The sequence below is a fragment of the Somniosus microcephalus genome, chromosome 33, assembly GCF_052327205.1.
Source record: "Somniosus microcephalus isolate GS21.2 chromosome 33, FLI_Smic_1.0, whole genome shotgun sequence".
In the NCBI taxonomy this organism is placed as follows: domain Eukaryota; kingdom Metazoa; phylum Chordata; class Chondrichthyes; order Squaliformes; family Somniosidae; genus Somniosus; species Somniosus microcephalus.
Window position 1 is genome coordinate 31255917 of NC_141019.1, and position 61979 is coordinate 31317895.

Sequence of the window (61979 nt, forward strand, 5' to 3'; positions counted from 1 at the left end):
TGAATAGCAGTCACTTGGATGAAGTACTGAAGGGTGATGGTACCAGAGAACCCAGCCCTAGCAAGGAGCAAATGCTTTAGGGGGGGGGGGGGGGGGGTGGGTGGGGGAGAAAGTTGGCGAAGTTTAAAAAAAAGGCAGTTCCATATTTAAAAAGGCAAACATTTAAAAGGGCACCACACCTCAGGAAGGATATACTGGCCATGGAGAGGGTGCAGCGCAGATTCACCAGAATTATACTGGGGCTTAAAGGGTTAAATTAAAGAGGGCGGGTTGCATAAACTAGACTTGCATTCCGAGTCTAGAAGAGTAAAAGGCGATCCAATTGAGGTGTTTATGATGATTAGAGGATTTAATAGGTTAGAGAGAGGAGAGTCCAGAACAAGGGGGCGTAACCTTAAAATTAGGCTGTTCAGGGGTGACATCAGGAAGCACTTCTTCACACAAAGGGCAGTGGAAATCTGGAACTCTTCCCACCCTGAAAAAGCTGTTGAGGCTGGGGGTCAATTGAACATTTCAAAATTGAGATCAATAGGTTTTTGAGGGGCAAGGGTTTTAAGGGCTACAGAACCAAGTAGGTAAATGGAGTTAAAATACCGATCAACTATGATCTAATTAAATGGCAGAAGAGACTCGAGGGGCTGAATGGCCTCCTCCCATTTGTTCCTACTTCCGGAGGCACGCCCGTGATCATTGCTGGCCTGTGCATCAGTTTGGTTGGATCCAGAATGAAACTGAAGTGACATCAGATCGCAGCAGCAGTGTGCATTTTAGACAGCAAACTCAAGACTAGAGTAATTAGATAAACATACCTCTTCTTCTTCGCTCTCTTCCTGTACAGTTGGAGTCTGTGTGTTTTCTTGGATATTAGCAACAGATTCTCCCTGTACCTTGAATTTCTCTGCAGCAGCCAGTTGAGCTTGCTGAGATAGATCTTCAATCTAGGCAGATAAGCATAAACATCAAGTTACTTCCACTGTGCAAGAAGTCACTTTCTAGCCAGTGCAAGAAAACTCTCGACAGGATAAGCAGAAAGGAAATCGAATCTCAACTTGAAAGACACCAGGTTTGTGTTAAAACTGTTCCATCAATTGCAAAGATTTAGTCAATTCTCACTCCCCACCACCCAATTTGTAGCTGCTAAAAGGTGCAGCTACATGGATCCTGAAATTGGGACTGACATTTGCTACAAATCACTTCTTAAACAGCAAGCTCTGAACCAGCATTGGTATAAATAAAGCAGACCATAGGATTCATAGCCACACTGAATTAGAGGCAAAGAAATACAAGCCACATTGAGCCTTTCCTTCTCCCTTGGTCATTGGCCATCTTTCTCCCCTCTCCAAACATCACACAGCTGACTCAGGTCACAGCATGGGGACACAAGGAGCTTGCTGCCGAGAAAAACCGATACACCGACGTGTATCGGGAAAAAACACTAAAGGGCTTTTGTAGGGTGGTCCATCAGTGCAAACAGGGTAGCTTCACGGATTATTTCCGATTAGCTCACTGGATGTCAGCATGAGGAAGGGAGACATAATCTGCCATGTCTGCAAGAAGCTTCAGCAAGGTCACAGCTTCACAAAAGGACCTTCATTACCACACATTTTTGCTGGTAAGAGACTTAAAGTTAGATAAAAGCCCCAACATTACAGACAGATTCACGTTGGTTTACCTTAGCTTCACCAAAAACAATATAGGTATCTGATGCAGGGCTCTTGTAGACATCTGGTTTTGTGATGACGAACAGGATGTTTTTTGATTTTCTTATCGTGACTCTGGTTACCCCAGTAACCTGGCGAAGCCCTAGCTTTGACATTGCCTGCAAGGAAAACAAGGACTTTCAGGAAAGTTAGAAACAAAGAAGATAGGAGCAGGAGTAGGCCATGCGGCCCTTCGAGCCTGCTCCGCCATTCAATGAGATCATGGCTGATCATCCAAATTCAGTACCCTGTCCCTGCCTTCTCCCCATATCCCTTGATCCCTTTAGCCTTAATATATCCAACTCCTTCTAGTTGTAGCTACATCGGAATTTAACAAAAAACTTTTCCCAGGGAGGTTATTGTTCAGTTTTAAAAATCTAGCATGTCTCGCTAAGACAATAGTTGCAAAGAGAGATTTAGGTTAGTTGGTGGGGCTTCTTTGGAGAACACTTTTTCTTTACCCGCCACTCCACCAGAAAGTGAACATCGACGCCTTGGTATCTACCTACATTGCTCTAACCAGCTGCTGAGAAAGACAGATGATGCCTTCTGGCTCTTTCCTCATGGGGAACCTCTTAGCCTCTTCCTCCTCCCTCCCCCCAAAGATCGTATTGGGAAATTATAATAGAAAATCCATGCTCTAGCTAACCATCCTATTATAGACCTACAATAATCCAGACTTTTAAACATGGGGGTTAATAAATGCTCCAAACATTAACCAAAAAAGTGAATTGCAGAACAATTGTTCACGCAATCAACCCATTATTTCTTGTACAAAATGTAGTAGAGGCATGTGTGTCAACTTTCCAGTAAACAGAGAACATGACCAGCTTTACTTACACAAATTATACACTGCAAGCAAGAAATATTTACTCACTTTTCGTGCCTTCTTTTCACTTCTGCTCTGTTTTGCTTTGCTGACTGGTTCTTCATCTATTTCAGCTGCTGCTGCAAGCTTTGAAAGCAAGAAAAAAAGTAATTAAATCATTACCACATACAGTAAACAAGTGGCCACAAAACAAGAGACAAACTCCACTAAGCATACCAGTTCCTTTCTATTAACCACATACCACAAGGACACCTCTATGGTTATGGTTAAGTGCCCACGCACTAGTACGGAGCCATACAAACCAGGAGGATCCCAGGTTTGACTTGGTCTGTGGAGATAGCCCTCATTTAAAAGCCTCAGTAAAAATGAAGCAGCAGAATTCCTATCCCTGGATGTTAGCGAGTGCTAAAAGGGAGCACTGTCGACCGAATGGGACTTTGCTGTCCACGTCCGCAGACAAATAGCCTATCAGCACCATCAAAGCGCACGAAGACTGGAGTTCCCTCAATGGGCACAAGCTGGAACTTATCCAATTTGCTGCTGTAAAATTATGCCCAAGTATCTCCCCCCCAGTCTCATTAGACTACAACTGAACTTAAAATGGGCATAAATCAGCAGAAATTAGTGCAAATAATTGGGGCCCAAGGAAATGCAAAATCCACACCAGTATATTTATTCCTTGGGTTTTAAAATTCAAGTTTCAACTCATTTAACCATCACTCATGCACATCATGTTTAAGAACCTGCAATTGGGGAAGCTTTCAACTTTTAATGGGACTGGTATATAATGTGACTTCTACTTTTGCCATAAAAATGCATCAAAACAGAAGATACAGAGCCGGCCTCAGCGATAATGGATTCTCCGCCCCCCCCCTCCCCCGCACCAAACATTAATAGAGCAGAAAAAGGACATCCTTGCTGCACCTGAAAATCTGGTCACAAGTCGAGGCCCCCCACCCCCAAACAGACACAATTGGATGGTACTCATTTGAGAGTTGGGGGTGTGGACAGTTTTGTGGGCAGAGATTCGGATGGCGGGTTTGAGGGGCATATGTGAAAGAGCTTGGAAGACTTCAGCGTATTGTAGTAACGTGCATAACTTGCGCTCAAAATGCCTCGATTTTCTCAGCCATGTAATTTGTTGCTGCCCAGATCACGGGTGCGTCTGGGCACAAATGCAGAGGGAACTCCAGGCCATGAAGAAATGCCAGCTGGGCACAGCCAGCACCCATGGAATCACCCCCCTCAGCACATCGTGCCATTTTCAAGAGTGGAGGTAAAATCATTTCCATTTTTATTCCACTCACAAAAGGAAACTTGGACAATTGGCTCACAACTACCAACCTTTATTCAGCAATATACACGAGATACTTTTTACACAGTAAACATTAGTGTAAAGGTGCAGTATTTAACTTCAGCCCCTCCCCACCAAAAGTGATTCAACATTCAAATTCCACTATGTAGCATTTTTTGCTCACAATACACACGCAGATCCCCTTTCAGTTATGGAAGCCAAGTGGACGAGTGGCACATGAAAGGCCATGTGGAGTAAGTGAATTGGATACACTTGCCATAATTGTATTTAATTCACATCCCCCCGTATTTAGTCCAGCATTATGAAATCCTTATATTCAGGCCCTCAGCCTGTCTTGGCACTCATGAAAAATGGCCATTTGGGTGGCAACCCAACCATATTTCAATGAGCCAAAATCTTCAGGAGAGAAAAAAAAACTGCAATTTTTGTGTGACACCAAAATAATTTTTGAAGAACACTAGATTATTGGATCAGGTTCTGAAGTATTTAAATACTACATAGCAAAGAGTGTGATAAACAGTACAGGTTGCTGAGGGGCATGTTTGTGGAAATGTGCCTACACAAATGTGTTGAAACTGGAGGAAGCGAGAACAGTAGACAGGACTGTACACAGTAAAGACTTTTTGTTTTTTGAAACCGGGTTATATAGCGTCTATATTCACAAATTTGCGGACACACCTGAGCTTGCTGTGTCGCTGACTGCGCTGTATCCTGTTCCTCCAGTTCTGGTACCGACTCATCGCTGTCCGATTCTGTCCCAGACCCTACAAAATGTCACATATTTAATACAGCACTCGGAACATTTTCTCGGCTCGTGGGATTTTAGTGAGTTTCAAAGAAAATGTGATACTCGTCTGGAGAAAGTGTGAGGAACACCACTTTATGGTAGTTACCAGAACCATGTTTAACAGGCAGCCATGCTAAGGTGGAGAAAAAAAAGTGTAAACTTGTACAGGGTTAAAGCTTTAGTGCACAAGTTTTATTTTAAAAAAAAGGTGCAACATTGACATTTTGATCTATTTCTACAAAGCCATAAGCAACAAACCTCAAAACCCAATGATGTGTGGTAAAAAGCACCTTTGTGACATTACAGAAACATTTTACCTTCAATCTTTTGTAGACAAGGAGGAAAAAAAAATCTGGATATCACAATGCTGTCTACTGGTTAAGCTTTCACACCATGCAATAAAAGCTTTCAAGGTTAGCGTGAACGCTCTTGGTACCAGACAACACGCCAACTTATACCAGTGGTTTCAAAGCTCCGTAGTCGTGCCTGCAATGCTCATCCTGTGTGCAGAAAATAGGCAAACGCAAAATTGCACGACAATCTGGGTTTTTAAATATAAGCAAACTCTGAAGGACAGCTCAGAAGTTTGCCACGGTTCAGGCATGAAGTGCACACAACAGTCCTCGTTAGAATTTTTTTTTTTATAGAATAAAGAACCAGAGTACTGCAAATAGTCACAGGCTGAGGTACGCAGGCCAGTTTTAGCACGTGAGGCAAGATGTTAATACAGATTAGTGTACTACTAACCTATTCAAAACCAGTTCACTCGAGTGTTAAGTCCCCACTACATGTGAAAAAGTGAAGAAACAAAAGTGGACTCCACACTGCCATTAGTACACAAGCTCTAAACACCTCGTGAACACAGTTGAAATTTGTACATTATGTCTATTGACCTGTTCCAAAAGAGACAGCAATTCCTCAATGAAGGTAGACTACCAAACACAACTGATGCATTTGATAAATTCGAAGAGGACGTGCAATATTTGGTAATTACACCTCATCTTTCTTCCTTCCCCCATATTACAAATTAAATGATTAATGCTCAGTAGCTTTTTCAAGAAATTATTCTGGGCTATATACTTTACATAAAGTACAGATTTCAAACCACACAACTTTCCTTTGCTGAAGGACAGGCTAACTTTAAGCTGCCCTATTCATTCTGGAGGGCATGACAAGTGTATTCCAATAGAACACACTCCGCCACAGAGTCCGAGTGCTTCACTTAAAAGTTAGCCTTTCCTAAATGTGAACTTTAATAGGACAGGCCTTTACTTCCCAAGTTTAACAGGTGCACAGTTCAACTAGGCAGGACACGACTACATGCACACCTCAACCAAGCTAAATACCCGCATCATTCTGCTTCACCACAGGCTCCTTTCCAGTTGGAGCAGTCTTGGGAATGGCCTTCTCAATAACAGGTGGGGCAGGAGCTTCGCAGAGGGGCGTCTCGTCGACAGCAGAGATCAAAGGCGGCATCTCATCATCGTCATCTATGTGGGCAGCTGAAGATGATTCGGGGGATGGGGCAGTGAGTTGAACAGAGGCAGGTGGAAGAGTGAGAGATGATGGAAACTCAGTGACAGGTGCTCTAGATTCTGAAGATAAAGAAAGTTTGGTGGATGAAGGCGGTTCACGCGGTGAATGGTCAGCAACAGGCAGAGAGGGAGGCAGCTTGGTAGCAGCATGCAGGGGAGGCTGAAGCTGGGCATTAACAGTAGGGTCAAGAGACAGAAGCAAGTCAGTACACGGAGCAACTTGGTCAGATGAAGCTAGCTGAATGACCAGGGGGAGTAGCTTTGAAGCAGGCAGGTCATAAGATGGAAGCAGTTGAACAGGTGGGGCTACAGTCAGTGTCTGCTCAATAGCAGACATGGGTGGCTCATCAGCACAGAGTGCCTCAGGATGCACAGAAAAGTCAGCACCAACTACAGGGCGAGTGGACAAATGCGGCTCATCTGCTGCAGCGATGGCTGAATTCGGATCAGTAGCACACATAGGGACAGCAACCGGCAGCTCAGTTGCCAGAGACATAACTAGAGGGTCAGCCAACAAGTCATACACTGCAATGACCAGATTAGCTGACAATGGCAGGTCAGTGGTATCAATGGGGGCAATTGGAAGGCACTCTGCTGAAAGCAGCCCATCAGTGGCGCTGGCAGCAACGGGATCGGTGGAGACGGGTACAGCAGCTGGGACATCAACCACAGTTTGAGCTAAAGACAGCCTGGAGGGAGCAACTGTGTCAGTAGGCAAGGACAGGATGGCAGGTACGGGGAGACCATCAACACATGATGGCTGCTTGTCCAGGGTGAATGGAAATAAAGGGTCAGCAGACAAAGTCAACTGATCAACTACAGCAGCAGCCGTAACAAATGAATGTACATCAGTAGTGTCCGTAATAGAGTCAAATGAAGATAGTCCGTCAGATGCAGCTTCTGCGGCATCAGCGGGCAAAGGCAGCTGCTCTGCGGCATCAGCGGGCAAAGGCAGCTGCTCTGCGGCATCAGCGGGCAAAGGCAGCTGCTCTGCGGCATCAGCGGGCAAAGGCAGCTGCTCTGCGGCATCAGCGGGCAAAGGCAGCTGCTCTGCGGCATCAGCGGGCAAAGGCAGCTGCTCTGCGGCATCAGCGGGCAAAGGCAGCTGCGCTGCGGCATCAGCGGGCAAAGGCAGCTGCGCTGCGGCATCAGCGGGCAAAGGCAGCTGCGCTGCGGCATCAGCGGGCAAAGGCAGCTGCGCTGCGGCATCAGCGGGCAAAGGCAGCTGCGCTGCGGCATCAGCGGGCAAAGGCAGCTGCGCTGCGGCATCAGCGGGCAAAGGCAGCTGCGCTGCGGCATCAGCGGGCAAAGGCAGCTGCGCTGCGGCATCAGCGGGCAAAGGCAGCTGCGCTGCGGCATCAGCGGGCAAAGGCAGCTGCGCTGCGGCATCAGCGGGCAAAGGCAGCTGAGCTGCGGCATCAGCGGGCAAAGGCAGCTGAGCTGCGGCATCAGCGGGCAAAGGCAGCTGAGCTGCGGCATCAGCGGGCAAAGGCAGCTGAGCTGCGGCATCAGCGGGCAAAGGCAGCTGAGCTGCGGCATCAGCGGGCAAAGGCAGCTGAGCTGCGGCATCAGCGGGCAAAGGCAGCTGAGCTGCGGCATCAGCGGGCAAAGGCAGCTGAGCTGCGGCATCAGCGGGCAAAGGCAGCTGAGCTGCGGCATCAGCGGGCAAAGGCAGCTGAGCTGCGGCATCAGCGGGCAAAGGCAGCTGAGCTGCGGCATCAGCGGGCAAAGGCAGCTGAGCTGCGGCATCAGCGGGCAAAGGCAGCTGAGCTGCGGCATCAGCGGGCAAAGGCAGCTGAGCTGCGGCATCAGCGGGCAAAGGCAGCTGAGCTGCGGCATCAGCGGGCAAAGGCAGCTGAGCTGCGGCATCAGCGGGCAAAGGCAGCTGAGCTGCGGCATCAGCGGGCAAAGGCAGCTGAGCTGCGGCATCAGCGGGCAAAGGCAGCTGAGCTGCGGCATCAGCGGGCAAAGGCAGCTGAGCTGCGGCATCAGCGGGCAAAGGCAGCTGAGCTGCGGCATCAGCGGGCAAAGGCAGCTGAGCTGCGGCATCAGCGGGCAAAGGCAGCTGAGCTGCGGCATCAGCGGGCAAAGGCAGCTGAGCTGCGGCATCAGCGGGCAAAGGCAGCTGAGCTGCGGCATCAGCGGGCAAAGGCAGCTGAGCTGCGGCATCAGCGGGCAAAGGCAGCTGAGCTGCGGCATCAGCGGGCAAAGGCAGCTGAGCTGCGGCATCAGCGGGCAAAGGCAGCTGTGCTGCGGCATCAGCGGGCAAAGGCAGCTGAGCTGCGGCATCAGCGGGCAAAGGCAGCTGAGCTGCGGCATCAGCGGGCAAAGGCAGCTGAGCTGCGGCATCAGCGGGCAAAGGCAGCTGAGCTGCGGCATCAGCGGGCAAAGGCAGCTGAGCTGCGGCATCAGCGGGCAAAGGCAGCTGAGCTGCGGCATCAGCGGGCAAAGGCAGCTGAGCTGCGGCATCAGCGGGCAAAGGCAGCTGAGCTGCGGCATCAGCGGGCAAAGGCAGCTGAGCTGCGGCATCAGCGGGCAAAGGCAGCTGAGCTGCGGCATCAGCGGGCAAAGGCAGCTGAGCTGCGGCATCAGCGGGCAAAGGCAGCTGAGCTGCGGCATCAGCGGGCAAAGGCAGCTGAGCTGCGGCATCAGCGGGCAAAGGCAGCTGAGCTGCGGCATCAGCGGGCAAAGGCAGCTGATCTGCGGCATCAGCGGGCAAAGGCAGCTGAGCTGCGGCATCAGCGGGCAAAGGCAGCTGAGCTGCGGCATCAGCGGGCAAAGGCAGCTGAGCTGCGGCATCAGCGGGCAAAGGCAGCTGAGCTGCGGCATCAGCGGGCAAAGGCAGCTGAGCTGCGGCATCAGCGGGCAAAGGCAGCTGAGCTGCGGCATCAGCGGGCAAAGGCAGCTGAGCTGCGGCATCAGCGGGCAAAGGCAGCTGAGCTGCGGCATCAGCGGGCAAAGGCAGCTGAGCTGCGGCATCAGCGGGCAAAGGCAGCTGAGCTGCGGCATCAGCGGGCAAAGGCAGCTGAGCTGCGGCATCAGCGGGCAAAGGCAGCTGATCTGCGGCATCACCATCAACGGGCAAAGGAGGCTGATCAGTGGCATCAGCGGGCAAAGGCAGCTGATCTGTAGCATCAGCACCATCAGCGGGCAAAGGCAGCTGATCAGTGGTATCAGCGCCATCAGCGAGCAAAGGCAGCTGACCTGTGGCATCAGCGAGCAAAGGAGGCCGATCAGTGGTGTCAGCGGGCAAAGGTGGCCGATCAGTGGCGTCAGCGGGCAAAGGCAGCTGATCTGTAGCATCAGCACCATCAGCGGGCAAAGGCAGCTGATCAGTGGTATCAGCGCCATCAGCGAGCAAAGGCAGCTGACCTGTGGCATCAGCGAGCAAAGGAGGCCGATCAGTGGTGTCAGCGGGCAAAGGTGGCCGATCAGTGGCGTCAGCGGGCAAAGGTGGCCGATCAGTGGCATCAGCGGGCAAAGGCGGCTGATCAGTGGTATCAGCACCATCAGCGGGCAAAGGCAGCTGATCTGCGGCATCACCATCAACGGGCAAAGGAGGCTGATCAGTGGCATCAGCGGGCAAAGGCAGCTGATCTGCGGCATCAGCGGGCAAAGGCAGCTGATCTGCGGCATCAGCGGGCAAAGGCAGCTGAGCTGCGGCATCAGCGGGCAAAGGCAGCTGAGCTGCGGCATCAGCGGGCAAAGGCAGCTGAGCTGCGGCATCAGCGGGCAAAGGCAGCTGAGCTGCGGCATCAGCGGGCAAAGGCAGCTGAGCTGCGGCATCAGCGGGCAAAGGCAGCTGAGCTGCGGCATCAGCGGGCAAAGGCAGCTGAGCTGCGGCATCAGCGGGCAAAGGCAGCTGAGCTGCGGCATCAGCGGGCAAAGGCAGCTGAGCTGCGGCATCAGCGGGCAAAGGCAGCTGAGCTGCGGCATCAGCGGGCAAAGGCAGCTGAGCTGCGGCATCAGCGGGCAAAGGCAGCTGAGCTGCGGCATCAGCGGGCAAAGGCAGCTGAGCTGCGGCATCAGCGGGCAAAGGCAGCTGAGCTGCGGCATCAGCGGGCAAAGGCAGCTGAGCTGCGGCATCAGCGGGCAAAGGCAGCTGAGCTGCGGCATCAGCGGGCAAAGGCAGCTGAGCTGCGGCATCAGCGGGCAAAGGCAGCTGAGCTGCGGCATCAGCGGGCAAAGGCAGCTGAGCTGCGGCATCACCATCAACGGGCAAAGGAGGCTGATCAGTGGCATCAGCGGGCAAAGGCAGCTGATCTGTAGCATCAGCACCATCAGCGGGCAAAGGCAGCTGATCAGTGGTATCAGCGCCATCAGCGAGCAAAGGCAGCTGACCTGTGGCATCAGCGAGCAAAGGAGGCCGATCAGTGGTGTCAGCGGGCAAAGGCGGCTGATCAGTGGCGTCAGCGGGCAAAGGTGGCCGATCAGTGGCATCAGCGGGCAAAGGCAGCTGATCAGTGGTATCAGCACCATCAGCGGGCAAAGGCAGCTGACCTGTGGCATCAGCAGGCAAAGGAGGCTGATCAGTGGCATCAGCGGGCAAAGGAGGCCGATCAGTGGCATCAGCACCATCAGCGGGCAAAGGAGGCCGATCAGTGGCATCAGCAGGCAAAGGAGGCTGATCAGCACCATCAGCGGGCAAAGGAGGCTTATCTGTGGCATCAGCACCATCAGCGGGCAAAGGCACTATGGCAGCAGTGATGTCAGGTAAAGACAGCCCATCAGGAGCAGCAATAGCATCACTGGGCAGTGGTGCAGTGGCAGTAGTTTCAGCAATGGCATCAGCCAAAAGCTCAACATCCATGCCAGAGGCAACTAGAGGATCAGTGGATGAAGGCAGTTGAAGGGCAGTGGTGGCAATAATACTGTCACACGGAGAAAGTCCAGAGTTGGTAGTAACTGAGTCAGCAGATAAAGGGAGCTCGTCAATAAGGTCAGCAAAAGCAGGGTCAGCAGTTGTAGGCAGCTGATTAACGATAGCGGCATCAATGGAGTTAGTAGACAAAGGCACGTCAGAAGTAACAACAGGGTCAAATGAAGATGGATCAGCAGTAGTATTAACAGGCAACGGCATGGCAGTAATAGCAATACCGTCAGGTGAAGACAGTCCTCCTTGGGTGGCAACTGGTTCAGCCAAAGGCTGCCCATCATTGGTGGAGGAGACAAGACGTTCAGTGAGTGAACACACCTCATCGACAGCAACTGCAGCAGCAGAGGGCACGACAGTACGGTCACAGGAAAGTAGACCATCAGGGGCAACATCAGTATCCTTCGCAGACCCAGGCAAAACAGCAGTTGCCTCCAGATCAGTCAAATGCTGATTTGAGTCAGTGGGCATGGACAGCTGATCAATGGTGGGGCCATCAACTGCATCAGCTGGTGAAGTTCCACTAGTGGCAGCAGTGCAGGCAGGCAAAGGGATAGCATTGGCAGCAGCAATATGGTCAGATGGGGACAGTCTCAAGTCAGAACCTACTTCAGTGTTCAAAGAAACAGTTAGATCAGATGGCGGCAAACCAGAGCGGGCAGCTACTGAGTCAGTGGACAAAGTCAACTGATCAACAGTGGCAGCAGCAACTGGGTCAGCAGACAAATGCGTAACGGAATTAGCTATCAGGTCAGATGAAGGCAGCCCATCATCAGCTTCAGTATGGTCAGCAGATAAAGGTGGCTGATCAGTGGTAGGGCCAGTGGGTGAAGGTGGCACCTCAGCAGAAATGATAGGGATGGGAGAAGATAGAGAGAGCTCTAAAGGAGGCTGGACAAGAGATAGCACAGAAACAGACAGTAGGGATGGAGAAGGATTGTCGATGGTGGCTTGGGAGGATGGAAACTGAAGATCAGGGCCATGCAAATCAGTAGCAGCCGAAAGCTCCATCTTATTGGCACTGCTGGATTCATGTTCAGCCTGTATGTGCTCACTGGCTGAAGAAACCGATTCATGCTCAGAACAGGTTTCAATTGTAGCTGTTGAAGATAACCAAAAAACCATCAATAGGAGTACGAAGAGCATCAGTGTTGTCACTAGGATTTCAGTATAAAGTATGGTGAAATTTTCAGAAAATGAACTTAACTACAAAAAAAAAAATGCTGTGTTGCATCGAGTCTACAGCACAAACAGGCCATTCGGCCCAACTGGTCTATGCTGTCATTTATGCTCAACACACAAGCCTCCTCCCACCCTTCTTCATCTCACCCAATCAGCAGATCTTCTCCCCCTCAGGCACTTCTCCAGCTTAGTCTTATTCGCCTCAACCACTCCCTGTGATAGCGAGTTCCACATTCTCACCACTCTCTGGGGAAAGAACTTTCTCCCGAATTCCCCATTGGATTTATTAGTGACCATCTTGTATTTACAGCCTCTGGTTTTGGCCTCCCCACCAGTGGAAACATTTTCTCCACGTCGATCCTATCAAACAGCATCATAATTTTAAAGACCTCGATCAGGTCACCCCTCTCCTTTCTAAAGAGAGTCCCAGCCTGGTCAGTCTTTCCTGATAGTTAGAACTTCAGTTCTGGCATCATCCTTGTGCACCCTCTCCAATGACTAAATCCCTTTTATAATATGGAAACCAGATCTGTGCACGGTACTCCAAGTGGGGTCTAACCAAGGTTCTGTACAAGTTTAACATAACTTCTCTGCTTTTCAATTCTATCCCCTAGAAATGAACCCCAGTGCTTGGTTTGCTTTTTTATTTTTAAAACCTGCGCCATTACTTTTAGCGATTTCTGTATCTGTACTCCTAGATGCCTTGGCTCCTCTATCCCATTTAGACTCTTATCTAAGCAGTCAGTATGTGGCTCTATTCTTCCAAATGCACCACCTCACTTACCTATATTGAAATTCATTTTTACACACCCATTCTGCAAGTTTAATATCTTCTTGTAATCATCCTTGGTATTCACTACATCCCCCAATTTGGTGTGGTCTGCAAATTTTGAAATTGTACTTGCGCAATTAGATTTTACCCCCCCCCCCCCCCAAAAACTTGGCCGAGTACCAAATGTTTTGATTTGATAACCGATTATGGTAGAGACTGAGGCCAGCATAAGTAACCCCACTATTTAAGAAAGGAGGGAGAGAAAACGGGGAACTACAGACCAGTTAGCCCGACATCAGTAGTAGAGAAAATGCTGGAATCTATTAAGGACGTGGCAACAGGGCACTTAGAAAATAATAGGATTGGGCAGAGTCAATGCGGATTTATGAAAGGGAAATCATGTTTGACGAATCTGTTGAGTTTTTTTTTTTTTTTTGAGTTTGCAACTAGCAGAATAGATAAGGGGGAACCAGTGGATGTGGTGTATTTGGATTTTCAGAAGGTATTCGATAAGGTGCCACACAAGAGGTTATTAAACAAAATTAGGGCACATGGGATTGGGGGTAATATACTAGCATGGATTGAGGATTGGTTAACGGACAGAAAACAGAGTAGGAATAAATGGGTCATTTTCAGGTTGGCAGGCTGTAACTAGTGGGGTACCGCAAGGATCAGTGCTTGGGCCTCAGCTATTCACAATCTACAGCAATGATTTGGATGAGGGGACCAAATGTAATATATCCAAGTTTGCTGATGATACAAAGCTGGGTGGGAATGTAAGCTGTGAGGAGGATGCAAGGAGGCTTCAAGGGGATATAGACAGGCTAAGTGAGTGGGCAACAACATGGCAAACAGAATATAATGTGGAGAAGTGTGAAGTTATCCACTTTGGTAGGAAAAATAGAACAGCAGAGTATTTTTTAAATGGTGAGAGATTGGGAAATGTTGGTGTTCAGAGGGACCTGGGTGTCCTTGTACACAAATTACTGAAGGTTAACATGCAGGTACAGCAAGCAATTAGGAAAGCAAATGGTATGTTGGCCTTTATTACAAGAGGATTTGAGTATAAGAGTAAAGACGTCTTACTGCAATTATATAGGGCCCTGGTGAGACCACACCTGGAGTATTGTGTACAGTTTTGGTCTCCTTACCTAAGGAAGGATATACTTGCCATAGAGGGAGTGCAACGAAGGTTCACCAGACTGATTCCTGGGATGGGGGGGATTGTCCTATGAGGAGAGATTGAGTAGACTAGGCCTATATTCTCTGGAGTTTAGAAGAATGAGAGGGGATCTCATTGAAACATACAAAATTCTTACAGGGCTTGACAGGGTAGATGCTGAGAGGCTGTTTCCCCCTGGCTGGGGAGTCTAGAACCAGGGGTCACAGTCTCAGAATAAGGGGTCAGCCATTTAGGACTGAGATGAGGAGGAATTTCTTCACACAGAGGGTGGTGAATCTTTGGAATTCTCTGCCCCAGAGGGCTGTGGAGGCTCAGTCGTTGAGTATATTCATCACAGAGATCAATAGATTTTTGGGATATTAAGGGAATCAAGGGATATGGGGATAGTGCAGGAAAGTGGAGTTGAGGTAGATGATCAGCCATGATCTTATTGAATGGCGGAGCAGACTCGAGGGGCTGAATGGCCTCCTCCTGCTCCTGTTTCTTATAAGCAATAGGTAAAAGTGGAAGATAGCCCAGTAAAATAGCTCACTCGAACAAATCCAAGTGCTCCACTGTCTAGTGGCTACAGGCCCGTCACTGGTGACAATAGTAATAATTTGACGTGACCAACTGAGATCACTAAAAAGTGTATTGGTTTAGACTAAAAAAAATCTTGCCGCATTGGTTCCAATATGCTAAATAAGCCTATTGACAACACTGAGTATTAAAAAACAGAACAAGGACAGAAAGTTACAGAATTTAGAAAGGCAAAAGGTAGAAAATAGGAAAACATTCTTACACCCCCCAAGTGTACAATAAACTTGATGTTGGTCACACAAACATTATACTGAATGACCAGTGTGACATCAAGCAAGTGCAGAGACATTTTGGTGCACAAGTCATATTTCTATGTCCTCTTTAGTAATGGAATACAGATTTTCATGTACACAAACTAGTAGAGATGAAAACTTTAGAACCAAACCGTTCCAATGGTAAATACAGCACATGGCATTACTGGAGCGTACATACCAGGAACATTGCTGGTTTTGTTCTTGGACTGTGATCTCAGCCATGCCTGTATTGAGGCACACTTGGCCTCTGCACCCCCCCAGGATAGGGCTGGGCAAGGGGGGAATGAAAGAGTTGGGGGTCTCACACTCCTGATTGTTGCCTGGTGACCCCAGCTGGAAAGCATATACCTCTGGACATCCAAGGACAACTGGATCAGGCTTGGCTACAATGCCCTTCTAATCAAATAGGCTCATGACAGCCACTTGAGCAAGGCCGGAGGACTATAATTCAGCACAAGCCACCACTTCCAGGGGAGATTTATTTATTTATTTATTTTTTAAAGCACCATGACTACATATAATAATTGAACAGTGCAGTTATAGCTGGAATAAATTTGAATTTCAAGTTACTGTGTTTGAAGTGATGTTTGTGCTGGCGAAATGGAACATTTCCAATTTCGGCACCCAGAGTTGGCATCAAGTGTCCCCAGATCAGGTAGAAAACACATCAAATGCAGAGTAAAGCTCCCCCAACTTTGCCAAAATAATAGATCTCAACCCAAACTTCAGAAAAAGCACTTCTACTGTACTGATGAGTTTCGGTTCCCATACTAGGCTCCGAGTAAGATTACTAATCCATTTTGGGAAGTTTTATGCCATGTCCTACATCGACTGGTCAAACCCCTTTCACTTTAAGCTGTCACAGGAAACCATAATCCCACCAGTCGGGGCTGGATCCAGAGGCGAAAAGACAGCGTGTAAATCACCCACTTCAAAATGGAATGGTAACAGCAGTTGAGAATACACAAGTACAGCAAGTTGTTAGCAGAACTGCAAGTGTCAGATCACTGTTAGTATAAGATGTCATCCATGGTTAGTCTACCTGCAGTTTGAACAGACTTCTCGGGAGAAACGGGGGATACAGGTGCTTGGACTGCATCAGGCACAGCAGGAGCTTCTGAGGCAGGAGCACCAGCCCCAGCTAGAAAGTTGAGTGATAACATGAGTTACAGACAAACCTTAGAGCAAACCTACAGTCTAGATTAAACCCAGATACTTTATACACACACACACGTATAGCTAACAATTGAGAATTACACAAACAAACCACCACCTCAAAAAGAACCAAACGGAGTTAACTACATGTTTGCAAACTCAATTTCTGTTGGGCTTTATAACGTCCTCGATAATCTGTAGCATTTGACAGGGTTTACCAATCTGTACCTATAAATCAAAATTTATATAACAGCACTTTGTAGAGTACTGAAAATACAAATAGGTCAATAGTAGATGATACTGGGCTTCTAGGCTGTCAGTTCATATTCTAGTTTAGACCAGGGGTTTTCAAGGCTCTCCTTGTGCAAAGATCAACACTCCCAGGAATCTAATCCCAACTTCAAAAAGGCAGTGTCAGCCAGCCAAAGGGAAACCATGTTTTCATTTCAGAAACCATTAGTATACAGCAACAGAAATATTGTACTGTGTGAAATATAGAAATTTGATGACTTGGGGTTTCAAACTGTTCCCTGGACCCTTGATCTAAACCATCAAATTAAATGGCTCAGTGGCAAATTCTAGTGTAGAATTAATAGCACAAACAGGTCATTCGGCCCAACTGGTCCATGTGGAACGTGAACACCAGCACGGACAGCCTCCTCCCACCCGGTTTCATCTAATCCCATCGGCATATCCTTCTATTCCACTCTTCCCTTTATTTATCTAAATTCCCCTTAAACGCATCTATGCTCGTCACCTCAACTATTCCATGTGGTAGCGAGTTCCACATTCTCGGTAAAGAGGTTTCTCCGGAATTCTTTAGTGAATTTATTAGTGGTCATCTTATATTTATGATCTCTAATTTAGGACTTCCCACAAGTGGAAATGTCTTCTCTACATCTACCCAATCAAACCCTTCAGAGTTTTAAAGACCTCGATTATTAGGTCACCCCTCAAGCTTTTTAAAAATTTTTTTAAAATAGTCTTTCCTGTTATAACCTCAGTTCTGGCATCATACTTGTAAATCGTTTTTGCACCTTCTCCAGTGCCTCTACCTCTTATATACCAGTTTATACAGGGTACTGAAATCAAATACTTTGCAATAGCAAACTATCGCAACTTTTTGGGGTGGTGGTTTGGGGAAGGAGAGAAAGTCAGAAAATCCAACACATTTCATATTTCTGCTCCATAGTGTCTACTCATTCTACATTCTCGCCAACCTTCCTCCCCAAAAAGGGATGCACCTGCGTTAATGAGATATTTCTACTTCAACCAAGAGCTGCAAATATATTCAGAAAGTATGACCCAGTCTCAGACTAATGGGATCCTCGGTCCCATTACCTTTAAAACATATATACGCACAACCAACAAAACTAATTAAAAATAAACCCATGATGCACACTTTAATATAGATGCACAGCAAACAGAACAAAATGCAAGATTAATCATTTGGCTGAAAGCTTTTTAAAAGCCTAATCAGAATGTCACAGGTTACAACTCCTGGAGTTAGCAGCAATTCAACAAGGCACTGTCTACCAAATAGGAGATCCAAAAGGATAAACCTGCAAATTTCAAAGTTGTTAGAACATTGGAAATACATTACAGTATACTGAGTCGTAGAAAACTTCCTGTAACAATTGAAATAAGAGTTAATGGCTGGTTAACAAGACAATTTACAGAGAAGTTGATAAACAGGAGCCAAGCATGCCCATTTTCTGAAAAGGTATCTGGAGTCTAAGTGAAAAAGGTTCCTCATTCAGTTTAGCCTCTGGTCCAGGCTCACTGCACACCCATTTTTGAAAGAAAGAGAATCAGTTAAGTCACAGAATCATGATTGGGGCAAAAACCATTTTAAATCGCCAGATGCAATAGGCTACCATTCGTGAACAGGGCTGCATTATACAAACCTTGGAAGGTTAAGTATAAAAGCTGACAGGTACAACGCTTCAACACTAATTACCCTTTTAGGATTTATCAAAAGAACTTTAGATAGGAACCAGTGACAAGACTGTCTCTGGTTAGGTATACACTTTCAAACACTTGTCCCAAAACACAAGCCAGTCAGGAGCCTACACTTTCCAATTGAGTTTTTCCTCCCATCCCCAAGCCGAGAATCTCGAACTCTTCTTTCTCCCTCTCCCATTAATGGGGCAATCTATTATAAAATCCTCAGAGACCAGACAGAATAAAACACTTTCTAGATTAGCATTGAGCGGTCAACTATTCAAAAAGCCAATATTGTGTCCCAGTTTTGTTCCGCAAATGCAATTTCAGTTTATAATTCAGCTAGCCAAGTAAGTTACCTCACGTATGGCAAGTCTCAAACCACCACGTCGCTCGTTACCCAAACCAGTTTCTTCATTGGCCAATCCTCATACAGGCAATTTACAAAGCACCATCCTTAGCCAACAAAGCCACCTCGCAATCTGCTCTAAATATTTAATCACGTTCAAGTTTTTCATTAACAACCAACTGTAAAATATTTCAGCCCTGCAGAGGAACAGCCATTGCAACAGCAAAGCACCTAAACTCACCAGGCAAATAAAAATCAATGTCAACCACCAATTGTAGCGATTCACTCTTGTTGCTACCTCCCCTAAAATCAACTTAACTACATTATACCCAAGTACATTTATACAATAGCTAGCACTTCGAATACTGAAAGCATCAAGTCACACAAGGCCATTGTTTTTCTTACAGCACCATACAACTGGGGAGTCAGCAAAATGTAAACATTCAGTTCAGTCTAACTCACAGATTGCTGAATAACCTCTCAGACTACTCATTTAATCCGACAGTTCAGTTTTACTCAATACATGTCATAAACAACAAAGACCTGCAAACCTTGATTGAATCTAGGCAAGATTTTACGGTGTAGCACGTTGATGCGCCAATGTCACCGTATGCAGCTTTGAGCCCAAAATTCTTGTCTTTGTTGCTCCCTCTCCAACTCCCCCAACCGAAACAGGAAAGGCCACATAGATGTAGTAGTTTGAGAACCATTCTCCTACTGAAGGAAGATCCAAATAACAAATTCAGCCACAAACTACAGCTTGAGAAAAGCAAATGTTCATGTGCCTGCAGTTATGTGGAGTAATTTCTTACGCTCAGCTTTCTGTGGCACTTTCCCCTTTCTGCTCTCCTGAAGGGGCCGACTGCTTGCTGCGCTATGGCTCCGGACAGCCTCAATTCCAGCTCAGTCACGAAACTAGGTTGACACCCCAGTGAAGTACCGAGGGAACGCTCAAGAGAAACTGCCCCTCACACAAGACACTAAAATGAGGCTCCATTCGTGTTCTCCTGGGGTTCAGGTAGATGATTTCATGGAACTATGCCAAAATTCCCCCTTGAGCATCAGCAAAAGTGCAACCAGTCATACTGATGATTGCTTCAACTTCATCACTGACGATTGCTTTGCGCAAACCGGCTGCTGCATTTGCCTACATGCTAATGGTTTCACTTCAAAATAATTCATTGCGTAGCGCTTTGGGAATCACAAAAGGCGGTGTTATTAATGCAAGTTGGGTTTTTTTGCTCGTCATATAGCTTGGCTTGCACAAATTGACTGCCACATTTGCTTGCTCAACAGCAACTGGACTTCAAATGTAGTCTTTTGCACGCAAAGCACTTTGCGACAGCCCAAGAGATGAGGCACTATATAAACTCGCGTTTTGTCTTGCATACATTAGTTTATTTGGCGCAAATTGCCTGCCGCACTTGCCTACATGAGCAGTACTGCAGAGTAGATTATTGTACGAGTAGCGCTTTGGAACATCTGGATGCAAGTAAAACGCTCTCGTATGCGCGGTTTCATTTTGCGCCAATTGGCTGCCGCATTCGCCTGAATAACAGTGATGACACTTCAAAGTAGTTCGTGGTATGTGTGGGGCTTTGGGATGTCCCGAGAGATAAGGTGCTGTATTGATGCACGTTCCGCTTATTTTGCGCAAATTAGCTGCCGCATTTTGCTACATTAACAGGGTGACTGCACTTCCATGTAGTTCACTGTACGTGTCGCGCGTTGGGAGGTCCAGACATGAGAATGAGCTTTATAAATGCAAGCTCTTCTCTTTCCTGCAGTTATACAGTTTGAGCCAGTTATACTTCAGATGTAATAAAGATATGGACAGAGTTATTAAAGGCACGCATCATAGTATGTTATGGCATGTGCTTAAAGAAAACCGGCGATGGCTTTCATGCACACTGAAAACTAACGCAACTCCACCTGCCTGCACAGCACATGACCGAACTCTCACCGCACCCCTTTACCCCGGCTGTATCTTCTACATAAAATACTCCAAATGGACTAGTTAAAAAGGATTGCACAGCAGTATTTAGACAGCAGCTGCAAAGTAACTTTTTTTTTGTAGTTAGGACTTAGAAATAAAATCTGACGAGATGGGTGAGAAAGCGACTATTTTAATGCTACGTGTACACAACGCACCTGAGGGCTCCTGAGCAGCCTGAGACACTGTATGCGCAGTGGTGGCCTCAGTCTGGGAAGCTTCACTTGCCACCTCAGTAACAGCCGATTCTGTTGCGTCAGTAGCTGGAGTCATTTCGCTCGGAGCAGTGCTTTCTCCCCCAGAGGCAGGAGAGGGGCTGGCATCACTCTGTTCTTCTGCTGTAAAGGATTTGTACAGTACTACAAGCAGCCAATAAAAAGCTCAAAACTGCCCAGGTGTAAAAGTCATCCTAACCGGAGGGTTTGAATACCCCATATGGCCCCCAAAGAGAAAAAACAGTCCTGACACCAGATCACCACGTGCATTAATAATGTGCTCGTTACAAGATGAAGGACAGTAGTGACCAGCTTCCCCCTGGATGCACAGGAAATACGTATCTAGGAGTCCAGTTGTCCCTTAAGTGGCTGTACAAAGTGTGGAAAAACCCAAGAGAAAAGCGGTTTTCCCAAGTAGTCTTGCATCAACACCATCAGTATAGAGACAGTGAAAGAAAAGGAGATGTTTACACTTGTACTTTTCTTGCTGTGGATTATGCTCATTTTACAGCTTTTAGTGTGCTGCATAACCCCAAACATGTGCCAGTCCAAAGCCACTACTGTGAATTAGTATTAATCCATTCCAGAATGCACGATTAACAACTCGAAAGCCCTGAAGGCCGACTCAGATTGTGTAAAAGTTCCAAGTTTCCAACAGTGACCACCAATACTAACACCAATATATATCCACCAGCATTTTAACTTTACCCTAAATCAAAGTGTCGTTTAAAAACAAGCAACTAATTTTCCCCAGTGAAATTCAAGTGATCCATGTAGAAAACCCAATTATTTCGTAACTATTAACTTTCACTGTATTGAACCACTGTTTACAGTGGCTACAAGTGCTGCATCAGAATTTGATTTTTTTTTTTTTTTTAATAAATCAAGTATAATGGTCAACCCAACCATTTCAACCCCAGACAATTTCTCTTGTATAACTAATGCAACCCTGTCCAATACCAGTTTACATTTCAGTGCAAGAAAATTTCAGAGCCGCATAAAGACTGTCTACTGCTCACAACTTCCCCATCGGAGTCCCAATGAAGTATGTTTCATGCACCAACAGTGTTCAAGGCTTGAACAGAATGCAAAGGCTGCCATTTTGTAACAGCTGTGTGTGGCGCTGCATCGCGGTGCTCAGAAATGTTAATACAAGCACTATTCATAGCAAGCAATGCAGAAAATTGCACTCATTTACAGAAGAAAGGTTCCTCAATTTTAAGTCTTGTGGCAACCTGCAACAAAATGACCAACACAATAGCCCTGCAGTGGCGTTATACCTCAGAAATCTCTGTGGAAGAACAAAGAATCGGAAAGCCAGCAACACAAATGCATGTCTGTTTCTATCATGGGGATAAATCTTTCTGCAAAGAAGGAACTTGCTTCATTAGGGGGGGGGGGGGGGGGGGAAGCCTACACTTTATAACTAACATTTAAAAAGTTACAAGAAATATTCCCCTTTAGAAGAAGCACCACTTGAAAATGTTCATGTTTACACCAAGTGTACTAACATTAACATCCTATCTTTTCAATTAATAGGCTATGAGCAAGTCAGTTTACTGTATAAACCAAACATGCTGCCCATTTAAAAGCCTGCTCTCCCGCCCAGGAAAAAGTTGGGAAGCTCCGAATTGGTTTTGCCTATTCAATTTCCCACATAACGAGAGAGGAGTCAGGTAACTCTCCAAAGTATTAATAGACTGCCTCTGCCACTCAATTCTACTTCAAACAATACTAATGCAGTGAAAATGGCTACTTCCCTCGTCTCCTCCCTCAGGAAGTGCCACCAGGCCACCCAGTCACAATACACGCCCTTGCAAAAGACACTTAAAAAAAAAAAAAACTACAGGCATCTTGGAATCTTCTATTAGTCAGTGCACCACTTGCTCTTGGGCCATTGGATGCGAGCAGAAACCTACCTTCCACTTACCAATCTTTGCATTTTCCACAAAGAAGCTGCGTAAACAAGGCTCAGACTTTTGAGGTATAATACTTGTCTTGCTGGACACTTGCAGCCACTTGAAACACTGTGTGGGGGTGTGTAGGGAGAGACGAGGAAGGAGAGTACATATAGGATCTGGGAATGGACCACATACGAAAAAAAAAAGTGAACGTCAAAACCTTAACCGTACTTAACTTGAAGGTCACTGAATTCTCGGAGTACTTGGAAGCCAGAACGCGAGTCAATAGGCAGAGAAGTTACATTAACATTTAGGTAGGACCTGCTGAAGTTGACCCAGGGTGACTAGATCAAGCCTTGATCACTGCTTATAGGGATCCAAATGAATGAGCCAAAAAGAAACTGGCTTAGCACAGCCCAAATAAAACCCAGAAACAGGTAACAAGGATCCCTGTTGTGCAGTTGACATGTATACAAACCTGTTTCAGCTTGGGGCTGCTGCATTTCTTGCTCTGTGGCAGGAACGGTTTCTGTGGCTTCACCAGGCATTTCTAGGCAGAAAAATATCCATCAGTTAGCAGAAACTCACTTGCCATAATTAAGAGCGCTCGTGTAAAGGATTAAGTGCCAGCACTGTTGCCAGGAATTTCTGGCAAGGCAGAGGATGCAGCCTTTGCAACAAACTTACCTTGGGAAAAGTTTTATAAAGTACAATCTACATACAGCAGCTTTGAGACACTTACATTATTCAAAATGTACAGAAATAGCAGAAACACTTTGCTGCAAAACTAGGTTCACCAGAGGCACTCACCATTACAGAAGATGCTCAGCATTTCTTAGAGTTACACCCAATTGTGAAATATTACAGCAAAAGTGAGCCAGATTTAAACTAGTGGATAAATCATACCTAAATTTGGTATCTCAGCCAAAAATTGAACAGACAAGGAGCTGAGAAATCATAACCATGTGAATCGAAGAGAGAAGACATACAACTTGGTTCAGTGACGACAGAACCAGAAAGGAGCATTCCGAAACATAAAAGCAGAGAGATGCTGGAAATGTGAAATTAAAAAAGAAAAAAAACAGAAAATGCTGGAAATACTCTGCCGGTCAGGCAGCATCTGTGGAGAAACAGCGTTAACGTTCCAGGTTTGACCGGTCGAGTGTTTGCCAGCATTTTCTGTTTTCAATGCCAAAAAACATAATTCTGTCTGCTGCTCCTACCAGCTCAGATCATTTAGCACCTTATGCTTGGGACTGGCAGGAGATGGAGAACCAGTGTGTGAAGGAAGTGGCACTGCAAGTGTGCAGTATACAGCAAGCAACAATTCTCCCTTTTACTTAGAGCTGCAGGAACTTTTATTGACCATTACTGGATTACATTAAAAAGTTACACACACTTTATACAACTAGTAATTTAACAGGCACTGGTCTTACTCATGTGAGTACAGACAGGTACAAAAAGCGAACAAGGGCATCTGATCACCATAAGCTACAATCACATTAGCTCTATGTAATGACCATTGCTCCTTTACTGGATTTCAACTGCTACATAGCATACTTTAATTTTTTTTTTTTTTTAAATACTAGTACTTCCTTTAACCAGGCTTTTGGTCTTTGCAAAGAGCACATGATATTGAGGTTTATGATAGGCCGGGGGGGGGGGGGGGGGCGCTGCCTAATGGTCAGTACTTATTTGCGACGATAACTAGCAGAAATCCAGAGGCAGTGTGCACCTGTAGAGGAAATATTCCGCAACACAAAATACCCTAGAAGTCAGAATAGCACTTAACACAAAAAGATAAAAATAACTACGTGAAAAGTTTCTTTATAAACTCAAATTGCCGAAAAGAACGTCACATTTCAACAGCAAGGGCAAAAAAATAACGATCCACCAAAAAAAAGTTTGAAGACGATTTGCACACAGATAAACGGCTCCCTATTACAAACTAGGGGTATGGTCGAAACAACTTTTCGTGGCCTACCTCAGCACATTAAAGAAAAATTGAAACCAGTTGAAAACAGATAACCCGCTAAATATATCCACGGCCTCAAAAAGCACATTCGGGCAAAAAACCTCGACTCCTGGGTTTCTCTGCCCCCACCCCACCACTAAACTGCTACTGCTGGGACACCACGAGATTGCTGCTACTGCCCCCTCCCTCCGAGTCCCACACATTTCTGGTAAAGCCACCCCACCGTTTTGTTTACACACTTTCACAAGTAAATTTTGACGACAGCTGAAGCATAAAGCGCCCCTTCCCTCACGGCGCGAAGTTTGCGCCCATTGCCCGCGGTTTAATCAACGGATGGAAGCGGATTTTGCACAGACACTTACTGCCTCAGTTCGTCAAATCCAAGATGGCTGGGGAAAGAGGCAGGAATTCTTTCACACAGATGTTAAAAAAAGTCGCGCTTGTGCTTCCGGGTCGCCGGCTGTCCCGCGAAGTCCCGCCCCTGTCGCTTGCTGATTGGTTCACACTCCCCGCGGGCCACCATTTCCGGTTGGCCTGTTGCTGTCCCTCCAGACCGGGCTCGCCACGCGCCCAGGTGGCCATGGAGATGGAGCGCGCTCGAGGCCTTCCGCCACCGGAGGGATTGGAGTGTATCATCACCCCCGGCAACCACATTTTAATTTAATTTCTTACGGTTCCTTTTAATCTGTTCTAAGTTACAATCCTTTAAAAAGGAGACACATGGTTGACTTTTGAGTACAAAAGTAGAGAAGTTATGCTGAACCTTTATAAAGCGCTGGTTAGGCTACAACTGGAGTATTGCGTCCAGTTCTGGTCACCACACTTTAGGAAGGATGTGAAGGCACTTGAGAGGCTGCAGAGGAGATTCACCAGAATGGTTCCGGGGATGGGGGATCTTGGCTACAAGGACAGGTTGGAGAAGCTGGATTTGTTTTCATTAGAGCAAAGGAGGTTGAGGGGTGATTTGATAGAGGTGTACAAGATTATGACGGGTTTGGATAAGCTAGACGGGGAAAAGCTGTTCCCTAGTGGGAACACAGATTTAAGGTTTTGGGCAAGAGATACAGAGGGGGATGTGAGGAAAAACTTTTTACGCAGCAAGTGGTGAGGACCTGGAACTCGCTGCCGACCGAAGTGGTGGAAGCGGAGACACTCAATGTTTTCAAAGGGAGACTGGATAGGCACTTGAGGGAAATAAACTTGCAGCGCTATGGGGATAGAGCGAGGGAATGAGACTGACTGGATTGCTCTACAGAGAGCCGGCACGGACTCGATGGGCCAAATGGCCTCCTTCTGTGCCGTTATGACTCTTGACTTTTAATAGGCAACAGCCTATGATAAAGAGTTGCCCTGCTCAGTCTCGGAGTTGTTCACAGGGGATTATGTCAATCTACATTATTGATATCCGCCAGTGCTCCTCGCAGTACAGCATGTCAAATAAACTGCACTGTGTCAAAGTAATCCCCTTTTTAGCCAGACAAGTATCTGATCAGCATCTTCAAGAGTTTCCAAACCAAATTCTTGAGAAATTTAAATAAAGACTTGCATTTTTATAGCACCTTTCACGACCTCAGGACGTCCCAAAGCACTTTACAGCCAATTAAGTACTTTTTGAAGTGTCGTCACTGTTGTAATGTAGGAAACGCAGCAGCCAATTTGTGCACAGCAAGCTCCCATAAGCAATGTGATAATGACTGGATAATCTGTTTTAGTGATGTTGCTTGAGGGATAAATATTGGCCCAGAACACTGGGGAGAACTCCCCCTGCACTTTACATGGGTAGATTTTCTATTTGCTGGATTATAGAATGCACCCTTGCCAAAGGGTCATACCCCATTTAAGCAAGTCTAAGGAGTTGAGGTACAATCTGACAGATTGAGTACTGCTGGAGTTTAACTTAAAAGCTGTCCAGCTTACCAGCACAGAGCACTGGTATACTTCTCATAGCTTGTTCAGCCAGGATCTGGTGGGCTGTTGAGGCACTGGTGTAGAGTTATCTGGAGCCAAGTGGGAAGCATCAAGCTCCTATTGATCTATCTCTCCAGGCTAACAAGTCAATCATAAACATTGCTCGGGGTACTGCAGACCTGTTTGGATCAGGCATCAGACTATTGAGTCTGCCAATAGAGGCTTGACTTGGTTTTGAGCTTCCAATCCTAGTGATGGAATTAAAGTAATCAGTGATCCAATCTACAAATAATGTACTTATTTCTGCAAAACGGTGTTTGTAAGAGACATAGAATGATGGATCAGTGACTCACGTCTATGCTAAAAATTGCTGTAATTTCTTCACAGTCATGCAGTTTGCGTTTGAGCACATCTTAGCTGCAAGTTACAGAGCAGCATGGTGGAATACTGGGAAATTATTCCGCCCTTATTCTGGACTGGATGACCAAAAAAAGTGTAAAGAAGATAGAATTAGAAATACAGTAAATCATTGAGTATGTTGGCCTTCATAGCGAGAGGATTCGAGTACAGGAGCAAGGATGTCTTGCTGCAGTTGTACAGGGGCTTGGTGAGACCACACCTTGAGTATTGTGTGCAGTTTTGGTCGCCTTATCTGAGGAAGGATGTTCTTGCCATGGAGGGAGTGCAGCGAAGATTCACCAGACTAATACCTGGGATGGCAGGAATGATGTATGAAGAGAGATTGAGTCGATTAGGCTTATATTCGCTAGAGTTTAGAAGAATGAGAGGGGATCTCATTGAAACTTATAAAATTCTAACAAGACTAGACAGACTAGATGCAGGAAGGATGTTCCCAATGGCGGGGGAGTCCAGAACCAGGGGTCACAGTCTAAGGATAAGGGGTAAGCCATTTAGGACTGAGATGAGGAGGAATTTCTTCACCCAGAGAGTGGTGAACCTGTGGAATTCTCTACCACAGAAGGCAGTTGAGGCCAACTTATTAAATATATTCAAGAAGGAGTTAGATATATTTCTTAAGGCTAAAGGGATCAAGGAATATGGGGAGAAAGCAGGGACAGGGTACTGAATTTGGATGATCAGCCATGATCTCATTAAATGGCAGAACAGGCTCGAGGGGCCGAATGGCCTATTCCTGCTCCTATCTTCTTTGTTTCTATGATAAATGGTTGTACACGAGAATGACCATAATTTCAATCCTTCTCTTGCCTGTGAATCAATAATCACTGCCGTTCACATTTCCCTCCAGAATGTTTGCCATCCATGGCCTTATTGCAGATGACTGCATTAACACACACCATATTTTCACCTACTCATATCTCCTAACAATTACCAGTTTACTACACTTCCCCATTCAATTTGAGAACAATCATTATGAACCGCCATTATGCGACTGAAGATGAAGGTCAAGTGTAGGGCCCACTATTTAAGAAAGGAGGGAGAGAGAAAACAGGGAACTACAGACCAGTTAGCCTGACATCAGTAGTGGGGAAAATGCTAAAATCTATTATTAAGGACGTGGTAACAGGGCACTTAGAAAATAATAATAGGATTGGGCAGTCAACACAGATTTATAAAAGGGAAATCGTGTTTGGCGAATCTGTTAAGAGTTTTTTGAGGTTGTAACTAGCAGAATAGATAAGGGGGAACCAGTGGATATGGTGTATTTAGTTTTTCAGAAGGTATTCGATAAGGTGCCACACAAGAGGTTATTAAACAAAACTAGGGCTCATGGGATTGGGGGTAATATACTAGCATGGATTGAGGATTGGTTAACAGAGAGTAGGAATAAACGGGTCATTTTTGGGTTGGCAGGCTGTGACTAGTGGGGTACCGCAAGGATCAGTGCTTGGACCTCAGCTATTCACAATCTACATCAATGATTTGGATGAGGGGACCAAATGTAATATATCCAAGTTTGCTGATGATACAAAGCTGGGTGGGAATATAAGTTGTGAGGAGGATGCAAGGAGGCTTCAAGGGGATATAGACAGGCTAAGTGAGTGGGCAAGAACATGGCAAATGGAATATAATGTGGAGAAATGTGAAGTTATCCACTTGGAAAAATAGAAAAGCAGAGTATTTTTTAAATGGTGAGAGATTGGGAAATGTTGATGTTCAGAGGGACCTGGGTGTCCTTGTACATGAATCACTGAAAGTTAACCTGCAGGTACAGCAAGCAATTAGGAAAGCAAATGGTATGTTGGCCTTTATTACACAAGGATTTGAGTATAAGAGTAAAGACATCTTACTACAATTATATAGGGCCCTGGTGAGACCACACCTGGGGTATTGTGTAGTTTTGGTCTCCTTACCGAAGGAAGGATATACTTGCCATCGAGGGAGTGCAACGAATGTTCACCAGACTGATTCCTGGGATGGGGGGATTGTCCTATGAGGAGAGATTGAGTAGACTAGGCCTATATTCTCTAGAGTTTAGATGAATGAGAGATGATCTCATTGAAACATACAAAATTCTTACAGGGCTTGACAGGGTAAATGCAGGATGTTTTCCCTGGCTGGGGAGTCTAGAACCAGGGGTCACAGTCTCAGAATAAGGGGTTGGCCATTTAGGACTGAGATGAGAAATTTTTTCACTCAGAGAGTGATGAATCTTTGGAATTCTCTACCCCAGAGGGCTGTGGAGGCTCAGTCATTGAGTATATTCAAGACAGAGGTCGATAGATTTTTGAATATTAAAGGAATCAAGGGATATGGGGATAGTGCAGGAAAGTGGAGATGAGGTAGAAGATCAGCCATGATCTATTGAATGGCGGAGCAGGCTCGAGGGGCCAAATGGCCGACTCCTGCTCCTATTTCTTATGTTTTTATGTTCCTATGTAAAGACAGAGCACGTTAAGCTTTTACTGAAGATGGTCACTCACACTGGGAAACATTTCCACAGGTGCTGGCTATCCTCAGGTAGCCCTCTGCCCCAAGTGGCCAGTCATCCTGTGTGGGCCTCAACACCGAGTGTTGTCAGTTTGTCTCACTGTTTGGGAAAGGACGCCATCACAGCCAATCCAATTAATGCCAATTTTAGGCTGTGGGCTCACACTCACCAGATACTGGGTGGAAATTGCCCAAACTATTTTCACATATTCCAGCAGAGAAAGGAGACATTCAGATCACCGTCTGGGATTTAAAACCAGCACCTCGAAGTGAAAGGACAATGTGTCAGCCATTCCTCCATGGAAAATCGAGAATGAGACAGTATGGAATCACATTGGTGTACTGGGAAATATATTTTAACATGTTTATGGGTAAATTATATGCAGCTGCATTTACAACAGGCCGACATGGCCACTATTGTGCAGATATGTTTGTCATTCTCATTCTCTACCAAAATGCAACATGAAGCAGAAGCAGAGTGACAGATCTGTGTGAATTCCCACAATGTCAGATTATGGATGGGAAACGTGTGATAATAACAGGAGTCCACTTTATTAAAAGGCTATTGTAGTATTTTTGGATTGCAAGAAAATAAATTAGACCAGGGCGGGGGAAGGACCTCCTTCCCCATTTGATGGTTTCATTACTGAATGTATTTTTCTTCCCAGCTGGGTTTCTGGGTGGCACGCTATGGGAAACTACTGGGGTGTGGGGGCTCCCAGTATTACATCAGACCAACTGGAATTGGAGCTTCTTCTGGACAATCAGAGAACTCCTCAATCACAGGCATGGGGAAGTTCCCAGCTCAGATCATTACATCGATTGGATGGAGGAGGAGAATGAAAGAAAGACTTGCATTTATATAGCGCCTTTCATGGCCACCTGATGTCTCAAAGCGCTTTACAGCCAATGAAGTACTTTTTGCAACCTAGTCGCTGTTGTAATGTAGGAAACGCGGCATCCAATTTGCGCACAGCAAGCTCCCACAAACAGCAATGTGATAATGACCAGATAATCTGTTTTAGTGATGTTGATTGAGGGATAAATATTGGCCAGGACACCGGGGAGAACTCCCCTGCTCTTCTTCGAAATAGTGCGATGGGATCTTTTACGCCCACCTGAGAGAGCAGACGGGGCCTCGGTTTAACGTCTCATCCGAAAGACTGGTAGTCTTGCCGAAAGATTGATTGGTAGTGAACGTCCTATAAGGGAAGAAAATCTTGACATCTGGTTGGCCCAGGACTCTGACTGCTGCCCTGGCTGAGTTCAGCCAGTTTGGCAAATATTAGAGCTCGAACCTCGGATGTTCCTCATCTACATTGCTCAGTACCATATAGCACAATACCTTTAGCCACTGGGCTATCAGGTAAGTCAGTTAGAACGTTTCTTATATAAAGCCAGCACTTCTTTTGCTGGTTGAGTCAAACTTGAGATCAGTACCGAGTATAGGAACAAATGGTTGAACTCACCTTGAACTCAAGCCAATGAGCCTAAACAAGATGGCCTCCAGTTAATGTCCTCATGGGGGCTTTTTGCAAATAATTGATTTAGTATTTAGTTCTTCAGGCCACAAGCCCAGAATCCATTTGATTTAAATGCTGAACTTCCCTTTTTCTGAAGTACTTTTTAGTTTCAGACCATTGTTCTTGCAGCAGCTCTTGACAGAAATATATTTTTAGATCAGGAGAAATCATCATGAATTATTTGATGATTTTGGATGATGAAGTTAGAGAGCTCCCAGCTAACTGCTCCCCTAATGAATCCACTGGGTAAGTCAACAAATAGCTATTCCAGAAAGGTTCCAGGTTCAATCCCCAATCTGTGCGGAGTTAGATGATCTCAGTTAGAGCCACACTAGGAATGCTACAATTAGTCTCAGTACCCCTGGGCTAGGGAAAGATCTGCCAGAGCTCCCACTCCTGATCACTGCCCAGTGACCCCTATTGGAAAGTGTGTGCGTGAACATTGAGTGAGGATAGGATTGGGCACAGCTGGGATGGCCCCCACAATTGGACACTAAGGGAATCGAGGGATATAAGGATCGGGTGGGAAGGTGGAGTTGAGGTCGCAGATCAGCCATGATCTCATTGAATGGCGGAGCGGGCTCGAGGGGCCGTATGGCCCACTCCTGCTCCTAATTCTGATGTTCTTGATCTAATTGTCTGGTGACATTCACTCTCTATGCTCAGACATGAGGAATGGCCACTTGCACAAGGTATCAAAGGGTAATCAGTGCCTTTTGAATCATAGCCCAGTGAGAGTCAGCACCTTAGGAGAGGAAAGGGAGAATATTGGCAAAAAAAAGTAAAAATAATTGACTATTGCTCAAAAATTGTATTAAATTTGCAATTTTTCACTTATATAATTTATTAGAAATATTTACCTAATGGCAGATTGCAGGAGTACACATAGAATCTTAGAGCAGAGAAGGAGGCCATTCAGCCCATCGCACCCGTGGTGGTTCTTTGAAAGAGCTGTCCAATTAGTCCCACTCCACCGCTCTAGCCCCATAGCCCTGCAAAATGTTGCTTTTCAAGGATTTATCCAATTGCCTTTTGAAAGTTACTATTGAATCTGCTTCCACCCCCTCCTTTCAGGCAGTGCATTCCAGATCACAAGAAGTTGCGGCGTAAAGAAATTGTCCTCATCCCCTCTCTGGTTCTTTTGCCAATTACCTTAAATCGGTCTCCTCTGGTTACTGACCCTCCTACCACTGGGAACAGTTTCTTCTTATTTACTCTACCAAAACCCTTCATGATTTTGAACACCTCTATTAAATCTCCCCTTAACCTTCTCTGTTCGAAGGAGAACAACCCCAACTTCTCCAGTCTCTCCACATAACTGAAGTCCCTCATTCTTGGTATCATTCCAGTAAATCTCCTCCACACCCTCTCCAAGACCCTGACATCCTTCCTAAAGTGTGGTGCCCAGAATTGGACACAATACTCCAGCTGAGGCCTAACCAGGTTTAGTATAACTTCCTTGCTTTTGTACTCTAAGCCTATAAATAAAGTCAAGGCTCCCATATGCTTTTTTAACAGCTTTATCAACTTGTCCTGCCACCCTCAAAGATTTGTGTCTGTGAACCCCCCAGGTCTCTCTGTACCATTTAGCATGTACCACATTACAAGCATTTGTGTTTTATTTCCACTTTTCCCCATCTCTCCTGAAGGTGCTGACTCTTGCTGAGGTACACTCCCATGAGCACTGGCTGCCTTCCAGCACATTGTCCAAGTAACCATTCTTTATACGTGAGCCAAGACAGTGAGTGTCAGTCGGCTATTCAACTGTGGAGGATATGAGCGATGAGCCAAATAGTGCCAGTTTTGTGCTGTGGCCCCACACATTTGTAACTGTGCCCAAGTTCATTTCAAATAGCCGCTTACAGCCAGCAGAGACAGAAAAGATTTTCATCTCATTAGTCTGGGCTAGTTTTGAACCCAGGGGCCAGAGGGAAATGGCAGTCGACTGACTCACTGATCACATAAGGGTATCTAATGAGACAGTAACATACTGAATTACTATACTGAGAAATATATTAATATGTTTATGGTTAAATTACATGCAGCTGTATTTGCAACAGGCCTACATAGCCACTATTGTCCAAATGGATTCGTCATTCTCCCGTCAAATTGCAGCAAGAACAGGCAGTGACAGATATGTTTAAATCCCCATAATGTCAGCACTATAGATGGGCAAACACAATGTGTGGAAATCTGGATTGTCATCATTAGGAATCAAATGTATTAAAGGGCTATTGTAGTCAGGAATGTTTGGATTCCAAGACAGAATTTCCTGACTGCATTATCTAAAAGGCGGTGGACTAGAAGATTGAATGGTTTAATGTTTGGGATATGTTGCCTACTGGCATTGCTATTGGTTAATGGGGGAATCGGCGCCAATCTGAGCCTCATGTATAACGGCATTAATCCAACCTGGGTATGCTCGAAAGAGCAAAATCTTGCCTCATTGAGGGGAAACAATGGTCACGGCACCTGTCCCAATATTTACCTATAAACATGTATTTCCTGTTTTATAGGGTGCCTGTCCAAATATAATTTGTATATATTATGGTTGCTACGCACACAGTTTTGCTCAGTTCTGACAAAGGAGGGCTGCTTTATGCATACTAAGACAAATGGAACTGTAGACCTTAATGTAAACCTGCATTTCACTGGGAGGTTGATAAGTTAATTTTGTTTCTTAATTCTTTCCCCACCCAATGCCTAACTGCTTCTCCTGAAGGCACCGACTATGGTGGATATGATTCCATGGTCACCACCCGCCCTCTAGTATCTTGCCCAAATGGCCATTCTTCACGTGTGCACCTCGACAGTGAATAAGGGTATATATTTACATCTTGGCTATCTAGCACATGATCTACTGCTGAAGCTGCTTCTAAGAAGCTTGGTTTCCCTTTGCACAGTAAACATTTATTTTCCAGCTACACACTTTGTTTCCCCTCAACAACTCTTAACTGTTTTTAAAGCCCAAGTTCATCAAAGATTTGAATGCTGCTCTTATATTCAGAGATGCTGGTTTAACACCTCTCACTCCTGGACAGGATACCAGAAAAAGTTGTGTGTCTGATAGGTGACCCCTCTCTCTCATCTCTACCCTCCAACCTCTCTTCATTGCAACCGTTTTTGTATCTCTCCATTTTACCAATACCTACTATAGTCTGTGCTCTTTGACTTTTTCTCTCTTGTTTTCTAAGCTCCAGATGCAACTTCCTACACCCCCTTCCTCCTCTTCCTTACATCCTCATTGTGTTGAAATAAGGGGACTGATTTTACAACCCTTGCCCATATATCAATGCTCTGTGACAAAGATTAGGTATTTTCATCTAGGTTTTAGTTTGGTAGTCATAATAATCTTTAACCCCAGTCATAATACACAAGGAATTTAACAGCCAGCTAAACCGTACACCAAACCTACCATGATACAATGTCACAAGTTTTGTTGACCACAGACTAGAGAGGAATAGTTCAAACTTAAACAGTGCTATGCAATTGGTTCATCTCCTTTTTGAATTTGGAGGATCAGATACTCCTCAGAATTTAAAATCTAGGCAATCTCAGTAACTTTTCCAGGATATGAAAGGCCGATTCTGTTTGAATGAAGGGACAGTTTGGAAATCTCAAAGCAACTAGTCAGCACTGGTCAGTTTGATATTCCTGAAAGGAAAAAGAAGCACTATGTATTTAAGAGTTATTTACAAAAAAGTTAGCTTTATTCTTAGAGTTGCAATTTTTAAAAATTATTTTGTCCATTTGAGGAGATAGGTGGAAGCTACTGTTAATATAAAACTATATCATCTGACTTTATGAGCTTGTTCATCTTTTGTAATTTAAATGTTCTTGATTTTTCAATCTTAAATGAGGACTGATGGGATGCTCTATTGTTTTTGAAGACTGGAATGAGATCTTATGAAGGTATAAATCCAGTTACCAGATAGGGTTTGCTATTCATTTCCTCGGTGTCTTACCAAAACCGTATCTCGGTCTGAAGCCAATAATAGACACTTGCAAGTATAGCGAGTTGACACTCACCCATGAGAATGATCTAAACTACAAGAGCCAAAATAACCCAGCATTAGGTTAGAAAAGACCCAAAATTGTAACACGTGCATCATAGGCAAGTATGCCCAGAACTTCACGATATGCGCAACCATTGGACACAGCCCATTAATAAAATAGGCCCAAGACTCCCCAATCTGCTATTCTAATTATTGATAAACTGTTTCCAGTGGCAGGAGTGTCAGTAACTAGAGGACATAGATTTAAGATAATTGACAAAAGAACCAGAAGGGAGATGAGGAGAATTTTTTTTCCAGTGAGTTATGATCTGGAATGCACTGCCTGAAAGGGCAGTGGAAACAGATTCAATAACTTTCAAAAGAGAAATAGATAAATACTCAGAGCAATGGGGAAAGAGCAGGGGAGTGGGACTAATTGGATAGTTCTTTCAAAGAACCAGCACAGGATCCATGGGCCGAATGGCCTCATTCTGTCCTGTAAGTTTCTAAAAAAGTATATAGAAAATAATTAAACTGATCCATTTCAAAGTGATGCTTTCTGACGCAACCAAACAAAAACAGTCCTGCAGAGTCCATAAAATGGGTCAGTCTGACCTTCTATTGTTCCAACTCTTCATTTGCTAAATTCTACAATTGGCTTTAGCTTACCGGTGGCCTCTGAATGCTGGTGATTCAGCATTCATTAATTGATCAAACTTCTCAATCATTTCTACGAGAAGTGAAGCCTTCACGTCATCTCTTGCTTTGAACCAACAAAATAAGTAGTAAAGAATGCAGCACAATGTCATTATTGACCACAAGCACTGTCACATCAGGTTCTGTGCATGCTTAATGATATGGTTACATTGTGCGGATATCGTTTGGATGATACTGCTAATCTTCTCTATTTTATTGATCCTACTATTGTCAGTACTTCTCAGAATTTTGCTTTTGCTACTCTTAAGCTCCAAATACAAATTCCTTCTTGCAACTTCACGGTGCTTAAATCCAAGGTTCACTGTAGCATCTCCTACTCGAACTCATTCTTTCCCATGAACTCAGTATTGTGGAATCCCTTACCGCCCTTCTTTTTACGATCCATAGCCTTTTAAAACTCAAGCAAGATATTTCCTTTGCTCTCCTACACTTTCAATTTTGATGGTATCTTGCACTATGGGCCTTGCATAACTTCACTAAACCATTGGGAAATCTATCTTATACTGATACTACAAGTCTGAGGCTTGGGGTGGGGGCTGGCAGTGTTCAAATCAAAATTCTACTCTGGTCTATAAAACAAAGTTTTCTCACAGGCGTTCTCCATCAAGCTCTTTAGGAGTCATACAAGAAGCATATTAAAGGCGGCAATATTTCATGTGATCTCTCAACTGGAGAGGGATGCCTGAACAAAGTCTGTGGTACATCACAGTGAGGGCCACTGACTGTATTTGGAAGCAGAAATAATTTTCACTCAAGATTTATTGCACACTGGGGAAGGCTACTGCCAGAGCATAAACAATTAATCTCAGACTAGAAAGTTTTTATAGGCTTCTCAGAGAGTAAAGCAGTTCTTCATTCAATTTTAAACACTGCCACGGAAACTGGGTTTCAAAGTGTGATGAATATGGAATCATTCCATATATCTTGGATGCTGTCACTGTTAACCCGTGCGTTGGGTGTTTGATTGCTTAATCAGCTGACTGATGCAAGCATGTAAAAATGATTTTATTTTGAATAATTACCATTTTTTTAAAAAAAAGTCCTGCACCAACATAATAGTTGTGACACCCCTTTCCCTTGTCGTATGATTGAATATAAATCCTGGAAGACCATACCTACCTTGAAACTAAATTTAGAATAGATTCCTTTAACTCATACTTAATGTCATCCTTCAGTTTAATGAGCCCCCAAACTAGATTGCAACTGAAATTGCCCGTGCAGGCATAATAAGTAATCAGAAACGAGGCTTATGCAAAATAAAAACACATCCGTGTTGAATAGAAATGGTGGCTGCCTGACACTAGCTGTTTATTACAGACACAGCAGGTATCGGTTCTGCGGGACTGCCTGCTTTGTTCAAGCACAATGTCCTTGCAGTTTGCAAAGTCCACATATTTTCAGTCACAAAATACATTTCTCCCGTTGAGCCTCTGAATGTTTCTCTCTTCCAATTTTCACCCCATCTCCTGAAGATGCTGATTCTTTCTGGGGTATGGGTCCACAGGTGCCACTAGCTCTCCAATCCTTCACCCAAGTGGCTATTCTTCATGCGCGAACATAAAAACATTGAGGGGATGACTTTCCGCAGGGGTTCTCCGGCTCATCCATCGCACTTCAGCGGAAGAGCTGAAGAAACCTGCGGAAAAATGGCGCAGGTTTTCCACGGCTCTTCTGCCAAAGGTACGACAGCTGAGTGGAAGAACCCCCCACCACCACAGAAATAACATTCCGAGGAGCAGGAGAATCTTATCATGGAGGATATTCAGAGCCAAGCCTGATCATTTGTGCACTCTTTTGTTTGGCTGTCACTTGATTTTAAATGTTAAATGATTACTGTTGAATGAGAACTTCATATCTGTTTTCAGAGGAAGAGGACGACAAAATACCAGCGGTATAAGGGAACCTAAAAATATCGTCAATGGGAGGAATTTACTGGATTTAATACAAGTTTTTAAAAATGGTAATGGAGAAAATAATGGGACTCAAGACAGACAAATCTCCAGGAGCTAAATGATTTCCACTCTAGGCGATTAAAAGAAACAGGTGGGAAAATTACACATGCACCAAAGCTCTCTAGATTCAAGAGCTGTGCCATTGGATTGGAAGATTGCAAATGTCAGTCCATTATTTAAGAAGGGATTTTTTTTTGGGTGGGGACAGAGGAAGGAGAGAGAGAAACCAGATAACTATAGACCTTTCAGTTTATCAATTGTGGGGCAGTTACTGGAATCTATCATCAGAGACAGTCACTGAGCACTTGGACAGACATCAGTTGATCAAAGAGTGTCAGCATGGATTTGTGATGGGTATGTCATGGCTGACTAATCTAGTTGAATTTTTTGAAGTCACGCACAAGATGGACAGGGGAGTGTCTATGGTTGTTGTTTACATGGACTTCCAGAAGGCATTTGATAAGGTTCTGCACAAGAGATTGTCAAAAATGAGAGCACGTGGAATTGAAGGTAACCTTGTGATATGGGTTGGTAATTAATTGGAGGAAGGAGGCAGAGAGTAAGGATAAAGATTTCATTCTCTGATTGGCAGGATGTGACAAGTGGTATTCTCCAGGGATCTGTACAGCTATTCACCATATAGATTAAATATTTGGATGAAGGAAGACAGAGTTGTATATCCAAATTTGCAGATAACACTAAGTTAGAAGGCACAGTAACTTGTGTGGATGGGCAGAGGAAGTTACAAAGGAACATAAACACACTAAGTGAGTGGGCAAAACTATGGCAGATGGAGTTCAATAGGGGGAACTACGAGGTTATCCACTTTGGATCTGAGAAAACCAACTTAGAATATTTTCTTAATGGTGAAAGACTAGGAGCTGTGGAGGGACAAAGATATTTGGGTGTCTATGTACCCCCATCACTAAAAGCTAGAGCAGATGCAAAAAGTAATCAAAAAGGCTAATGGAATGTTGGCCTTTACCCTCAAAGGGATTGGAATTCAAAAAAGTGAGGAAGTGATACTTCAGTTGTACAGAATCTTGGTCAGATCCCTTCTGGAGCACTGCACCTAAGGAAGGATATACTGGCCTTTGAAGGGGTACATCACAGATTCACCACAATGATACCAGGACTTAAAGGGTTAAATCATGAGGAGTGGTTGCATAAACTTGGCTTGTATTCCTTTAGCTTGGAAAGTTGAATGGCGATCTAATCAAGGTATTTAAAATGATTAAGGGATTCCATAGGGTAGAAACAGAGAAACGGAGATCGATAGATTTTTGTTAGGTAAGGGCATCAAGGGATTTAGAGCTGAGGCGGGTAAATGGAGTTGACTTACAGAGCCGCCATGATCTAATTGAATGGCAGAACAGGCTCGAGAGGCCGAATGCTCGATTCCTGTTCCCATGTTACACGTGTTCCTCCCTTCCCACTGTGCCAGCCCGGAATAACCTCGTGGCACAGAAATTAAGGGCAGTGGTGACCTTAAGCACTGGCTGATGTTAAAAGGGCCAACGTGGAACAGTATGGGAAGTGGAGAAGCAACACTGCAGGCATTCCCTGAAGTTTGGAGAATAGTTGTCTACACTGCTGCCCCAGCTGAAATCAGTTAACTCAGCAAAAGGCAGGGGTCAAATCAGGGACCTTAGTGGTCTGTGTGGCTCAATGCTTTGGCAAGTGCATTTACCAAGTGAGTCATTCGGAGAACTCTGCATTTCTAATACAATAGTTTTTAAAAGAACATGGCTGATCTAAAACAAAATCCAGTGCTAGGGTCACATCAAGGGAGGAAAACTAAGAATCAATAGTAAAGAATCAACAAATAACTGGTTATTTAATTTACAGACTGGTTAGTTTCCCATGGCATTGCTCATGGACAAAACCTTTTTTTTGTTCCGGCCTCTCTGGACCTACTCATAAATTGAGTGCCTGGTTTCCAAGGGCCCTGGGCTTGACCTATAACTTAATTACAAATGTCAGGCCTCCAATTTAATTATCATTTCAGTTAGAAAGGCGAGTTTTTAAATATTTGTTACTTGAGCTTGCGTGGTTAAATTTTGTTCCAACTTTTTAAAATGGCAAGCTGCTTCAACTAAACTTTTGAATTGTTGCGGAAGTGTCATTGTTGCCTTTTGTGTTTGCTGTGGAATGCGACTTCCAATCTGATTGATCCTGGTTAACCACATGGCGAGCAGGAACCCATCAGAAAAATCACGCAAAACTTGGCTATATAAATAGATGCTATTAGATACAAAATGATTACACAAAGACCGATAATTAGCAGGCTTGAAACAAGTGTTCCACTGGCCTTCTCAGCTGAAGGCCGTCAGAGGCGATGGAATGCATTTTGGTTAATACTGAAGAACTTTTCAATGTTCATTGCAGATACAGAAGCAAAGTCCAGGAGGCAAACTGGAAGGCAGTCACTGGTTCCAGATCTGATGATTCAAGTCGACAACTTGCTAAAAAGACATTTGAAAAAGGAACCCACTCATTGCTGACATTAAAAATCTCTTTCCATATCTGGAAAAAAATACAAATATATAATCGATGAATCAAACAGGCCCTTTAAATACAAATAGCAAATACAGTATCTGGCTAAAACAGTATTTTTTCTAATTTATAGCTGTACTTTCTTAAAATTCTTTATACTGACCTCATATGCACTATTCCCCACCCAAACGGGAGGTTAGCAACTTGCTCACTGAGTACTCTCAACATCATTCGAACCAGCCACCAAGAGATACACAGGAGTATTCTGAAAGTCTCGTTCTCCCAATGTGCCCTCTTCTTGAATAACAGAAAATGCTGGAAAAACTCAGCAGGCCAGGCAACATCCGTGGAGAGAAAATAGGGTCAACGTTTCGGGTGAAAACCCTTTGTCAAGACTGAAGAAGCACAGGAAATGAAATAGATTAAAAGGCCAGTGGGGGCTGGGAGAGAACAAAAAAAGAGAAGAGAAGTGAAGAGACATTAAGAGGTATTCAAAACCAGACGAGATGGTGATCGGACTAGTGGAGACAAAAGACAGCTCAGATTAGGTGTGAAATACGCTGGCAGAATGGGAGACAGCTGCCATGTGGGAGAGAAAAAAAAGGGGGGGGGGGGGGGGGGGAGAGAGAGAGGAGGCCAAAACAAAGGTGTGGATAAAAAACATAAGTAAAAATGTAATAGGGGCCGAGGTTATGATCTGAAATTGTTGAACTCGATATTGAGTCCGGAAGGCTGTAAAGTGCCTAATCGGAAGATGAGGTGCCATTCTTCGAGCTTACGCCCTCTTCTTGAACTGCCCTGCCTCCCCTGTCATGGCTACTTTAAGGCAAGTGACTTCTTGCTCAGACAGTAGCATTTTTCACTGCCTCCAGGACTTACATAAAGTTGCAGTACTCGAGCAGTGAATCGCACAACGTGTGCTAACTGTAGAAACTTGTGGGATGTGTCTTGGGTTGTCAGACCACAGCAAACCACTTGCCCCAGTCATGCTCAGTATCCTGATAGTGTTGCATTTGTTGGGGTCCCATTCTTTGGACAAGATGTTAGAGGTTCCCCCCCCCCCACCCCACTCTTCTGCCTGCTCAAGTATTGCCACCCGACTTTTAAAGCCAACCTGAACAGCAAGGTTTTTATTTTCCAGGTGTCTTGGCCAACACTGCTCCCTCAACCAACACCATCTAAACAGATTGACTGGTCATCCATCTCTGTTGTCGATGGTCGGACACTGCAGGTACAGAATGACTGCTGCGTCTGCCTACATAATAGCCACTTCACTCCAAAAGCAATTAATTGTGTGGAGCGCTCTCAGATGTTGATCCTATGTTATATAAATGCGAGCATTTCATTTCTTTTTCATAATTCAGGAGGAAGAGGCATAAACCTCTAGCCAAAAGCAAGATACTGCAGATGCTGGAAATCTGAAATAAAAAACAAAAAATGCTGGAAATACTCAGCAGGCCAGGCAGCATCTGTGGAGAGAGAAACAGAGTTAACGGTTCAGGTCGATGACCTTTCGTCAGAACTGGAGAAAGTTAGAAATGTAACAGGTTTTAAGCAAGTGTAGGGGCTGGGTGGGGAGGGAAGGTCTGTGATAGGGTGGAAGACAGGAGAGATTATATGACAAAAGGAAATGGTAAAGGGACAAGTAAAGAAACAAAAGATGGACCTAGGGGAGGTGTAAATGGGAATAACAGAATCAACAACAGCTGCCATCTGAAGAAATGGGAGCCGAGGTTATAGTCTGAAATTGTTGAACTCAATGTTGAGTCCAGAAGGCTGTAAAGTGCCTAATCGAAAGATGAGGTGCTGTTCCTCGAGCTTACGCTGAGCTTCATTGGAACAGTGTAAGAGGCCGAGGACAGAGAGGTCAGAGTGGGAGTGGAGTGACTGGTCATCGACCTGAAATGTCAACTCGGTTTCTCTCTCTCTCTCCAGTTGCTGCCTGACCTGCTGAGCATTTGCAGCATTTTCTGTTATTATAAACCTCTAGCCCTTTACTTTACGAGCAATATTCTCCCAAACCACAAGAATTAAAAATTTTTTAAAAACGGAGCTCAAGCAACTCTTTACACTTGAGAAAAGCTTCTCGACTTAAAGCAAACTCACTCCTTATGGTTTAATTCTGTAACTTGAAACATTCCAAATTTTCTCACACACTAAACAAGAGATTCCCAGTAAAAGCAATGGCTCTTTCCAGGAAAAACTTAGTAGGCCTGCACTAGCTTTCCTCAGAGCTCCGTATTTTGGCATGTTCATGCCGTAACATTTTTCCGGAATATCCCGAATGATACTCACCACTCTGTTGCAGCAGCTGGCCCTTTCGTGACTGCTCCATCTTGTCTATAAATTGTTCAAAAATCTTGATGGGCCCCAGGAGACTGGTTTTCTTATAATCTGAGTGCAGAGAAATTAAAAAGGAATTCATTTCACCCATGTGCACTACACTTCCTCGCAAAGGAATTCTGTTTGGTATTCAGTTTGTTAGTTCCCATCATTGGAAAAAAAAATCTATCGTGTCCCCATTTAATTATTCTTCCCAATTAAAATGAGCCTTTGCTCCTGGACTAGGAATGGAAACAAAACCAAAAACCCTCCACAAAGTACTGCTCTGATCACTATCCATCGACATCTGCAGGCCACTTTGATGGCATACTAGAGCATGACCAGCACCCCTGGAGCCAGAGCCCACCAGAAGTCAAGAACTTCAGGGGAGGAAGATGACAAAAATGGGTGATGACTGGTTTTAGGAGAAGTGATCTGATGATTTATTGGATTTCTCCCCCACAGGAAAATTCACAATCTCGCGTATATATTTACCTCTGGTGCGACGCTTCACCTCCGGTTCCTCACCGTTCTCAGTGCTTCTATCCTGCTGCTCTTCATCAACTTTCCTATCAAGTTCCTTGCAAAGAGAACTGAAAGACAACACAGCATCAGGGATTATCCTGCTGTTAATTACAGCAGCACTCGCATTCCCTCCCCGCTTCTCCTGAAGGCATCGAAGCAGTGTTGGGATAAGGTTACGCGGGTAGCGGGTGCTCTTGAACACCTAACCCATTACTCGCGTGAGTTTAGACAGATTGTGCCTGCACACTGTCAGACAGTGAATGACATCATGGTTGAACATCGTGAAAGTTAAAAGTTTAACAGTTGAACTATTTTGGATCTTAAAGCAACAGGGTTGCCTGGAAGTGTCGTAAAAGGAATGCATTGTCAGGCTTTCCAAGATATAAACAGGATGACATTGAAGTATCGTGAGGAGAAGCCATTGCTTGTTTTCTGAAATGTGAAGTGCTTGTGTAAGGGAATGAGTGTTAGTAATGACATCACCCATGAATGGTTAATGTTTAGTTTTGGGGTAATAAACATGGGAAGTAGGTATCCATTAGATACAGGTAACAACTGGTCAAAGATGCTAGAAAATGTTACGTCAGGAAATCTCGTGTAGGGGAAATGGTTCTGAGGTAACCAATTGCAAACTGTTTTCATAGATAGAGGATTTTGGAAATAGATATGTCAATATGACGTTTTCCTTTGGTGTCATTAAAAATATGGGCCTAGAAATTCAGTATAGCCACGTTTGGGGCGCTACAGCATGGCGTTCGCTAACTTCTGCATCCGGCGCAACTTAGCGCCACCTTCGCCGATATTCAGTTGCATCGCCCCAAGAGGTTGCTGCTGCGCTAAAGCAGGCGATGCACGACTATCATTAGGCGCTAAGCCGGCGGTGCGGGGCGCAAACACCGAAGGCGGGCGCAGCGTAGGTGCGGCGAGGTGCTCATTGAGGGCAGACAGTCAGGTGCCGGTCAGCACTTAAAGGGGGAGGGTGGAATTGCTTGGCTGCCACACCCTGCACACTGCAGCCCTAAGGCAAGGCCTGAATACTGCTTCTGGAACTGCTCCACGCCCAGGAGAATGGAGAAGGCCAGGGAGAGAGCGCAGCGCTTCGGCGAGGGTGACCTGAGGCTGCTGGTTGGCGCAGTGGACCGCAGGCGCCATATCCTCTTCCGAGGGTGGCAGGAGGCCGCTGCCCGCCGAATATCGGAAAGCATGGAGGGATGTGGCAAACAGGGTCACGTCCAACAGCGTGGTTGGCAGGACACCAACCCAGTGCTGGAAAAAAATTAAACGACCTCACTCGGGTTGTCAGGGTGAGTACCCTTTCCAGTATCCTCCTCATCCCTGCATGTGCACCTCACTTTATGGCCAAACAGGTCTGAAAGCCCTAATGGCCAGCCCTCATCCAGCAGCTATGGGACTGTCATGAAAAGCACTTGCGCAATCAGGACTTTAGACACTGTCAGGGCTATTCGACCATGGGAGGCAGTGCGGGCAAGATCAGGGCTTGACACTGTACTTAGAGGCGGTCCTCCTTTCTCTTGCAGGCCAAACTGGCGCATAACAGAAGACAGCAGCGACAGACCGGGGGAGGCCGTCCTGACCTGAAACAGCTGAGCGACCTTGAGCAGCGAGTGGAGCGGATCATGGCAGGCCGGCTGAGTGGCCCCGTCGCCACTGGAGATGCTGACCCTGTTCTGGGCACCAATGGTAAGGTCATCACCTTTTTGACCTCTCCCTTTCCACTTGCACCTCACACCAGCATCCTTTGCCACTATCGAACCAATGCAGTGCACAGCAGCACTCATGCCTCCCTCGCTGCCGCCCTGTCCTCATTCTAAAGCAACTCTTGTGCCTCCCTGCTTTCAGATGGTGACTCGCCAGGTGAGGAGGCGGCCCCTCAAGCTGGCACTGTGTCCGAGTCAGACATAGAGGAGGAGGAAGAGGAAGCCAGCCCATCAGGCACACCCTCAGCCGAGGCAGCCCATGGCCATGATGGTGACACGTCTTCCCTGGAGGGGAGCAGGGGGGGGGGGGGAAGGGTCGGAGGATAGTGAAGCTCCGGGGACCAGCGGGCTGCAGCAACGCGGGAGGGGTGGGGAAGCTCGGCGGCCTTCTCCCCGGAGGGTGAGTGCGGCCTCCAGTCCTGCTACGGTGAGTGCAGAGGAGGTGCGGCTCCTAGCGGAAATGGGCGCCCAAGCTGAGCGCAGGCACACTGAGCTCATGGCTGCAGTGGCAAGAATGCCCGACTCCATAGAGTCACTGGCAAGGAGTGTGCAGGAATTCAGTGCAGCACAGGCCAGGAGTCTGCAACAATTCAGTGCAGCACAGGCCAGGAGTCTGCAGGACATCGCGGCAGCACAGGCTAGGAGTCAGTAGGACTTCGCTGCTTCACAGGCGGCTTCTAGCCAAGTGCTCAGTCGTGCCGTGCATTCACTGGCTGCTGTCATGCAGACAGACCAGGGCCACACGGGCACTAACTGCTGCCACACTCGCTGGATCGGCCAGGCATCGCCGGGGCACTCGCTGTGCCGCAGCAGCCCAGCAAGTCTGTGCCTCAGCAGATTGCTGCAGTGCTGGCCCATGCGCGTGCCAATGTATCAGCCGACCAGGGAGTGCCTGTGATCTGTCAGGTTGGCAGCATTCCTGCAGCCAACACTGTCACTCCTCCATTGCAGCTGCCACCAGCTGTTGGCCAGACTGCTGCCGCCCAAGCAGAGTTGGAGCAGTCAGCAGCCGGCCCCTCCAGTCCCAGAGCTGGTCCAGGCTGACCCCCAAGGGCATCTGCCGCCTCATCATCTGACCCTCAGCAGCCTTCCCCCAGCCTTGCTGCAGCCACTGGGGTCCCATTGAGGAGCTGCAGGGCGGGTAGGGGCCAGTCACGGAAGCGAAACAGATCACCCTCGCAGGGGAAAAAGGAGGTGTGGCCAAATGTTTTGTTTTATTTATAAAAGCCGAGACTGGTGTATTTGTTTCATATATAAAGGCCGAGACTGGTGTATTTGTTTTACTTGTAAAGGCCGAGACTGGTGTATGTGTGTTTTTGGGGGGGGGGGGGGGGGGGGGGGTTTCCTCTCCATTAGTTTGTCATGTGGGAAGGGCACAGAGGTATCACAGTAAAAATTTTCTTAAATCGCACTGTCCATGCTTTCTTTTGGAAGTCCTGGTTGCCCTGCTCGGCTGAGGGCTTGTGGAGCGGCTACATTCATCTTCTGCCATTGGCACAAGCCATTCCGAGAGGGGGCCTAGAACCGACTTGCAATAAGCTGCCGACGGGCGGCCCTTGCACTTTCTGCCTCCCTCCTGTGCTGGTCCTCCTCCTCTGGTGGTCCTCCAATGTCTGCTGGCAGTGGCGGAGTCCTGCGGATAGCCAGGTTGTGCAGCATGCAGCACACGACAACGAAATGGGAGACTCGCTCAGGCGAGTACTGTAGGGCTCCCCCGGAACGATCCAGACAGCGGAACCGTTGCTTCAGCACGCCGATTGTTTGCTCAATGATGTTCCTGGTTGCTTGATGGCTGTCATTGAATCCCTCTTCAGCAGGGGTGCTGGGCGCACGGAGCGGGGTTATCAGCCAGGTGCACAAAGGATAGCCTTTGTCCCAGAGATGCCATCCTCGTGGGTGAGGCTGGGCCTCGAACATGTCTGCCACAGAAGTCTGGCGCAGGATGAAGGCATCGTGGCTGCTGCCTGGAAAGCGGGCATCGACAGCTAGGATGAGCTGCCTGTGGTCACACACCAACTGCACGTTGAGCGAATGGTAGCCCTTCCGGTTGCGGTAATCCTCGGCATTCTCGAGAGGTGCCCGCAAAGCCACATGCGTGCAGTCAATGGCGCCCTGCACCATGGGGAAGCCCGCTAATGCTGCAAAGCCCATTGCACGCTCTTGCTGCTCGTCAACGGTCATGGGGAAGGAGATGAACTGACGTCTCCTTCTGAAAAGGGCATTGGTCACCTGGCGGATGCAGCAATGTACCGCAAACTGGGAGATGTTGGATATGTCCCCAGTAGCGGATTGGAAGGAGCCGGTGGCATAGAAGTTGAGAGCCACCGTCACCGACGTCCTGCTCCTCAGCTGTGGCTGCAGATCTCCGCGAAGCAGGTGGCAGATCTCAGTGACCACCACCCTTCTGAATCGCAGCCTCCGAACACACTGCTCCTCAGACATGTTCAGATATGAGAACTGCTGGCGGTATACCCTGGGTGGGTACTCCTTTGCCGACGCCTGTTGCCCCTTCTCCGTCTGGCCATGACTGGCACTCTCCGACGGCGTCTCTGAGCCCTTTGAATGCAATGGAGAAGCCCAACGTTTCCACCCATTGCAGCCCCCATTATATGTTTCCAATCAATGCTATGACACTGAAGTTAAAGACAAGTGCAAAGCTGTGGCATGAAGCCACAAGTACCTGTGCGAGTGTTGAGCCAAACCAGAAAGCTCTCTACCTTTGTCTCTCTCCAAAGATCCGTCTCTCACAAAGAAGGAGTGGTGCAAAATGGCTGCCATTTATACTGCAGGAGGAGTCCCCTTTAATTAGCGCCCAGGAACCGTTCCCCTCTACCAGTCGCTAGGGGCGCCAGGCGCACAATAGGCCAGCACCACGGAATTTCCGGTTCGGGGCGCACAAAGGGCGTTGCACCATGAAATGACGTCAGGATCTGCGCGCACGCAAAGGTTTTGCGCCGCCGCTAAATCTTAACTGAAGTTCGCGAGAGGCGCAGATCGCGCTGCGCCCGGGCGCTAGCCGCTTAGCACCCCACGTCTCCTCCTCCTCCTAAGGCGCTAGCGGCTGGCGCAAACAACTGAATTTCTAGGCCATGGTGTATAAAGGAGCATGGTTTCAACAGTATCTCAGTGTGCTTGAAAGATACAGAAACCGGTAAAATCACACTCGGTGTACAGTTAACGGCCGATCACCTTTCTGTGCATCAATAAAGTCTGCTCCGTATACTCCACTACGAAGTCTCATGTTTACTCGAAACGTGTTGTTGTGAACCAGAGAAAGGAGGTTGCTTAACAGAGCGCAATTCTGTCCTCACCCAGCATCCAAACATGCCATGTTCCCAGTGAGGGAAGTGGTCACCAACGTTCCCGGTCTGGAGGTCCCGCGCAGGCCGCTCTCCGGCTTTTACATGGAAGAAACCGCGCATGCGCGGAAATTTGAATGGGCCGCGCAGCCAGTTAAAGGGACTGCGCAATCCCCTCCCAATAGAAAATGCCGACCTGGATTTCTCCCAAAGGTATTGACGCCTTGCTGGGCTATGGTTCTGTGGGGCCAGGTCACCTTCTCATACTTTGCCCAATGGATCAGTATTCATGTGTGAGCGCTGACAAGGGGTCTTGCGGGCTTTTCAACCACACGGACCATCATGGCCGAGCCCCATCCGTCACCCACACAAGTGCTCTTCCAGCAGGGCCCGCTGGACAGCAATCCGGAGCGGCAACCCTGGGGGAGTGTCGCTTCCCGAAATTAATGGCGCTACAACCAGTTAATGGCGCCTCCCCAACACAACTCAGGCTGGGAAGTCATGACGAGAGGCGTTATGGGATTAAACCAACATCCTTCAACTCAGTTACATGGCACGTTGGAGCATCAATATATGCTACTTGGCCCGTGGCACGATAATCACGGGTAAAAAAATCTGTCACATCAGCAAATCACGCTCGAGTAAACAGTGGCTACAGGTACAAGATGTAATTGATTGAAAGCGGTATTGCTATCAACGGAAACCAGGCTTAGAACTAGCGTGCGTTAATAGCAGGAAGTTCTCTGCACTTAGCCAGGCTGGGGAGAGGGATGGGGTGTTGCAAACCAGCCTCAGCATCCTTGGCAAGGGAAGACAAAATACATCAAACGCAGCCCCCATCCGACAATTCTTGCTAGAAATGTGTGTTAGGGGTGCCAGACAAGGACTGGTTGTGATGCTCCCTCCCCTCACCGCTTTCCGTGAACTAGTCTGATGATACTCACCGACTACTGCAGATACCAAAAAAAACACACACACCCCCTTTTTTTGGTCTTGCATTTCTCCACATATGCTCAAAAGGCACTTCACATTCTATATAGGTTGTCCTGCCCCGTGAAGTTCAAACACAGGCTGTGCCAACATGTAGGTGGCACGGTAGAAAAATTAGGGATAAACAGAGTCAAATGGAAACTCTCAATATTTTGGGATCAACTTTGACATTTTATAGAACCCAAGTTGATGCACTGATGTAGCTAAATTACATCCAGTTACCTGGATACTCAAATGTTTCAATGTCATTCTGTGGCTTACTGAGACTTTAAAGAATCGTCACGTATGGCACTAACAATAAAAAAATCATTTAAGTTGCTTTCTGACTATGTAAAAACAACCAATGCCAATGTCCTTCCTACCTTATTGTAGGCACACTAAAGGGATCAAACTTATCCAAATTCTTCACATCCATAGGCACTGAAATGCGTCCTGAAACAGCAATGACGAGCAAAATATAATACTTGCACGCAGAAAACTTTCAAACAATGGCAGTGGCACTCAACAGAAATGATGTAGCAACACTACAAAACATTAGTGACAGATCAATTTTTTTAGAGAGACTTCAATATTACGTAAGAATTGGGAGCAGGAGTGGGCCATACAGCCCCTCGAGCCTGCTCCGTCATTCAATAAGATCATGGCTGATCTTCGACCTCCACTCCACTTTCCTGCCTGATCTCCATATCCCTCGATTCCCAGAGTCCAAAAATTGATCGATCTCAGCCTTGAATATACTCAACGACTGAGCATCCACAGCCCTCTGGGGCAGAGAATTCCAAAGATTCACCACCCTCTGAGTGAAGAAATTCCTCCTCATCTCAGTCCTAAATGGCCGACCCCTTAGCCTGAGACTGTAACCCCTGGTTCTAGACTCTCCAGCCAGGGGGAAACAGGAAGCCAGGGAAATATTAAAGAAAGAGGCTGATGGAACAGCTTTAGTACATTGCCATTTCATCTGCAAGGTCAGGGGTTCAAATCTAGTCCGGACTGGATAAACATTTTCTCTTTTCCAGTTGCAAAGGAACCTTGCAAGATGAATTTGGGATTGCCTCCAACCAAATCTTTGTGCCCATGAGTTGACAGCACAAAACAGCCAATAATGGCATAAATCAGCTCAGAGAGGCTACAAGGGTGAATGGTGGCAGTAGCAGGCACTCAAGGTTGGCTCTAAGGCACGTCGGTGAGGAATAGGAGAAGGAGCTTTATTTAACTCCAGACCTCACCTGTGCTATATCAGGCCTGGGAGCAATGGATACTGGGTGACAAAAGCAGCAAGTGTTTCATTATCCAGGGTGGACAACGCTCACTTTTGAACACAAAAGGCTATAAATGGAAAAAGATTAAACACTTTTGCATGGACTTATTCAAAAGCCAAAACAAATATCTTTGGCTCTAGGTCATGAGATCTATGACAAGTTATCAATCCCCCCCTGTGGAAGGGGGAGGAGGTACCCAAGAAACCAGATGCTTCACCATCGGGAGGATTAACAATCCACTTAGTCACCTATCAGCTGCAAAGTAGCACTGGCATGGACCTGGAAATATGTCTCCTGACTACCCATTGACCTAGGATGGTGCAAAGCACCATCAACCTTTGAGGGAAGGAAATGAGAGACACACACACACACAATTACCTGTTTTGGGATGGACAGAAAAAGGACTTTTCAGCAGATGGTTGAGACCTTTACTGACATTCACATCCAGACGCGGATAGCAGTACTGCAGCTTGATCTCTTCTAAATGGTGGGTATTCATATTTTTGGTTAACTGTGGAAAACCATTTGATGAATGGCAAGTTCTGCTTCAAAGACAACATAAGCAGCTTGTACGGCGATAACACCAACACACCTCCCCAAGGTTCGCCCCCATTATTTCAATACTAAAATTGACACCACCCAATTTTTTTTTTGTTGAACAAAATGGTCAACTCATTTTCGAGATTTAAAATATTCAGATACTCAGTCATGCAACTAACTATCAGCCATTTGTGACAAAAAACCCAACATTTTTACTTAGAGCTGTATTAAGCAACATTTAACCAGCCGAGAACATTTATAAATACATTGGACAAACACCAGAGAATAAACCCAACACATGACTACAAAGAGTATGAGAGCACACTACATTCCGTACAACCCACCCACCCCCCCCCCCACTCCGCCCCAACTCCTTTCTAAGGTGCCGATTCGTACTGGGGTATGGTTACCACGGACTCCAGGTGACTCACCCAGGTGGCCATTCTTTATATGTGAACCGGGGGGGGGGGACATTCATACACACTCCAAAGTCGTGGTATCAATACAAGGCTCAGAGGTTAATCATAGAACCAATTCCTTGTAACTCACTCGGAATTTCCACGGTCTTCCTCGGTGATGGATTAAAAATAAGAGCAATTATCCAACCACAGGATAAAGCCCATTTCAGATCCTGCTCAATCAACTGTAAGTTAATAAAGTTAAAACAATCAAGTTGCAAACAGGAATTCTCTGGTATGAATGTCATCGTGCATTGACAGCATGGCACGCTCTGGCTGTTAATATCGGTAATTGACAGCTGCGACTGCTTGAATAAAGCAAGCAGGATTAATAGAACAGCTCTCCAATAGCTTTGTGGGTAAATGCACCACATGATGTGGGAGTAAGCCGTACAGACCAGATTCAATCGCCAGTTTGTGCCCAGTTGGCTAATCTCAGTGCTATAGGGGGATGGAGAGAGAAAATATCAATGCAGTGCTCCCCTGTGCAAGGGCATGTGGATGGTTAGGCAAGGACATGATGAGGTCCGTTGCAATGCACCGCTCAAAAAACCTGCTGACACGCTGTCTTGGCATATACACGAATGCGGATTTGGGTGAGGAACTAGAGGCTTCCAATACTCGTGCAACTGTACTCTAGCAAGGCAGTGCTTTCGGAGGAAAAAGCGGAAAATATTTCATGATTTGAAGACGCGCGAATTTCGATGCATCAGTTTATGTTGTCATCGGTTTTCCTCAACTGCATGGTTCTTTGTAATCGCTCTCAGGTATGTTATTGGCTAATCAAGGTTGGATTAGGCGACCACTTACGCTGTGTTGCAACACTTTCCAGCGCTCGGCTGAATTCCGCGCTTTGACAAAATCTATTTGCAATCCCTCTCGAAACTGTGCACGGTTGTTAAAGAAGATACCGCCATCGTCTCATGCAAATATCTCAACAGATTTTAACCACAGAAGTGGAAGCTTAAAGAAACAAATCTTACCACTAGACCAACTCTTGCGAGGAACTTAACATTCTGTTCTTTTGCGATAGAGAACGGAACAGTTGTGCAATACTAATCTAAGAAGTTGCTGTGTAACATATGCTGGGACAAATTGACCCGGTTATTTACAGCAGGAGTCTTTGTTGCACTTTTGCATCATGCATGGTTACACTGCAAAATCTGCTGTAAATACTTATCAGATGATTAGAACAGCAACTATAAAACAGGGGTCCAATTTATAGTAAGCGGAGTTTTAAAAAATTCAGTTCAGTCTCGGGATGTGGGCGTCGCTGGCAAAGCCAGCATTTGTTGCCCATAGCAGTTTGATACAACCGAGTGGCAGTTAAGAGTCCACCAAGAACTGGACGAAAGCTGCTTAAACTCTTTCGCCTTTCCTCAATGAAAGGCGCATGGCAGACCTGGCGAGAAGATTCCTCCGATTCTAACCATATTAATACTCATATCAAATCTGCTCAATTAATGCTGAAGTTGATAGCACCGGTGGGATCACTGCTCATGGTCACTGGAACGCTGGTCTCCAGACTCATTTCGTTCAAAATATTTACCAGACAGAAAAGGCAATCACTCTTCCCATCTGGACTGGATTGAAGAACAGGTCCAGGGCGAGGACAGAAATGTTCAGAGACACTGCACCAAGCGATCTGCCGCAGCAATTAAATTCAAACATCAATGCAAAAAAAAAAAAGGAATTTTAAAAAAAGTTAACCATAGATTGACCAAATATTGCTAATTCCAATGAAAGGATATCATCAGGAGCCAAAGCTAGGACTTTCTGCCAGGTTTCTTTACTGTCAAAGATGTGTTGTTTATTCATGGCATAGTCTTCAAAATAACTATTTATCACTTTGATAGCTTGCCTACAGGTGGATCAAAAGCAATGGTTAGCAATAGGGCTGACACGGTGAATCGTCACCAACCAATCGTTCCCACCCCAGATCACCTCTGCATCACACAAGCAGAAAATGACTTGGATCTGGGCTTTTAAAAAGCCAAGACGTCAAATTCAGTGCCCAGCGAAACAAGCATAATCAACCGATTTACAATTTCCACAAAAATGCAAACATAATCAAGAGTATGAACCCAATAATACAATCAACACTCAACACTCCCATAACACAAGTCATAAAAATGCAATTTCACTTATTCAATCACCATAAAATCAACAGCCTGAACATAATACACATTATGCAGCATATCCTCGGACTCACTGAGCAATGCCACAGGAGATCTGCTGGTTATTGTAGAATATAAGCTTAACATATGCTCACACTTCGGTTCATCACGCCTTGCAATCACACTCGCAATCAACAGAAAACAATACCAGAGCCACAATATCTAGTGCCGTGGTTAACCTTCCCACAAAGGTAGGGTTCGGATCCCCAGCCTGGAGTAATTAGCCACTGAACTCACCCAGTGTTTATTCATCAATTATACCTTTTAACCGTAAAAATGACACATACTTTTGGACCATGCATTGCGTTTTAGATGGTATAATAATGGTATCATACAACAGCACTAGACGAATGAGAGGGGATCTGATTGAAACGTATAAAATTCTGACAGGGTTAGACAGACTGGATGCAGGGAGGATGTTTCCCCTGGCTGGGGGGGGTCTAGAACGAGGGGTCACAGTCTCCGGATACGGGGTAGGACATTTAGGACTGAGGTGAGGAGAATTTCTTCACTCAGAAGGTGGTGAACCTGTGGAATTCTCTACCACAGAAGGCTGTGGAGGCCAAGTCACTGAATATATTTAAGGAGATAGATAGATTTCTAGACGCAAAAAGCATCAAGGGGTATGGGGAGAGAGCGGGAATATGGTATTGAGATAGAGGATCAGCCATGATCACATTGAATGGCGGAGCAGGCTCGAAGGGCCGAATGGCCGACTCCTGCTCCGATTTTTCTATATTTCTATCTCCTGCCATTACAAGGCAGTGATCCAACTACAGATTGATATTCAGATGCCTTCATAAAGACTTGCATTTCTATAGCACCTTGCTCAACCTCAGCATGCCCAAAGCGCTTCACAGCCAATGAAGTACTTTTGAAGTGTAGTCACAGCTGCAATGCAAGGAAATTTGTGCACAGTAAGGTCCCACAAATGGCAATGAAATAAATGACCAGATAATCTGCTTTAGTGATGTTTGTTGAGGGATAAATGTTGGCCAGGACACTGGGAGAACTCCCCTGCTCCTCTTCAAATAACGCCATCAGATCTTTGACAGCCACTCGAGAGGACAGGTTCGCATCTCAAAGGCAGTGCAGCCTAGATTATGTGCTCACATTTCTGGAGTGGGGCTTGAACACTCAAGAGGCGAGAGTGCTAGCAATGAGCCAAAGCTGACACTTAATCCACAAAACGGGACTGGCGCCTTATACCCACACTTGGGTATCGGATATTCTCCACAAAACCATAGATAGAACTATTTTCTTACTCTACTGCACTCACTGAATCGAAGGATGAATGGGATGAGACAGATGTACTTTCTTGATTGTATCTGTTCCGCCCTGTAAAAGAGCCGCCAACATGTAACATTACAAACTGATGGCAGAATGGTCACATGCTGTGCTTTCTGTAAAAGGGAAATCAATCTCACGGCTTACACGATACGTACCTTAACCACACTCAGGTACTCTGCAACAGCGGACCGAGCTGCCGGGGAGAGATTCCGTGCAGTTTCATCACAGACCCAGCAATGGACCCCTCTTCGGCCAGAATATACCCAGAGTCGATGCTGAAACCCAAAGTCCTCTGTGATGTGAACACAGGAAACCTGTATTAGATCAAATGTTTGACTTGTCCACGGGCACCTGCGACACTGAATTTCAGAATACATGTACCACTAGATTCCTATTACTACAATAATGCTAGTGCAGTTTAAAAAGGGTCACATTTTACTCTCTATCGTTCCCCCAGTTTTCTTTCAAGAACAGTGCAGTATATTGGAGCTCCAATCTATTGTGCCACAAAATGACCGGACAAGGGTCTGAGCCACATGGCAAGTTGCTGATTACACAGAATGTACAGCAAAGAAACAGGCCATTCGGCCCACCTGGTCCATGTCAGTCTTAATGATCTTGGCACACGGGGAGGCAGCGAGTCTAGATCAATTGCTTCCACATAGGGAGCAAGAGATGAGCCATCCCAGCAAAGCAATGAGCAGACGCCACGGGGAGCCCAGGCTTAGTGATGAAACATGGGAACATGGTGTTCTATCTTTAGGAAATGCTGATCAGCAGCAGCACATTCAAGAGGTCAACCACTTTCTGGTAGCTTATTAAAGAAGAGCTAATGAATGTGTTTCGAAAAATCGAGTAGTTTCTATTTTCACCAGTACTTGAAATCAACATCCATTTTATGGCTGGGAAACAAAGCAAGTATCTCCATGAGGTTAAGGCGTTGCCTGGCGTGTTGACCGAGACAGACCAAACTACCCCAGGTTCAATCTGTGCTCAGCTCAGCTAGCAGTAAACACGTCACAATTCACTTCAACACTCCAGGAGGCGAGGGAAGAGGAGAACAAGGAGGAAACCAACACAGGTGGAGCTCGTGTTCCTGAACATTACCGGTGAGCCCTGTTGGAACGTGCGATGCTCTCCACTGCCCATTAGCTCGCTGGCACGCGCTCAAGGACAAAGCCACTTGGGCCAAGTATCAAAAGGCTGGAGGCCGCTGTGTAACTGTAGCCCGGAAAGAGCCAGTGGCTTCAGGAGAACACAATCGGGTGAAAAAGGCAAGCAGCAGAATTACTGGTGGAAGAAAAACCACGCAATTTTACCTCCCAATGCTCTGTCCAGAATCTTGATAGCAATGGTCATTAGTGGCCAACACTTGTGGCAAATGTCTGCAGAGCTGAAGAATACAAAATAACTTGACTGAAATCTATCAGTATAATTCTAGACATTCGATGTCGACATGAACAGAACCAGCTACGATGGTTATCTACAGCAGACATTAGAACGTTGAACCATGACAATGTGAGCCACTCCCCTCTCCCACCCCTTCAAACATCAACCCGCAGAAGACTTATTATAAACAGTAGAATTCTCCCATGACCCACAAACAAGTTCACCAGTGGCAAATCTAATCGGAGCCAAAATCTCCCATTAATTGGATTTTTGGGTTCCATTTGACTAAATATAGGAATACCTACCTAGTCAGTTTGCCAACAGTTCCAGATTACTGAAACACACAGGTTGTGTCCACATCTTTCAAACTATTGTATATAATGCTCATACTCATTTATCTTTCTCCAATTTCTGCTGAAACTGTGGAGTAAATGAAAATGCAATAGTCGCCCTTTCTCCCAGTAACATCACACAGCTCACAGGGCACCTCAAAGCTCCTTGGCAAACATACCTGCCTAGCACGAAAGAGGCAGATGTAATTCCCCCCCCACCCACACTTTACTCTGGTTCACGATGTTACACTCTCCAAACGCCAAGGTACTTCAGCATCCTTGGTCCGCAATTCTACTGTTGGGATAAGGGGGCTGCTTTTAGCAGTGTCCATGCAGGGAGTCAGTGCCTGGACAGTGCTCTCCCGCAAGCCAAACTACAGAAGCGCCAATTGTAAAAGCAATTTATTCCAGTCCTGACCAAAGGTCACTGACCTGAAACGATGACTCAGTTTCTCTCTCCACAGATGCTGCCTAAGCTGCTGAGTGTTTCCAGCATTTTGTTTTTACTGTAAAAGCATCCTTGGGGTTTAGCACTGGAAGACGCTGGGTCCGTGCAAAAAAGGACTCGAAGCATCGGCATACCTGCAACAGGTTCTGACGTCATCATAGTCTGTCATATCAATATCAAAGACCAGCTCTTTCGTTTTGGCCTGGAAGGTTCCTGACTTCACAGAGTTATGCTGGCTAGGCTACAAAAGAAAAAAAAAACTGAACAGTTAGGAATTGCTGGCAAAAACTTCCACCCCCACCTCACTAATTTTCTCAGCAGGTGCATGGGAACACCATCACCTCCAAGTCACACACCATCCTGACTTGGAAATATATCGTCATTCCTGGGTGCAAATCCTGGAATTCCCTCCCTAACAGCACTGTGGGAGCACCTTCACCACACGGACTGCAGCGGTTCAAGGCGGTGGCTCACCACCTCCTTCTCACGGACAACTAGGGATGGTCAATAAATGCTGGCCTTGCCAGCGACGCCCACATGCCAGGAACGAATAAAAAAACACCTTGGTGAGCTATGACGTCAAGTGCCCGCTGGTGCTTTGCCCAACTGGTTGTTATTAATAACGAGCCTTCAGAGCATTCACAGGTTGTCTGAACGTGCAGCAGGGTAGCTGACCCTGATACGAGACAACCACACAAAAACACAACCTCTAACGGTGGTTGCTGGATAGCAATCAGGATTTCCCTGGACAATTTTCCCACCCTTTACCCAGGGGCGCCAAAGTCAACTGCAGTTCGTATCCCTACTGTTACCCTGGCTGCAGTCAGCTAAACGACTCAATATGTCAGTCAATGCATCCATCACGTGTTAAACCCGGTATGTAGGGCACACATTTCATTGAAAACTCCGTATAAGCACCTGCATTACTGGTTACTCCTGCAGGTGGTGCTGTGATGGATATTTTCAATGTTAAAAGCATCACTCAGACACACAATAGCTGCTATTTAAGATATTACCGAGATTTCACAAACCAGGCACCAGGTTCCCACAAATCACTCAAAATGTTTTCCAAAAATGCCTTCACTCTTTATTCACAACACCACGGGCGATCAACTAGTATAAAATTAACACTGATGCCTGGAACATCACGATTATTAAAATTTGTACATGTGAAGGCAGTTTTCTAGCCAGTCTACGAGATTGGAGTCATTTGAAGTACTGTTCCCAAGAGTTACCTTGCAAGAGTAGACAGCTCCAATGTCGATCTTATAAGGGACCATTTTCTGCATCTCTTTCTCCAGTTCATTCTGATCGTTAAAGGACTGGTAACGTACGTAGATGTCATCCTTCAGGGTGAAGGAGAATTCTCGATTCTGGAAATAGTTCCGAGGGACTGTTGACACAAAAAGAGTGAGTAACTATCCAACCGCTAGCCTCTGGTAAAGGTACTGAGCCACACAGACCAGGACACACTTTTCTAAGAAACATACTATAGAATTCATCAATGGGGTCACTAGTTTATTTAGCATATTGGAACAAATACACTCCAGGAAAAATTGCACATAAACCAATAAACTTTCATATTATGTAATTGGCTTCTTGCGAGTTACTAAATTCACTTTTAAACTGTACCCATCTTCAATCACCAGTGGCAGATGTGCAACCACTGGTATTTCACCATGGTTATTCAGCTCAAAGTGCTATCTCCTGTCACAACCCAAGTTTGGGAGGGGGAAAAATATCTAATTGCATGGCTGTGTGTTTTTTTTGTTTTAAAAAACAGTTCCAGTGGACACTTTCAAAATTTACACCTTTACACTGCACTGAAACCCTAGTGACAACAGATGTGTGTGTGTCAGGGTGCGAGATGCTCTCGTGCCTGCATTTATTGCCTATCCTTTGTTACCCTGGCTTGTTTTTTTCTTTGACAACCGAGTGACTTAAAAGCACTTTAAAGACAATAGTGTGGGACTGGAGTCACGAGTAGGCCAGAGCAGGTAGGGAAGGCAGGTTCCCTTCTCTGCAGGGCATCCATAACTCATTGGCTTTTTAAACAACAATCCAGAAGCTTTTCATGGTCATTTTTCTTCTGCTGCCAGCCTACAAAGTACAACATAGATTAGAATAGGTGACAGTCAATTTACATTTTGAACAGTGAAAATAGTGCCATGAACCAGCTCTGAAGCATCAAGAGATGGTATTTAACATACAAAACCTGTGCAGAACTATTCTGAAATGTTGTGTAAATGGCAGCAAGCTTGGTGCATTATCGCATAAGTTACATGGCAGACTTGTTGCATTTTAGTATTTTTTGTGGTTGAAACTGTTAAGTCTGTGTGTTCCAGTTGTATTAAGATTAATTACTGACACAGACTACAAGAATAAAGTTTCAACAGGTCTTTACTAGTTGGAGGTCAGGACTATACTAACAGCAATATCACTACACTATGCTTATATACCGGTGTGGTCACCACCAGTATTACGTATACAGCAGCCAGAGAAAGTAGTACATCTCTTAAGGTGGAACAGGTTACATACACCACAGAAACGTGGATTTAAATGCAATTCTTTCCATAACTAATTTCCCCTTGTTCCTTCCAATAGTTTTGCAATTGGTTGCAGCTTGCCCCATAAAAATCTCAACTGTTGACAATCATCTGCCTTGGTAGCTATGAAGCAGTCTAAACAGGAGGCTGGATATGCTAAATTCATACAATATGTAGCAATTTACAGTTGTCAATAAGATATAGGACAGCAATTAAATTGCAGGGTTCTGACCTGTCCTAACTCAGAACAGATATCAGAATGCAGAGCTTTCTTGCATCACTAGACTTTCCATTAAATAATATCCTGTAGCTCCCATATTACCACCTCAGGGTATTTATACTTTTAAACATTTATGATATTTTAGATTACAGCACAAGGGGGAATTAATATGCAGCAATAAAATACGTCGATTTAATTATATAGAGGTATCTTTGGAAAAGAAACAACACGTGGGAGCAAGTTCATTCAGTTTTACACGAAACCTTTTGCACAGTAACAGAGTAGCGAAAGCTACTTGCAGAAGAAAAACTTTTATGTTATATTTCCTCCTTACCACCACCATAGCTTAGCCACCTGAAGTACTGAGGGTATGGGAAAAGACGTCTGTAATAAATGGGGAGTAAATCTGGTAATTCAGCCGCATCGTACCGACTCTCGGTTAACGCCATTTTCCGAAGCGCGACTGCAAAAAAAAAACCGCGCGGAAAACAGTCAACCGGAACCGCTCTCCCCGCACCGGAAACCGCCCGCCAAGCCTGCCGGTCTGCCGGGACTGTGTGCGTCTTTCTTCCCTCAAACCTGCAAATTAAGAGGGCATCTCAAAAAAATGTTTGCCAACTATTTTTTTGGTTGATTTTCCATCCCCTTTTCCAAACATTAAAGACAATGATGCATTTTATACCCTTTTTTGGTTGTTGTTTTCCATCCCCTTTCCCAAACATTGAAGACAATTTTTATACGGACCTGTTTCTGGCTGGGGCAGGAGAGCACCTCATATAAAAGTTAGCTACTGCGTGACATTTGGCTCAAGGTGTTCTCCTGCACTAGTTTTAATCGCCTAAATGGGGCGGAGAGAAGTTTTCCAGATTTTGTTTCCCTAATTGGCCTGGGTTTTTAATCTATCCTATTTGACCCTGAGCTGAGTGTCCGACCCCATGTCCTCTCCATCATCAAGTCCGCCTACTTTCCCCTCTGTAATATCGCCCCTGCCTCAGCCCATCCGCTGCTGAAACCCTCATGCATGCCTTTGTTACCTCCAGACTCGACTATTCCAATGCTCTCCTGGCCGGCCTCCCACATTCCACCCTCTGTAAACTTGAGCTCATCCAAAACTCGGCTGCCCATGTCCTAACTCGCATCAAGTGCTGTTCACCCATCACCCCTGTGCTCACTGACCTACATTGGCTCCCGCTCCAGCAACGCCTCAATTTTAAAATTCTCATCCTTGTTTTAAAACGCCTCCAATTGTAACCTCATTCAGCCCAACAACCCTCCAAGATCTCTGTGCCCCTCCAATTATGGCATCTTGTGCATCCTCGGTGTCAACGCTTGTCTGCATATGCTCCTGTGAAGCACCTTGGGTCGCTTTACTATGTTAAAGGTGCTATATAAATGTAAAGTTGTTGTTACTGTGTTAGCTTTAAAGCCACAATCAACTATCAAAATCAGCTGACAAACAAAACTCATTTGTTGTTTTCAGTTTCATTCTCAGAATATGGGCATGGCTGGCAAGGCTGTCATTTATTGCCCAGCCCTAGTTGCCCTGAGAAGGTGGTGTTGGGCCTTCTTCAAAGGTTGATACTGCTTCAAGAAATCTGTGGTAGTGGTGGGCCTTCTTCTTGAACCACTGCAATCTGCCAGGTGAGGTGTTATTCTTTGGCTGCAACTGCCCTCTCCACTTCAGAGTCAATCACGTTGTTTTAAAGTATATATTTATCTTTCAAATGAGGAGCAATTTTTCACACAATTTTAGTATATCAGGAATATTAGGACATAAGAGTTGAGCAACACAATGGTTTGGTCCAACAATCCAGATTCCAGGCCTTCCTATGTTTTATTTATTTACCAATCTTAGAAATGGTTGTTACTGGACTTTAATAACCCTTCTACACCAAACTAAATATCCAAGTTCAAATTTTACCAAATTCTTGTATCCATTTGTCCTTGGAATAGAAAGTCAATCTTAGATTTGCCCATATTTTGGCTTTTATGACACCTATAAAATAGCACTGTAAACTAGTGCCATGGAAAAAGTCAGGCAAATTATTTAACGATTATGAGCTCCCTGGAATAAATAGAATTTATATTTAATTTTGAATGGGCTTGGTGTTAAAATATAAGTTAAATTGTTACCACTTAAGATGCAAATCACATTATTGGTTTATCTTGAGCCTAAACTTATCCTAAAGTTCATTATCAACCAAACATTTATTTCATAATACTTGTAAGTTTAGATACAGTACAAGTCAGTTGATGTCTGCCATGCTAACAGAAATGCTCAGTTAAAGAGAACGTTTCAGGGCCCATCCATGAAAATCCTCTGCGCGGAGCCAGACCTGCTCCACTCAGCATTACCAGTTCTACAAACGGCCTAACCAAGTCCTTGAAGGGACCACTGGAGGTCGCCATCAGTATCTGTTCATA

General features: G+C 45.6%; 2 protein-coding genes across 8 annotated transcripts in view; both read right to left on the bottom strand.

Moving 5' to 3' along the window:
• The window catches only part of naca (nascent polypeptide associated complex subunit alpha), a 26388-nt gene extending 1378 nt beyond the window's left edge, over positions 1–25010 (bottom strand). The window contains exons 1-10 of one of the 4 annotated variants that reach the window (XM_085972908.1): positions 24904–25010; positions 23045–23116; positions 20609–20788; positions 16052–16150; positions 11264–12139; positions 5978–6226; positions 4523–4608; positions 2578–2655; positions 1673–1819; positions 810–938 (exon numbers count right to left, since the gene is read on the bottom strand). In XM_085972908.1, coding sequence (XP_085829034.1) covers positions 810–938; positions 1673–1819; positions 2578–2655; positions 4523–4608; positions 5978–6226; positions 11264–12139; positions 16052–16150; positions 20609–20788; positions 23045–23114 — 1914 coding nt within the window. In that variant the 5' untranslated portion in view covers positions 23115–23116; positions 24904–25010. The remainder of the gene's footprint in view (positions 1–809; positions 939–1672; positions 1820–2577; positions 2656–4522; positions 4609–5977; positions 6227–11263; positions 12140–16051; positions 16151–20608; positions 20789–23044; positions 23117–24903) is intronic. The other 3 variants (XM_085972910.1, XM_085972909.1, XM_085972911.1) reach the window with 3 other exon arrangements.
• Positions 25011–36867: 11857 nt separating this feature from the next.
• Positions 36868–60541, bottom strand: prim1 (DNA primase subunit 1). 4 transcript variants are annotated; one of them, XM_085972918.1, is made up of 13 exons: positions 60238–60541; positions 58025–58182; positions 56924–57030; positions 55940–56013; positions 54776–54912; positions 54610–54668; positions 52904–53014; positions 51964–52039; positions 50534–50666; positions 49259–49328; positions 42860–42957; positions 42338–42436; positions 36868–40011 (listed from the first exon to the last, which is right to left on the bottom strand). In XM_085972918.1, exons 1-13 carry the CDS (start codon positions 60275–60277, stop codon positions 39926–39928), a joined length of 1248 nt encoding a protein of 415 aa, XP_085829044.1. In that variant the 5' UTR covers positions 60278–60541; the 3' UTR covers positions 36868–39925. The 4 variants fall into 4 exon arrangements, with proteins under 4 accessions (XP_085829044.1, XP_085829042.1, XP_085829041.1 ...); XM_085972916.1 differs by lacking the exon at positions 60238–60541 and adding an exon at positions 59890–60231 and having other exon boundaries at positions 52907–53014; XM_085972915.1 differs by lacking the exon at positions 60238–60541 and adding an exon at positions 59890–60230.
• Between the last annotated feature and the right edge of the window lie 1438 nt (positions 60542–61979).

Bases quoted from the DNA above. Each gene is read 5' to 3' on its own strand.
- prim1 (XM_085972915.1), bottom strand. From the start codon at position 60,004: ATGGCGTTAACCGAGAGTCGGTACGATGCGGCTGAATTACCAGATTTA. The intron at 42,437-42,859 runs GTAAATATATAC...CTCTGCACTCAG, and splicing joins GGTGAAGCGTCGCACCAGAG to ATTATAAGAAAACCAGTCTC. The intron at 40,012-42,337 runs GTGAGTATCATT...ATGTCTTTTTAG, and splicing joins CCAGCTGCTGCAACAGAGTG to CAAGTTGTCGACTTGAATCA.